Source organism: Rattus rattus, chromosome 3 (assembly GCF_011064425.1).
Source record: "Rattus rattus isolate New Zealand chromosome 3, Rrattus_CSIRO_v1, whole genome shotgun sequence".
Lineage (NCBI taxonomy): Eukaryota > Metazoa > Chordata > Mammalia > Rodentia > Muridae > Rattus > Rattus rattus.
In genome coordinates this window covers 50,795,332-50,866,602 of record NC_046156.1, presented here as the reverse complement: position 1 = coordinate 50,866,602, position 71,271 = coordinate 50,795,332, and the positions used below count along the sequence as shown (strand labels likewise).

The 71,271-nt window shown below is 48.4% G+C and overlaps 1 protein-coding gene across 4 annotated transcripts; it reads right to left on the bottom strand.

Moving 5' to 3' along the window:
- Positions 1-42,520: 42,520 nt before the first annotated feature.
- Kcnc4 (potassium voltage-gated channel subfamily C member 4) lies at positions 42,521-70,187 on the bottom strand. Of its 4 annotated transcripts, none has more exons than XM_032897518.1 (4): positions 69,031-69,800; positions 58,734-59,670; positions 56,523-56,726; positions 42,521-42,604 (listed from the first exon to the last, which is right to left on the bottom strand). In XM_032897518.1, exons 1-4 carry the CDS (start codon positions 69,709-69,711, stop codon positions 42,600-42,602), a joined length of 1,827 nt encoding a protein of 608 aa, XP_032753409.1. In that variant the 5' UTR covers positions 69,712-69,800; the 3' UTR covers positions 42,521-42,599. The 4 variants fall into 4 exon arrangements, with proteins under 4 accessions (XP_032753409.1, XP_032753407.1, XP_032753406.1 ...); XM_032897516.1 differs by lacking the exon at positions 42,521-42,604 and adding an exon at positions 49,268-50,429 and having other exon boundaries at positions 69,031-70,187; XM_032897515.1 differs by lacking the exon at positions 42,521-42,604 and adding an exon at positions 49,268-50,367.
- Between the last annotated feature and the right edge of the window lie 1,084 nt (positions 70,188-71,271).

Here is a 71,271-nt window from a genome sequence, read left to right as displayed (position 1 = left end):
GGGCTGGTAGGACACTTGTTTCTGTAATGTACTGAATACAAAATGTCCTGCTCTCTGCTGCGACGATGCTCATGCATTTAGATGTGCCACAGGACTCACTCGGGCTGACAGGCCCCCAGAGAGATTGATGGCATATCAGAACTGTCATGAGAACTGGATCCCGAACAGGCTGGCATCGGAGGCAAATGGCATGGCACTGAAGCCCAGTGTGGATAGCAGAGAACTGTTTTTTTGCATTCAGTGGTGACTATATTGTGTTTGGGGGCAGGGACCTACATATCCACTGTGACAGTTGGTATTATTGTCAACCTAACACCTAGGAAGCAAGCCTATGGGCACACCTGTGAGGGACTGCTAGATTGTCTTCTGAGAAGGTCTGGAAGGGATTGTCTTGTTTGTCCTAATTGGTGGGAAAACCCATCTTGATTAAGGGTAGACCCATTCCCTGGCAGGAATCCTGGAGTATATAAAATGGAGAAGAGAAGATTAGTGCTAGTATACATGCATTAATTCCTTACTCTCTATTCTTAACTATGGATACAATGTAGCCAGTGTTCTCAAACTCTTGCCATGTGAATGGAGCCATCAGACAAATAAACCCTTCCTCTCCTAAGACTTTTTGTCAGAGTACTTAATTCCAGCAACAGGAAAAGAAACTAAGACATTCGCTATTAGGATGAGGTGTTTAATTTTGATTGGGCATGTTAATTAAGTGAGCCAAAGGGGGCTTTTGATTGCTGGACTTCAATATTTTGACAGCTGTATCTTGGGAGTCAGCCTCAGGAGGAGGAATGTCATCTAATGGATTTTAGCAAGGCAGAGGGAATGGGGGAAGGGCAAGGCCTGTCATGTTCGCCATGCTCAGGTCAGTTAGAGTCCCTTTAATGTGCTTTCAGTTTTTGATGACACCATGCATAGCAGCCTGAATTCCTAGGTTTGTGCTGCAATGTCTCAGGTTCTATGTACGATTGGGTTACCTCCTCAGAAAACCCAATAATCTTTAGGGTGATTGGTTTTGTTATTGACATTAGTAGAACAAAGTGTTCTCTCTGTAAGGGTCAGAGCACATTCTGTAAGACACCACTCACTCACATCCAATAAGCATTTGCTTTGAGTTCTTTCCCTAGCATGAATTTGGGCAGTTTTAGCCATATTCTTCACCTTTTCTGTCCCACTGCATCACCAAGAACACACATTACCAAGATGGCCGAACCATCAGTGACCACCATTAGCAGACATAGAGGAATTATGTCCACCCAGACATGGGAATTCTGACCCAGAGGCCAACTCTGGTCAATTCTCACTCATGTTCTAAGTGCCAGGATCCTAGTCTCAGTAAAAGAAAGAGGAGCTGATAACTCCAGGGTCTTGTGCCTTCTGAACTCTTTGTATCAAAGAGACTGACAGAGTTAGGAAGCTGTCATTGAAAACATGCCAGAGGGTTGGGGATTTAGCTCAGTGGTAGAGCGCTTGCCTAGGAAGCGCAAGGCCCTGGGTTCGGTCCCCAGCTCCGAAAAAAAAGAACCAAAAAAAAAAAAAAAAAGATTTATTACTTTAGGGGTTGGGGATTTAGCGCAGGGGTAGAGCGCTTGCCAAGCAAGCGCAAGGCCCTGGGTTCAGTCCCCAACTCCAAAAAAAAAAAAAAAAGAAAACATGCCAGAATTAAGGCCTAGTTTCAGTGGCAACAGAGTTTTAGTATAAACTCTGGGGAGAATCCATGTCTCACTTGTCTGCCTCCTTTGCACCCAGGTCACGCTCAGACAGCACCAAGCCAGGACTGGTCTCTCTTGACAGTAAATGTTTATGAAATGTGAAGGATCCGGGTGAGGGAGCACTTCCTCTCTGGGGACCACACTGAGTTAGTGAGAAGCTTCCTAGCTCTCTAACTAGATGTCCTCTCTCCACTGCCCAGCTTGTTTTCTCCAGGAAGCTTTATCTGCAGTTACAGGGGTGCAGCTTTCTTTCCTACTTCCTCTCCAACTCAGCTTCTTAATGGTCTCTTGTTCTGCCAAAGCCAATTGTCATGGGACCCGCTGAGGCTTAGACAGACATCAGCACTAGCTCCAGAGCCTTTCCTTGGAGATTTGGGAGCAGTCATTCTGATAACACATGAAATCAGATTACATGAAGGCAAAGGCATTTAGGGACGACTATACTGGAGGTAAAGGACAGAAAGCCATTCGTGCATGCCAAAATATGAGGCATCTCTAGGAAAGATGGGTCAGCCCAATCTCTTAGAAATGGAATCGTGGTAAATCTGAGCTGTTCCAGCTTGAGGTATTTCCTCCCCACCCCTCATTCCTTCCTCTCTGCCTTTCTTTCTCTCATCTCTTTGGATGTAAACCTTAGAGAAATGATGAGATGGGGGTCTTACCATGTAGCCCAGATTGACCTCAAATTAGATTCCTACCTCTGCTGCTCAAGTGCTAGGATTACAGATGCAGGCCATCATGCTTGTCTGGAAGCTCTCTTTAGATTATGAAGTTAAAATCTTGCTTCATAGCCATACAAGCTTTGTTTATTTGGTTTATGTTTGTTTCTTTCTTTCTTTGTTTTTGATACAGAGTCTCACTATGTAGCTCTGGCTGGCCTGGAATTCAGTCTGTAGACCTGGCTGGTCTCAAACTCACAGAGATCTCCCTACCTCTGCTCCTGGGTGCTGGAATTAAAGGGATGCAACACATTTTTTATCCCTACATAAGCCCTTTTGAAATGGCCTCTTTGATTCTTTTTTGCTCTGGGGCCTCCATGACGTCTGTTTACATGCACAGACAATTCTTCTCTCTCCCTACACTCAAGATGCTTTTCTTTTTCCAGACAACTTCAGGTGTATCTTAGCCTTCGGTGCGTGAGCAGAACATCTACCTCCCAGAGTCATCTGTCCATCCAGGGAACATTCCTGAAGCCTGTGTGGGCCAGCACTCTGCTCAGCCTCCGGCACCTCTCCTCCTGCCATATACTATACAGAAATGGCCCTTTGGGATTGTCTGCTTCCTGGCAAGCCTAGACATAGACATTTCTAGGAGCAGCTAGCCCACTCTTTGTTGAAATGATCTTCTAAGGAAGAAGGGAGTGTTCATTGGCAACACACTTGAACACTGAAACCCCTATAGCTGGAGACACACAAGTGTGGGGGTATTTTGGATAGAAATGAACGAATCCAACAGATCTGGGCTTCCAGCAAATCTTACTTCCCATTTTTAGCTTTTTGCTCTTTAAGAGAACTTTTCTAGACTGGGTTTTCCTGATGAGCTGCCAGGACTCTGGATTCCAACTGTTCGCAAGAGTCTAAAGAGTGGTGTTTCGCTTTTATCCCTCCTACTTACAGCCATGTGTCCTAAAGCAAGTCCCTCCCCCACCGTAGGATCCAGCTCTTGGTCTCCCCCAATTCCCAGCATAGACGATTACCAAGGTTCCTTTGTTAACCAACCTCATCTAGCCTTTCCCTAGCTACACTGTCCATTCCAGGCAGTCCTCATCTCACGGGGTTGGGAGGACAGATACTCAGAACTTGTAATTGTTTTACTTCTGAAGGCTCCCTTTTATTTTCTCTTTGTTCAATTTCTCTAGGGTCTGTGTGGTCAGCCTCTAGATCTTTCTAGTTGTTCTAGTTAGCTTGCCTGATGCTCTAATAAAACATTCTGACCAAAAGCGACTTGGGAAGGAAAGGGTTTGTTTAATTTCCCAGCTCATCATTGAGGGAAGCTAGGGTAGGAACTCAAGGCAGGAGCTGAGGCAAAGACCATGAAGGAGCACTGTTTACTGGCTTGTTTCAGACATCCCAGGCCTGCTTGCCCAGGGATAGTATCACCTGCTTAAGGATGACACCACCAACAGTGGACTGGCCTTTCTGCATCAACTAACAATCAAGAAAATGCCTCACAGACATGCCTATAGGCTATCTGATAGAGGCATTCCATATCTATGCATTTAAGACTATCAAGAAGTTGAACGCTTTTATCAGTAAGCTTCTCCATTGTCTCCAAAATGTGTAACTCTCAATTAAGGCCACTTCAGAGCAATCTGTAGGGGATTAAGGTAGGCTACGGGGAGACCTGGCATTCTACGGTGGTCAGGCCATGAGGATCCTTATTAGATGTTGACTTCTGATGCTCTGTGGTCAGGTCAGAGGACCAAAGTCCACTCAGATTAGCAATCTCGCTTGACCGTGCAGCCCTGTTTCTCCATTGTTTCTGCTTGTCTTGGTGGTTGCAAGATCCCCACATAGCTGCTCCTTTCCTGCATTCATTTGCATACCTTCCTTGAAGACACTTAAACCCACCACTAAGCTTCTTATCTCCCTAATAAACCCTTAAGACACCGTGGATATCTTAGGGTTACTATTGCTGTGATAAAACATTGTGACCAAAACAAATTGGGGGAGAAAGGGTTTCTTCTGCTTATTCTTAAGTAGCACAGTTCACCATTCAAAGGAAGTCAGGATAGGAACTCACACAGGGCAGGAACCTGGAGGCAGGAGCTGATGCAGAAGCCCTGGAGGGATGCTGCTTACTGACTTGCTTCCATGGCTTTGTTCAGCCTACTTTGTTATAGAAGCCAGGACGACCAACCCAAGGTGTAGCACTACCCATCATGAGCTGGGCTCTTCCTCATCAATCATTAATTCTTTTTTTTTAAAAAAAAATGCCTTACAGCTGTGTCTTATGGAGGTATTTCTCAACGGAGGTCCCTCCTTTAAGATGAATCTAGCTTGTGTCAAGTTGACATGAAACTAGCCAGGACAGAGAAGAACAAGCTGAAGGACTTGCAGTGACTGTGAAGACATAGAGACTTGTGTTGTGGGTTGCCCTGGTGCTGTTTGAATTCCTCAAGGGGGCTGCCTGGATGAGGAGTAATGGATTTCACAGGAACCTTCTCCCCATTTTAACCGGTCAAGCAAAGGCTAGAGCATGTGATTGGGCAGTGGAAGGGAAAGGTGAGGCTGGAGGTTCTAGAGAGTGGGGGAAGAGAGGGAAGGAGAGGAAGAAAACGGAGAAAGAAGAGATGGAAGGAAGATGGAGCAGAACCACATGGCTTGGAGGAACCACAAGTAGCAAGGGGTCTCATAGCTGGGGAGTAGAGTAGTATAGAGGTGAATCTGCCCAATCTAGGCGTGCAGCTTATAAATATTGTGACTGAGCGGTGTGCTCATTGCACGCGCTTATTGGAGTTGGAGATTTATTGCAACAGAAATGTAGCAATGCCTTCTCACTCAGTGCCCTAGCTATGTTGTAAGCCCTCCAGGCAGAGGTAACTGTACTTCAAGCCAGTTCCTTCTCTTTATACTACAGTCTTTATATGTCAAAGTAGCCTGTATATACTTAGAAAGAACCCATTGACTATGCCTGGCACTGACAGGAAAGGCCCTGTCTATGGTGTGCTTAATTTACTCCCAAAGTAACGAGACAGGTAATAGGAAGCTCCCTAAGACAAAAAGACCAGAGAGAAGAGGCTGAAGTCAGCCTGATATTCCAGAAGGAGTAGGACAAAGGTAAGCAAGGACTGCCTGTGACTTAAGAGATGCTGTTTGGACCATGGTGATTTTGCAAACAAGAAGGGTAGTGCATCAATAAGTCTGTTCTCTAGAAACCTCCAAGCCACCTGGAAAGCTCCATCCATCCATCCATCCATCCATCCATCCATCCACCCATCCATCCATCCATCCATCCATTCATGTGACCATGATTTATCAATATACTACCACCCTGATATGTTCTGTATAGATGGTATAGAAATAAATGAGTCCTAGTCCTGTATTCTCGGATTGCCCATGGAGGAGGGGCACAGAAACTGAACTTTAAAGTCCCATGGTGCACACCTTTCAGAAGGAAGGAAGATGGAATCAGAAGGTTGGCAATGCCTAACGCCGATAAAGATGCAGAGCAAAGACCATCCTCAGTGGCAATAGAGGATGGCAACACATTCATGAACTCACAGCAGCTCCGGCCACCTGTACCAGTTCAAGCCAGTTAGAAACTCCAGCAAGGAGGGTGGAATGGCTCCCAAGGCCCCGCCCCTAACTAAGGAGGTATTGGCAACTGATGGCTGCTGGGGGAGAGAGGGTCACTGTTCCTTGGGGATTGACCAATGGCAAGTTGCCTGTGCCACAGTGATTGAGCCACTAAGGAGTGGCACTAACTGGATTCAGTGAGTTATTTTAAAAAGACTTGAAACTAGAAGGGAGGAGAATATATTGGGAAAAGGGGGGGATGGAGTGGAAGGGAGAAAGTGGAAGAAATATGAGTAAGATGAATCATATACTCATATACGTCCATGAAATTCTCAAAATATAGGTTAAAAAAAGAAATATAAAATAATGTAACTACCTTTGAACACAACTTGGAACACGAGTTATCTCTAGTTTGGGTTAATTAGGAATAAGCTTTTGTATAGAAGGTGTTTGTTACTGTCTGTTTCTGTCTTTGTATTTCTCTATGTTTTCCTCTATTTCTCTGTCTTCTCTGTCTCTCTGTCTCTCTGTCTCTCATTTGTGTGTGTGTGTGTGTGTGTGTGTGTGTGTGTTTATTCATGCACATAAGTGTTCAGGTGCACACAACTGTTCCTGCAGAGACTAGAGAACTATGTCATCTGTCTTCCTCTGTCTCTCTCTTAATCTCCCTCTCTCTGTCTCTGTGTCTGCCTCTCTCTCTCTCTCTCTCTCTCTCTCTCTCTCTCTCTCTCTCTCTCTGTGTGTGTGTGTGTGTGTGTGTGTGTGTGTGTGTGTGTGTGTTGTGCACATGTATGGGTTCAGGTGCGCACAGCTGTGTCTGTGGAGACCAGAGAACAATGTCATCTGCCTCCCCTATTGTTCTCCACTTTATTCCTGTGACATAGGCTCTCTCGCCGAGCCAGAATCTCAGTGTTTCAGTCAGGCTAGTCAGGGAGCTCTCAGGCTCACCTGTCTCTGCCCTACATGCTGGGGTTAAAGGGATGGTGCTAGGTATTCAAGCCCAGGGCCTCATGCTTACAGTGTAAGTACTGTTACACCGTGAGCCAGTTCTCCAACTGACATGTAGAGGTCTTTACGTGTATGTTTTCATTTCTCCTGGTAAATACCTAGGAATGAGGTATCTAAGTTGCAAAGTAAGTATATATTTAACCTCATATATACTTAAGTTAACTTCATATATACTTACTATGAAGAGACACAGAGAGAAAGAGAAACAGAGACGAAGGCAGAGATAGACAGAAACAAAAACCTATATAAAAGCTTATTCCTAATTACCCCAAACTGGAGATAACCCAGTGTCCTTCTACTGGTAAATGGATAAACACACTGTGGTATATCCATATTAATATTACCATATCCATAGAATATTACCTAGCAGGTTGGAAAGATGGCTCAGCCATTCAAGGCTAGGCCCACAACCAAAAATATTAGAATATTACCTAGCATTAAAAAGGAAGACTGGGTTGCTGATATATTGAAGCACATGGATGACTCCAATTAGACGAAAAATAGCCAGACTTAGGTTCCATTGCATGACAATCCAGAAAAGATTGAAACCAACCCACAGTAGTGCTTGTGAGAGTTTGGGCATGGGTAAAGTGGGCAGCCTCAAGGGTTTGTGAGGGACCCTGTTAGGGTCAGAAGTCATCTGTACCTTGACTAGGGTTGTAGTCATTAATACATAATTTTGAATGTAAAAAAAGTCTGAGAAATGTATGCCAAAAGGGCTGATTTTATACTCCGTGTCTCTTATGCCACAATATCCTTGAATAAGAAAAAAATTCTATGAGGTTTATATCCTGTACTATAGGAAAGACGTTGGGAGAAACTGTATCCTCAGCACATTGATGGCCCTTTCCTGGGGGTGGAGGATACAGGAAATGGAAGAAGGAAGATTAAACATGGTGGCTGACTTTGGAGGGCTAAACCTTTTTGTTTGTTTGTTTTCAGTGAAATAGTAGCTAAGAGTGTGGTCTAATCCAGGAAAGAAGGCAGCAGCCAAATTCCAAATGTCTTTTGAGTGTTTGTGAGGAAGGTGGGGGCATGAGGAGAGTGTTGATATCTGGAAGTACAGAAACAGGAAGGCCATGGAAGCTGCAGAATAAAGATTGTCTCCTATCAGCCATGCGTGCGTGCGTGCGTGCGTGCGTGCATGTGTGTGTGTGTGTCCACATGTACATACAGTGCAGAGTCAGGAATCTATCTTCATGCTTCAGAGCCTCAATTTTTTTTGAAAGAAAACCCCTAGACAGTAACAAAAATCAAGCAAACAAAATGCTCTTCCATATCCAAATGGAGAGAGTTGTTGAGCAGCATGAAATGGAAGTCTGCATGGGTTTCCACTGAGTTGCATCCCCCAGCCCCAGCTCCCAAAAGGCAGTAGTCGGTTCAGCAAAGCCCACCCTGCACAGGTGCCTGACACAATTACAATAGGATAAACCTTGAAGAGCATCCCTTTCCCTGTGTGCTCTGCCCACCCAGGCACAGGATGCCCATTAAATGGAAGCTACCAGACCTCTGGGGTTGTGCAGTTTGTTTTGCTGCAGGTCCCTTGGCAGGTGCTGTTTGCTCAGCGTATCCAGTGAAGTGAGAAATGGGTGTCCTTGGAGAACTACCCAGAAGATGATAAAGGGACATAGAAAGGGGGGTACACTCCTCAAAATAATGGAAAATAAAAGTCTGGGTCCTCAGGAGCCCAGGGTACCCACAACTTCATAGATCTTTTGTAATCTGATTTCTTGGGGTATAAATACCCAAGATTTAACTTGGAAGAAATGAGCCCCTTCATTAGGAATGAATGTTAGTGAAGGTAGCTGTGTAACCAGGAGTAGAAACTAAGCCAGGCCATGTGGGTTGAAGTCCCAGCATTACCATTTATGAAGTCTGTACACTTAGGCCAAGTTCCTTGTTTACAAACAGGAGTGTTGTCCCTACTTCTTGAGACTGCTGGAGAAACTAAGTTATCAGACTGTAATGTGCTTCAGGCAAGCCTGGCTGTTGATAAGGACTTAATCAGAGTTGAAGGCCAATGAAGGCCAATGAGAGACTCCAAGGGCTCCATGAACCTGCTACCAATTATTGCTTCTTCTCTTGAAGATAGTGACTTTCTGGAGCTGGCCTTGTTGGTGGGACAGAGTACATTCTGTGTTCTAGCCCCACCCTTCTAATTCAGCATTCTAGATGTGGTCCCAATCCCACAACCATTCAGCCAAGATCATCCACCTATGTAACAGCATGGAGATCTTCTGGGATGAGTCATGTCACTTGCTCTCCTGTCTGTTCTCCCCCACAGAGAAGCAGGACTGGCTGCACCTTACTGTACTCTCCAGTGTGGCTTCTTCTCTCATGTAGAGCCTTGGAAAACATCCTCTATCTGTTCCTAGTTAACGCCTCTGCAGCACCAGCAGTCTCCTCATGCTTTCTGGAATAGTCCATTGCTCAACAAGACCTTTCCTATCCTTTCTCATGCCTCTAAAAGCTTCTTTAGGGTCCCACAACAGACAACCGGGACTAAAATGGCACATTGTAACTACTTGGACTCTGTCTCCAAACTACAGAGGGTTAATTAAGTGTGTTGTAATCCAAGAAACTCAAGCAGCCAGAGAAGAGAGTTGGGTGACCATGTTCAGTATTTCCTGGGGATTGCTGCCCAGAGATATTCTTGGGAAGGGTTCTCCTTTGAATCAATAAACTCCTTTCTAGAAGTTAAGAAGCCAACTTCTAGGGACCATCCTGTGAGTGGGCAAGTTTTACTCTAATCTAATTTAATTTGGGCTGTTGGAGACAGAGGGAGACTAGAGTCCTACTGTTCACTCATCGGCTACTTGCAAGCTTGTTTTTCCACATGTCCAGCTAAGAAGAACCTCTATAAGAGAGATTTTTCTGGGGGATTCTCAGAATGGAAGGAAAATAGGAAAAGAAGTTATTATCCCAGCACCAACAAATTACTATTATATTTATTAACCTACTTTTTTAAAGATTGATTTTATTTTTGAATTATGCATATGGAGGTGTGCATGCATGCGTGAATTTAGGTGTCCTCAGGGGCCAGTAGAGACAGTTAGATTCCTTGGAGCTGGAGTTATAGGTGGTTGTGAGCCACCAAAATGGGTGTCAGGAGCCAAATTAAGATCATTTGCAAGAGGAGTATATCCTCTTAACAGTTAGGAGGATTAATCAGTTTAGAGATAACTGATGAGTTATCTCTCCAGGCCAATTTGACTAGATTTTTATGAGGCAGGGTCTCTCTATGTAGTGCAGGACTTGGGTCTTTCTATGTAGTTTAGGATGGATTGAATTTAAAATCTTCCTGGCTCAGCCTGCCCCAGATTTTGGGATTATTATGCTTATCTCTATAAAGTTGTTTGTTGTTGTTTGTTTTTTGAGGCAAATTCTTATGTCCCAGACTGGATTTGAATTCTCTGTGTGGCTGAAGCCAAGCTTGGACTTCTGATCCTCCTGCCTGAACCCCCAAGCATCACCAAACCCAGTTTGCAAAGTACTGGGGATCAAACATGGGGATCTGTGAGTAGTAGGCAGGCTCTCTAACAACTGCGCTCCAGCCCCAGCCTGCTATAAATTAAGTTTTGTACTGAAACTGGTTTTGTGGTTTTTCTTCCACTTCCCTTCAAGAAGTACCAATCCGTGATGCTGCCTTGGTCCGCTGATTACTTCTGAGAGCATTTGGGGAACAGCAAACACAGGCAGAGGCTTTCTCTGTGCTTCCCTTATCTGGCTAAAGACAGATCCTCCCCAAAAGGAACATAGCTGTCAAAAATCCCTTTCTAGGGAATCTCATCAACCAGAGAAAATTAATTGTATCACAGGAGAGAAGCTTGGCAGTGGACACAGCCTCACAGACTCTGTCACAGGCTGTCACCTGTTCTTCTGGGGCTTATTCATCTTTCTACAAAAATCATTCTCTCCTAAGTTGTTTACCTCCCTCCCTCCTCCACCTCCCTCCTTCTCCACCTCCCTCCCTCCTCCACCTCCATCCCTCCTCCCCCTCCCTCCCTCCTCCACCTTCCTGCCTCTTCCACCTCCTCCCTCCTCCACCTCCCTCCTCCACCTCCCTCCCTCCTCCACCTCCCTCCCTCCCCCTCCCCTCCCTCCATCCCCCTCCTCCCACCTCCCTCCCTCCCCTCCACCTCCATCCCTCCCCTCCTCCACCTCCCCTCCCTCCCCTCCCACCTCCCCTCCCTCCTCCACCTCCCTCCTCCACCCCTCCCTCCACCTCCTCCTCCACCTCCCCTCCCTCCTCCCTCCCTCCCTCCTCCACCCTCCCTCTTCTTCCCCTCCCCTCCACCTTCCTCCCCCTCCTCCTCCTCCTCCACCTCCCTCCTCCACCTTCCTCCCTCTTCCCCCCCTCCCTCCCTCCACCTCCCTCCTCCTTCCACCTCCCTCCCTCCTCCCCCTCCCTCCTCCTTCCACCTCCCTCCCTCCGCCACCTCCCTCCCTCCTCTATCTTTCCTAGGAAGAAAAGCACAGGTTTCTAGATGAGTTCAGGTTTGGGTATTCACTTTCCTTTTCTGTGATATCCCTGTGCATATAACAAACCTGCAAACCTCTTGTTGTGTTCATTTCTGTTTACTCATAGGTTCAGAATAGAGTTCTCAACAAGGGGTAAAAGGGACATTTCCTTACCCTGTGCATATAGAGTCCTTTCAGGAACTACTGTCTGCCTCAGCAGACTCAAGGGCCACTACGAAGAGATTTATTTTCCTATCCACTAGACTAGGAGGCTTGGAGAGCTTTGTACCCAAAGGGAAAGCCAACCAAGTAAAGAGATGCCCCTGAAGGGCTTTCTGATGCCCACTTCCTCCAAAACTAGAAAAAAATGAATTTTAAAAGGGAGACTGTTGCTTTCCAAGCCTGAAACTGAATGTGCTTTGAAGTGATCTTTCCACAGTAAGACGATTTCTTCTTTCTTTTTCTTTATAGTGTGTGTGTGTGTGTGTGTGTGTGTGTGTGTGTGTGTGTGTGTATAGACTCCTGTGCCATAGAACTCATATGGAAGTCAGAGGGAAACTGTGGAGTTGAGAACAGTGGTCAGTTGGACAGTAGCTCAGTCTACCTTGATGTCTTCATGTAGGTGGGTTCCTGGGATGAAACTCTGATTGCCAGGCATGCAGGGCAGACACCTTTACACACCAAACCACCTTAATTACCCAGATGATTTCTTATTCTATGACTAAAACTGGGGCCTTGAACCTGTCATCTCTCCACCTGAAACACTTCCCTCTAGAGGCTGGTCTTCCTTACGTAAGAACCACTTTGAACCCCAAAAATAACTGTGGGTCAGATGACAGCCCCACTTGGAGTAGTGTGCATATTTCCGGGCGTCTCTCTGTCTGCATTGCCCAGACACGTTCCTTCTTACCCTTGGTAATCCTTACTGGTCCAAGGGTGCCAAGGCAAACATCAATCATTCTATCTCCAGCAGCAGTCTCAGAGGGCCAAGGAGATGTCAGCATCAGAAAATAAACAACCCTAATATTAGCCTAGACGTGTGGACATGCTTCTCCAGCAGGTGTAGGGGAAGAAAAACACTTACATTCTCATATATTTTTAAGTTTTACCTCATGCACCCAAATCTCCCAGAACATCACTATGTGGTTTTGGGACCTAGAACATCTATTATTACTGAAACTCTCACTTAAGAGATGAGGCAACACCTGGCCTTTGGCTCATGGTAGCTGGCTGTTTCCATAACACTGTTCATCTCAAGGCCTCCTAAACCTACATGTCCCCTTTGCCACCAGATGGGCAGCAATTCTAGGACTGCAAGAACATGGCCAACCCCTCTACATTAGAAAAATGTGCAAGTGACAGATGCAAACAGGTCGCCAAATGAAGTCACCAGACATCACAGTGCCATCAATGAATGTTTCTGAATGAGACTCACCACATTTCTGCCGTTCATGTTGCTGTTCACAGGACTATGCTCTGGTATCACCAGGATTGTGTGGTTTGATGGTCAGGTAGAGGTAATGGGACATCCTATTGGAACAAATAACTTTTCACACAGAATAAAACCTTGGCTAAGTATTTGATGCTGCGGGGTTAGAGCAAAATCTACATTTTTCTGAGTCAGCCACTATTTTGATTTTATAATTGTCAATGCTAAGGGCACTGGTTTGTATGGATATATGATACAAAGTGGCAGAGCTATGTTTAAGGCCATTTCAGAAACTGTTGGAAAAAAATTGTCCATCCTGATCCCAAGCCAAAAATCATTTAATGATATTTAGTGAAATTCAAGTCAATAGCTCAAATGGCATTTTCCTCCTTTTCATGGATATGTGTGTGCTATGTGCATGCATGTATATGCATACCTGTTTGCATGGGTATACAGGTGTGTGCACATGCTTATGAAGTGGAAACATCTAGTTTCTTTGTAAAGTTATATCAAATGATGTTTTGCTAGAGCAAACAGGTGAAAGGACGTATTGCTAAAGCAAACACATGAAAGACTGTTTTCCTGAAGCAGACACAGGCGAAAGGATGTTTTGGTATAGCAAACATGTGAAAGGACCAGGGTTGAGGGAGTATAAATATGACCCTACAGACAGTGGGAGACAGACCCTAAGCATTGACTTGGTTGACTCCGCCTTGTTATTCTCTGCTAAGGACAGACATACATTGGTTCACCTTGGATCTGCTTCCGAGGTTCCTTCAGCACTTGTCTCTCCAGTGGCCTTGCTTTAGGCCTATTGGCCAGACAGGCAGTTTCTTCAGGATTGAACTACAGCTGCCTGGTGTTTTCTTGCTGAAAGGACTGGATTGTAGCTGCTTGTTCATCTGTGGTGTCTGCCTGCCTCGTGGACTGGTCTGTAGCTGCTGAATCATATTTGATGTTTGCTATGGTTCTGATCTGCTGCCCAAGAATCAACTTCACCCCGAAGAACTATTGCTGAACAGGTCCACTTTCCCCATATCCTAACAACTTCTCTTCCACTGCCTCTGCTGGGTAGTGGGCTAGAGGAGAGATTGGACCCTTATTAAAAGTAGGTTGCAAAAACTTTATGCTACTGTGTCAAAAGTTCCAAGACACTCCCACATTCGGTTATGAAGACTAATGAAGTCAGCACCCTCAGTTTAAAAACAAATGAGGCTTTAAATCTTTGGTCCAAGATGGAGTCACTTAAGACACTAAGGTGGAGACTGGTAGGGAACCTAGCTCCATCAGAGAAATGAAAAAATGAATGCTCTACACGTCTCAGAAGTCTGCGGGCTCTTTGTCTCAGCTCGACCACACCTTCCTGCTATTCTAAGGGCTAGGGTTCCCCCTCTCCCCTTAGGGGCGGGGGGGACTTTGCATACTGCAGTCTCTTTTGCCTATAGCAACTCCTTTTTGTTTAATAGTCTCCTGCCACACTCCCACCCAACTATAAAGATTCAGATTCCTTCTTGGGGTGCTGCATTCCTTTCACTTGGGGACAATCTGGAAGCTCATAGCCTGAATAAAGCTTCAACTTTTGGCCTCAGTGTGGCTCTTGAAGTCTGGTTGTTTGTCCTCTTAAACCTCAAGCTCCCATCCTTATCCACATCTTTCTGTCTCTTCAGAATATGAAGTCACCTCAACATAAAACCAGATGCACTGAACCTGGTGGAAGAGAAAGTGGGAGACAGCCTTGAACTCGATGCACTCATTAACACAAGCACTTGGAACAATTAATAACGGGGACCTCACGAAACTGAAAATCTTCTGGAAAGCAAAGGACATCATCATTTGGACAAATTGGCAGCCTACAGAGGGAAACTACATACCCGATACAAGGCTAATATCCAAAATCCATAAAAAATTTAAAAAATACCCTAGATATCAAGAAAACAAACAACCCAATTAAAAATGGGATACAGATCTAAACAGAGAATTCTCAATAGAGAAAACTCAAATGCTGAGAAGCACTTAGAGAAATGCTTAGCATCCCTGGCCATCAGGGAAATGCAAATCAAAACTACTTTGCGATTTCGTCTTATACCTGTCAGAATGGCGGAGATCAGCAAAACAAGTGACAGCCATGGTGCTGAGCATGTGGAGGAAGAGATAGCGGCTGTGGGAATCAGTGTGGATGGTCCTCAGGAAGACGGGACTCAAATCTACCTCAAGATCCTGTTATTCCACTCTTGGGCACATACCCAAAGGATACCATCCTAACACAGAGACACGTGCTCAGCCATGTTCACTGCTGCTCTCTTCGTAAGAGCCAGATACCGGAAACGCCCTAGATGTCCCTCAACGGAAGAATGAAAAAAGAAACTGGTACATTTACACAATGGAGTATTATTAAGCCCTTAAAAAATATGATGTCATGAAATTTGCAAGCAAGTGGATTCAGAGACACATGTTTGCACACAGAGAAATCCCCCCCCTCCACCAACCCCTCCCCCCCAAAAAAACTAGAAGCCATAATATACACCCAAAAGACCTGTAAGGTCAAATTTAAAAAAAGCTCTGACCTTACATTATGAGACAATGAACCTTTTGTGTTGGCCATCCACGGCTAGGCATGGGGCCTATGCTTTAGAGTAGGGTACTTCCCCAGTGGAGAAAACAGGGAATGGGCAGGGATGGGGGGACTAATTTTGGTTTGCAAGTGGCTAACAATGATTGTTTCTGGGTTAGGGTGGGGGCATGTGTCTTTTCCTTTCAGCTCTAGGACTGTGTCACAGATCCATGTAGGCCCTGTGCATGCTACCACAGTCCCTGTGAGTTCATCTATGTGACAGCCCTGTTGTGTCGAGCTCTTAATTTCTTGGTGTCCTCCCCTCAATCCCCTCTGGTTCTTACATTCTCTTTGCCACCTACCTCTTCCTTGGGGTTTCCTGAGCTCTGAGAGGTGGGATTTGATAGAGACTATTTAAGGATGAGTGTTCCAAGGTCTTTACTGTGTGTATTATCTGGCTGAGAGACTCATATTTGTTCCCATCTGCTGTAAGAGGAGGCTTCTCTGATGATGGCTGAGCAAGGGAGGGATCTATGAGTGTCAAATGTTTGTAGGTCATCTTACGGCCATAGTTCTTAAGCAGAACAGTAGCGTTTGGTTTGCCCCTAGGTACCTGGGCTATTTAGTCTCACTAGTCAACACTACTTGGCCATCTAAGAAGTAGTGTTGGGTCTGGTTTTCATCTCATAGAGTGGGCCTTAACTCAGATAAGATATCTGTTGCTTACTCCCTCAAGTTCGTGCCAGCATTGCACCAGAGTACCTTGCAGGCAGGTCACTATTGTAGATCAAAGGGTTCGTAATTAGGGTGGTGTTCATCTTTTTCTTTCTGTAGTGCACAGGGTACTTCCAGTGCCATGAACACTATTTCATAGGGATAAAGGCTCTAGGTCGGCATTGGCGTGACTTCTTCATGTTTAATGAGTTGTGTACTGTTTTCTTTAGCAATAGGGACTTACTGTCAGTTGGTGGAGAGCAATCAATAGCCTGGGTTGTTTGAGGTTCCCATGGAACCTCTCTGACTAAGAATACAATTGAATGTAATCCATTCCCAGTGCTAGAAGCTTCATTTAGTGACAAGATATGTCCAGTTTGGATTCTGTCACACACATATGCACACAAACACATGCACACATGCACATGCACAAGATGTTAAATTGGGATTATGACTCTCTTTCTTACACACACAGACACACCACACAGACTCACACAGACTCTCAGTCACACACACACACACACACACACACATACACACACACACACACCGCACAGAGTCACACACATACACACACACACCACACAGACACAAACACACACACACACACACACACACCATTACTTGATGATTTCATTTAGACTACCTTCATGTATATATTTTAGGAAGCTTCTAATGAATTAGGTTTTCATATGACCTCAAATGGTCCTTAGCTTTATCTGTCCCTCCCTGTATTCCCTTCCTTTGCCCGTCTCTGCCCCTCAGTTTGACTCTCCCATTCCAGTACTACTCCATCCATTCATAACTATCTACTCTATCTTCCCTTCCTAGGGAGAACCACCCATCCTGCCTTGTTCCCTACTCTCTATCTGACCTCCGTGGTTATATAGATTGTAGCTTGCTTATCAATACTTTCTGGGTTGGAGTTATCTCACTCAGGATGATTGTTTTCTTATTCCATTCATCTACCTGTGAATCTCATCATTTTATTTTTTAATGGCTAAGTACCGTTCCATTGCGTAAATCTACCACATTCACTTTATTCACCCATTCATTGATGGACATCTAGGTTGTTTCCAATTTCTGGCTATGATGAGTAAAGCAGCAGTGAACATGGTTGAACAAATACCTCTATGGTAGGATGAAGCATCCTTCGGGAATAAACCAAGAGTGGCATAGCTGAATCTTGAGGTAGGCTGATTCCTGTCTTCCTGAGGAACCGTCGTGCCACCATACACATCTCCATAGTGGATGTACAAGTTTGCATTCCCAACAACAACATATGAATGTTACCTCCTCAATATGTTCTGCCATTTATTTTTAGTGATCTTGGCCATTCTGGGTGATATAAGATGAAATCTCAAAATAGTTTGGATTTGTATTTCCCTGGTGACTAAGGATGTTGAACATGCCTCGGAGTGTTTCTCAGCCATTTGACTTTCCTCTTTTAAGAATTCTCTGTTTAGATTTAAAAATTTTTTTTAGATCTATGCTGCCTCTTTGTTCTAACGACAGTGTCCTTTGCTGTGTAGAAGCTGTTTGGCTTCATGAGGTCCCACTTAGTAGTTGCTGGTCATGATGTCTATGCTAATGGTGTTCGGTTCAGAAAGGCTTTTCCTATGCTCATGAGTTCAAGGGTATTCCCCACTTTCTCTTCTGTCAGAGTCAGTGTACCTGGCCTTATATTGAGGACTTTGATTCATCTGGAATTGTTTTTTTGTGCACGGTGATAAGTATAAATCTATTTGCATTGTCCTACATGCCACTGTCCAGTTTGACCAGCACAATTTTTGAAGATGTTTTCCACTGTGTATTTCTGGCTTCTTTATAAAAAAAAAATCAAGTGTCCACAGGTATTTGGACTTATGTCTGGGTCTTACATTCTATTCCATTGATCAGTGTGTCTGATTTTGGGCCAATAACATTGTGTTCTCAGATGTCAAGTGCTTTTACCCACTGTGAGCCATTTCACCAGCCCCAAACTAAATTGTTCATAAAATAGAGGTGAAGAAAGTGTCCTTTGTCTGTGTACGTTCAGCACAGATGCAATCATGTTAGCCCCAACTACACTTTCCACCCAGGACTGATTTAATCTGAAGATACAGAACTGGTAGATGGGAAGGGCTGACTGCACTACAAGCCATGCTGAGGGAATATTTATGTAACAAAGGAAACACAAACATCGACTTTCAAATGTTCCTCCTTTAGTACAATTTTACTTTGAAAAAAGATTGTATCACTTTTATCTCAAAGGCACAGTTAAGACTGCTTATTAAAAATTTACCTGCCGGTCGTTTATCATCACAGATACGGCAAGAAGGAAAAAACATTGTCTTTTTGGTATTGGCAAAACATGTAATTTATCTTTGATGTTGGTGAACCGTTAGGTACTGGCTAAGAGAAGCATTTGTGAGCCTTTATGTAAATTGAAAATCTTCCCAGTCATTCTACCTCCCATTACAGCGTGTGTGGGAGCTCTATTACAGCTTAAGGACTGTATATTCATAAAATGGAGAACATCAATGGTATGTGTCCATTTTGTGCATGCCTGGCTTTAACATCCTGGCAGCCCAGTGACTGAATGTCAAGTGTGGGTCTGTGTTTGTAACCACAGGAGGCTCCTATTGTTATTCACATCAATAATTTTCCCATAAAGCACTTTTATTAAGGAAGTCATTTATTCCTCTCCCATACAACCTCCCTTTAATAGATCAAAACCAGCTCCCTCTCAACACACACACACACACACACACACACACACACACACACACACACACACACATTTCAATAAAGCCTAGCAAATATCATTAACCAAGATGTTAGAAATCTCCATACTTTTAATCAAATGCACGTCACACAGTCTATATAAGGCATACTGTCTCAAAATTCATTTCTTAAAAATTTCAGTAATGTTTTCCGTGCATCTCTCAATAATCCCTGCTGACAAAAGATTGAATTTTTTTTTATTACTGTGCTGCTTTTGTGTATTATTTCAGCCATTTTTCATGGTAGAAAAGGCAAACATTTCCCTGAGGGCATGTGGCTTTTCGTGTTTTTCGATGACTAAAAGGCACCAGAAGCCTGTGTTTATTTTATCTAGCTAACAAAGAGTTAAACTCTAGACTGAGCTGCACAGTGACTTTAAACACTGGTGAGAAAATGGAGAGACTTTATCCTCATGGTCTGGATGTTTCTTTTTTTAGTAGATAGCTTTTTATCTAACATTAGCTAATATCTCAAAAGCAAAAGATTTTAGGAAAATAACTTTCGTTACCAATGATGACTTATCAACCGTAATTTAGGTAATTATATTGAAGATGTTAGATGTTTTGCTATTGTTTTCAGATCTTTAGTACAATTTCTTTTCCCATATAACATGGGTAATAAGAAGGATGGAGCGATGGCTCAGCAGTTGAGAACACTCGCTGTTCTTGCCGAGGACCCAGGTCTTCTGACAGCACCCACACGGCAGCTCTCCATCTTCTGTTACTCAAGTTTCAGGAGATCCATTGCTATCTTCTGGTCTCCACAGACATCAGGTATACCTATGATGCACGGACATGCAGGCAAAACACTCACACCCATAAGATAAGCGTGAATAAATTGTTTAAAAATAAAGCAAATTATAAAGATCCTGTAAAGAATGAGGAGGGTCATTCTAGACACGTTCTTTTCTTTCTTTTTGTTTTACTCAAAACCTCCTGTATCCCAAGACAGGATACTTGTCGTAGCGATGAGGATGACCCTGAACTCCTGACCCTTCTGCTCTACCTCCCGGGTGCTGGTGTTACAGGTGTGTGCCATCACATCCAGTTTATGCCATGACTAGGACTGATGCCAAGCTCTGTGCATGCTAGGAAAGCAGGGTACCAGTGGAGCCTCACCTGCAGTCCCACTTATGCTTACCGTATTGTCTCCCATCTAGATTTCTCTGCAGACGTCATATAAAGAAGTTTGTTCATTTCTGGGGTTGTATAGGTACACAACAGTCCCTCAGAGACATAGTGAATTAACTGAGGGTATAACTCAGTAACAGAGCAGCTGCCTGGCATACACAAAATCCTGAGTTCAATCCCCAGCACTGCAAAAGAGAAAGAAAACAAACAAACAAACAAAGCCACACCAAAACCAGGTAAATTGAGATGATGCAGTCATCATTTTCTCTACAAAGCTAAGTTTTTATAGCTCTCAAAGAGTCAAGGTCTACAACCTATGGGCTTGTGAGTAGGCTGTGAGCTTCCTCCCTTATCCCATACTTGAGGGAGAAGACTATCCTTAGATTTGAAAAGATCAAGCTCTTCATTCTAAATTTGCAGCCAAGAGTCATTTTCCTGAGAGCTGGATTCTCTCCTGGACAGAGTGAAAAGAGTCTATGGAGGCTTCATTCTTCCCGTTCACCAGAGCGATGCAGACAGACAAGCGAGGAAGGGCTTGGGCCTGAGGAAGGGCTTGGGCCTGACAAAAGGCACAATCAGTTTGCCAGGAGCTCTGAGGGAGAATTCAATCCATGTTTGCATCCTGATAAATGGTTGGACCAATCAAAGTCTAGCCAGGCTCCCAACATAGACCAAATGAACCGAGGGCCAAGCCAGGCCGGGCACTGAATGTTGTAGGTTGGCTCCGGGTTCTCGGTTCTGGCAATCTTTAGACAGAAGTTAGAACTGTCTGTGGCTCTCTGTAACAGAGTTCCCACTACACTGGCTGACTCAAATGGGACTGGGAGAAGTCATAAGGTGTGGGAGTAGGGGAAGGGGGAAAGTCAAGAAAGTCATGAAGGGCCTTGGATTTCCAATCCTTTGAGCCTCCCCTCCACGCCCAGATAGGTGAATCTCCACGGCTTTCTTCCCAGGCTACCTTCTTCTAAGCAGTGAGCAGTGAGCAGGAGCCACATGTGGTCTCTTCTCGGCCTTGCCTGTTATTCCCAGATTTCCCAGTGACTAATTTGTTGTTCAGGGCTGGGACTATCTGCAAATATATCTGAGGAATTACGGTTTTTCAGCTGAGGATGAGATTCCCCAGTTCAAATCCATGGTCTATGCTGGGAAAAAGGATTGAGATTAGTAGGGATGTCTGGGCTCATCCCATGGATTCATTCATGTTGCAATTGTCTACGAATAGGCCAAGCCTAGCTTGGGCATCATCCCCTCTCCAAACCTTTGTCATACCTTGAACAACAAAGCCCTGGAAGATGGTGTTGGAAAACACCAGTCTGGGACACTTTGGGTTTCATGTGTTCTTGAAGTATTTCAGTGAGAGTGGCAGGAATTGAAAGCCTGAGACCCAGGTTTTTAATTACTTTCAGGTCTCTCTGGCCTGTGGGGGAGAACATTCCTCTGTGTCTTTCATCTGTCTTAACTCATGGGTGCCTCGGATTCAGAAAGGACTGTAGCCTTGTGAAGACTGTGGAGGAAGCTATACCTCAGCAGAGGCTTTGCAAACCCCAGGCAGCGTTGCTGCCCCAGCCTGGAGGAGCTAGGTTTCAGCGTTCCAGAACTGTGCAGTAAAGGCTCTGGACCCTGCAGGAGCGTTCTGGGCTTGTGGCTTGACTGCATGTGAAGCCATGGCACTCTTCTAGCTCCTTAGCAGATTAGGTATTTTCGTTCTGGCCTCTTCCAGACGTGACATGGCCCATTGATTTCTTTTAAACCTAATTGAGCTGACATTCATTTTGACTTTTAGAAGAACTTAATCAACACCTATTCGGATGACTGAAAGGACAGATGCCATTTTCCCCCTTCATTGCCAAATAAACCCACATACCCTGCAGAAACTTCAGAAAATAAGTATGTGTGTATGCGTGTGTGCATGAATGCACGTGTGAGACTGCCAGTGCACATCCACCATGGCTCTCTGTGGCAGAGCACAACCTCCAGGGTCCATTATCACTTTCCATTTGGAGTCAGGGGTTTTCTTGAGAACTTCTTATTTGTTTGTTTCTATGTTTGTTTTCCCCCCACTGCATATGCCTGACCAGCTATCTCCTAAACTTTCAGGAATTTTGTTATCTCCTCCCATCTCCCACTAGGAGCGATGGGATTAGAGACACACAGGCCACCACACCTGGCTTGATACGGGTTCTGAGAAATGAAACTCAGGTCTTCAAGCTAAAGTCATAAGTACTTTACTCAGTGCATTTCCCTGGCTTCAGAGAACTGCAGTGCAAGAAACATGAGCTCTTCCTTAACTGTAGAAGAGGAATGTGCCTAGCAAGACGCAGGTGACAGAAACTGCTCCTCTCCTAGTACCATTCTCCGGCCCTTCATTCCTGCCCACAACCTTACTTTTATCTAAGGTAGCCAGATACCTAAATGAAAGACAGCTTTTCCCCCTGCTTCCCTCTCAGCCAGCAGGTGCTAATAGGTTTTAAATGGAGCTTTGACAGAGAAAGATGAAGCATGAAAGGAGGTGGCAGGAGGGCATGCACACACTGGTGTGCAAGTGTGCACACACACACACACACACACACACACACACACACACACACACGTGTTTTCTTCTCATCCTCCAAATCTCTTTCCAGTTGCTGTTAGTGGGGAATTTATTTTGGAGGATGAGAAGAAAACTCGCACACTGGTATGCAAGTGTACATGTGTTCGTGTGCGTGTGCACATGCATATGCGCATGTGCGCACACCCACACGCACACATGCATGTACTCACCCACACAGCCACACACACACACACACACACACACACACACACACACACACACCCTTCTGTCAGTTTTCTCTCCACGTTACCTATATGGAATGTGGGTGTAATGGCCCTGATACAACAGCCATTCTGAACATTTTAGAATTAAAACTCTGTGCTTGGGACAGCGATGAAGAAAAGTAAAAGCACCTTCATCCCTAAAGACTGGGCTCCTCTGCCATCCCAGTTCCAGAATTACTGCCTCTGGACTCCTTTGTGTTGTTATTGTTGTTCTGCTTTCTATTTTGAGACAGGCATGACTTGAACTTGCTCTGTACCCAGGCTTGTCTAAAACTTGTGATCCTCCTATTTCAACCTCATAAGCATGAATTGTTTTATGAGCAAGAATAAACTAATGTTTAGTACCTGAAATAAATTCTCCACTAACAGCAACTGATTATAGTCCTCCGTTGCTAAAGGTCAATCCAGAAAATGTCTAAGACAGCACATTTCTCTGGAAAGAGATTTGGAGGATGAGAAGAAAACTTAGCAAATGACCCTGCCCCTGTCCCTGCCAGACCCCCATCCACTGTCTGTAACATTGACTTCATTTCAATACCTTTCCAGATACCCAAAGAGCTAAAACTCTTTGTTCTCTATGTTCTATGTTCTCTCTGGGCTTCAGTTACTCTCTATGCCATGTGAGGATAAGGCTAAATTGTCTAAGAGAGTCTTTGGATGTGATATAGTATGGATGCTCTTCTGGCTTTGCGGCTGACCAGCTTTGCCAGTGTAAGTGGGCTACCAGCTTCTTGGAGCCTCCAGTTTTCATCTCAGTTGCTTAGCATATCGGGGACACGGAACAGCAAAGATAAAATGAGGGGGGTCCTATGCAGTGCCACCCAGAAGAGAGGGACTCTGTAACTCTAACAGCTTCGGGACTGGGGTCGCCTGGCCTTTTCCAGCCTCATACATCACATATGTATGTTCAGGTTTATGTCAGAACTTGCCTGTTCCACATCCCTTTATTTCCCTCACATCCTCCAAACCACCATTCAGGAAAACCAAAATTCCATGGAGAAAGGAGAGAGGGGGTGTTTGTATGAGAAATAGACTTAATCCCTTTAAAGAATGCAACTCCAGAGACAATGCCCTCCGTCTTCTGACTGACCCCTTCCAAGGGTGCCAGGGAGTTCCGACACCATTTATCTTCAAGGCAGGAAGATGTGGCCATCCAGGGAGCTCCCTGCTTCTCATTGGCCCAGAGCTCTACCTGTGATGTGGCTTTCTGACAGGGAGTTCAGTTGTCCTGGCACTCAATCTCCATGGCAACCCTTGCTCCAGAGACACTGAATGGAAACTGCTGGCATGGGGAGGCCAGCAGCAGAATACTGATTTGCCCGGGTGTCTGCAACATCGGCTGCATTTCAATACCTTTCCAGATACCCAGAGAGCTAAAAATACACCCAGCTCTGTCTAGGGCTCCTCAGCCAGTCAAAGCATCTTAAAGAATCTCTGTGCTGACTCTGACCTGCTAATATTAGTATCTTTGCCAGTTTGGACTTGGGGGACTTGGACTGGGGCTTGAATGCGAGGTTGTGGAGCTCAAGTCTAGAGGGAGGGATTGTAAGAAGAGCTGAGGTCCCCCTGCCCTGCGCCCCAGAGGAAACTGAAGGGTTTGAAGGGGGCGATCAGCAAGAAGCCTGTTGAATCCTTACTCTTCACAGAGTTTTGGGGCTATTGTTGCTCGACTCAGACCGTTTGAGCATTTGTTCATCTGCTCACTCAGTAAACGTATATTCATCACCTACTTGGCTCCAGGCTTTGTGCAGGGCACCAAGGTTGCAGGGGTGACTAAAAGAGCATGTATGTTCCCTGATCTCAGCAGACCATACTGGGGAGTTGAAGTCAAGATTAGCCGTGGGAGTCTAGCTATGCTATGCATCTATCTGGCCGACATGTCTGCTAGAGCAACGAGCTGGTTCAGCTGGAAGATCCTCTTGCGTATAACCCTGGCACTGTTTCTAGCACCTAGTAGGCAGTAAGCTGATATCGGATTAGATGTAATGGGATAGAATAGAACGGCGCTGTGGTTCCAGCTGCGGCCTGTTCCACCCTCGTCTTGTAGCCTCTCTCTGGGCCTCATGAGGCTTTGGCTAGCTCTGCAGAGTGCATGCTCGAGCCATGAGATACTGTATTCGGGATAAATGAGGTGACCGTTTAGCTGACACCTGCTAAGGGAGCTCACCATAAAGTGACAAGTTGAATTAATTCCTAGTCTCTCTGGCGGGATCTACAGACAGTCCTCCTCCAACCCATCTCTGTCTTCCCGTAATCACTGCACATGTCATTCAATTAATTCTGCATTTCCCAGAGCAGGAGACTGTACAGAGTTTAAAGCATGCAGCCCATGCCAAGACTGCTTAAAAAAAAAAAAAAAAAGCAGGTGTCCCACACTTGGCTCCAGCCGCAGCTCCAGTTCCAGCCTCCTCCTCAGGCAGATAAACCACAGATGGGAAAAATGGAACATGACCACTGCTCTTGGGGACTGTCCTTGGATACCCAGTATGGACAGGTAACTTAGGTACAAATGATGCCCCAGATCACCTAACAATGTTAGGGTGAGTATTGGGGATCAGACCCTGCAGGGACAGAGAAGGGGCATGGCTCCTGGAAGCATTCCAAACCCTCCAGGGTGTGGCTGAGAGTGAGAACAAATATGAGCTACTTAATCCTCAGGCCTGGCAAGGAACCCCCAGGGATACCTGTGGGGAGGGGCAGGGCAGAGCAGAGCTACTTCAGGTTCTCTCTGCCACCCTGCAGCTAAGAGTACAGATCGTTCCTTCCTTCTGCTCTATTTCCTCTGTCAGGGGAAAGCAGCTAGCCTCTGACGCTTTCCTCTCCCCTCCTGCTGGTGGAAGGCTCTTGGGGCTACTTGGAGCTTCAGCTGTAAAACATGACTCACCTCCACCAGAGGCTTCCTACGGTCATAGGGTGCGGCACAGGCCCTGCAGACCTCTGAACCAGTATCAGTGTGGACCCTCTGAAGACATTGGGAGAGTCTTCTCTTGACAGATTCCAGTGTGGCTGGGTGCCGAGCTCCATCAGTTTTCTCCTGATGTGCTTCTCATCCATGCCCTTCTCTGACATCGACGCCGCCGCCCTTCACAAGGCCCCAGCAGGATCCATGTCACAGAAGAAACAGTAGAGAAAAACCAGTGCACAGAGTAGATCCCTTATGTGACTGTGTCTTCTGCAGAGAAGGGGTGTCAGCTTTGGGATCAGAACTCAGTCCTCAGTCCTCATTTCGAATTTTATTAGCCTTGCTTTTACTACACGAAGCTTAGTCACCTTAGCTACATACAGTGCAAGTCCCTCAGAACATGTCTCGTGTCAAAGGTGTTCAGAAAGACCCACGGAGGCAATGTACATTCAAATGCTTTGAACAGAAACAACGCTGTGAGGAGTGTGTCCTATGTCGCTGTGTGGCACCGTGAGGCTGCCGCTGTGCTGTGTGCCGCAACAAGATGGTGGCCTCTACGCTAAAGAAGCTGTGTGCTCTGGTGTGGACCCCTCGGGGCTGTGAACAATGTGACTTTTAGCACAATTGGTTGTTGTTCTTTTGGGTGGCCAGGAGGAAGGCACCCATGTGTGAAACAAAGGGACACATAAAAGACTGTGACAAAGGGTCTTCGTGGTCAGTGCATGTGATGAGAGGTGGACGGAGAAGAGGAGGAGAAGGCCCAGTGTGTCAGGAGAGCATTCGTGAAGACAATTATGAAGATCTCCAGCCATGTCTCTTGTAGTGTTTCTGTGGGTGAAGAGCTGGGTGTCTGTTGGTGCTCCCATGAGATTATATCACCTAAAACCATGGCAGACATCTTAGTTTTAACATACTCGTGTTCGCACATCCATGGAGTCACCCAAGGAGACATTCCTCAGAACACATCCCTTTATTAAGCAACCTATGACAACTTGGGCTTCGGGGACTTAAGCTGAGTACATTGGCTGGAGTGCAGAGTGGAGAGGATCCAGTCAGCAAAAGGACTGAGCCCTTCGCCTGGCATAAACTTGGTTTCCTTCTGAACGGCTGGGAAGCGCAACCTAACACCATCTGGTCTTTGGCCTCCAGGGTTATTTGTGGCTCCCTTTGCAGTCCTTTACCTTGGATGTGTGTGATTAGCCTTCCAAAACCTGCTTCTGCACACCTTGTGTACAGGACTTGGAGAAACTGAGCTCACTGACCTGGAATCCTCTTCCCTAGGAGTTGCTCTCATAGTATCAGATGGGGCTGCACAAGCCGCTGAGGGAGGGGGCGATTGGTAGCTCTAAAGCCTACAAACTACAGCAACCCTGGACTGTTGGAATGTCCACAGTGAGAATAGTGGTCCAGACATCTAATTGGACTTACAGCCCATTCGAAAGGAGGGCATCCAGACACCATACAGTAAACCTAGCCAGTTCCTCATGGCTAGAGAAGTTATAGGCCCCAGGGGAGAACCTATTGCTGCCATTTCTCTAAACCAATATAATTTCTAACAGTGATCTAAATACTTATCCTCATTCCCACGGATATTATTCCCTCTCATCAAAGAAGCTTCTTTTTGCAACAGCTAGAGATTACAGATATCCACAACTGGTCAAAATAGGTGACTATGAGGTGTCCAACCCCAAATGATAAATCCACAGCATAACCCTGACATCTAAGGCTTGGGAAATTTGTACAATAGGTAAATTTGCACAATAGAAATTTGTGCAATAAGAAGATTATAAGAGCCAGAGGCCCAGGACGCTTGCTGCTAAATGGCACTTCCTAGATGTGACAAGCAAAATGTACCCATCTGAACAATATGGCTGTCTGAACAAGACCTGCATGATGACGACGCCAGTTGAATGTGGACAGGGCAACTTCCACATAGTGTCCCCTAGATAAAGTGCTATTGGGTAGCTGTTGAGAGAGGGAGAATCAGTTTCCTCCAGGGACTGCCAGGTCCCACATAGGTTTTTCCAATTCTAAGAAGTATACTCTGGACACATGTACATACGAGCAATGCCAAATGGGCTTAGTACATTGTACATGCATGCATACATACATCTATATACATATACATATGCACACATGTATGTGCATGTAACAATGATAACAAGAGGTCATGAATTTTGGAGGAAGAGGGAAGAACACAGGAGGATTTGGAGGGAGGAAGGTCCCCCTCACACACTGAACACGTGACTTTGGGAGGACACACATGGAGCAGTGGGGTAGAAAGGGGACACTCGACTAGCCTGCCAGATCTGCTGAGTTAACCCTGGCAATCAATGATGTAACAGATGCCACATTAAGGTTGCCTTCACATCCCCATCTGGCCTATCCACTCTCCCCTGTGACCAAGGAGAACATTTCAGAGTGCTCCAACAAATAAGATGTAACTGTGCCCAGCAGGGAGAACCCAGTGAGGGGCGCAGCCATCTGCCCCCACTCCTCCCAGACTGGGGCTGGCAAGGGAAGCAGGCCTCACCCTATTCTGTCAAGCAGCCTTTCACCTCCCCAGTCCCCAGTGGCCAATTCTATAGCTGTAACCAGGGTAGTTTAGGCATGTGGAGATGGATCTCCTCTGGCAGTTAGGAATGCATTGTGAACCTCATTTCTTTGATGGAAGGACAAAGAAATCATTTTAGTGGACTTACTTTCCTGTAGGAATACTGACTCATGGAACCTGGACATCCACCCCCAGCCATGAAACCTCTAAGCTCTTCAAGCCCTGCCAAGGGCTCGTCAGATAAATATACCCAAGTGTATGGCCACTGAGCTCTAGGCACCTTGATTAGAGTGGAGGTGGCATGTGGTGGGCCGCCAAGGTGACTCAGAATTTGTCCCCACCTCTGGTCCTTCCTTTGGTCAGTCCTCAGAAGAGCTAACTGGAGCAGCGGGACAGCTCACCAGTGAGTGCTTGTTCTCAGAGTGGGATCATGGACTTGTGCCTATAGGACAGGCAGTTTGCGGGAGCAAGGACGAGGGCTAAGGACAGACACAGGTCAGGCCCCGTTTGCTTTGTGGATGGGTGAGTAGCCCAAAGGGCCTTCGCCTTTGGGGATATTGTTTTCTTTGCCTGCACAATGGGATTGCTGTTTTGCCCTGCTTATCTCAGAGTGTTGTCGTAAGGACCCTCTGAGTCAACGCCGCCAGCTCAACATCTTACAACTAATCACAGCAGAGTCACTTAAGTGCCTCCTTCTCTACTGGGCAAATAATCTCCGATCCCTGACTTCTGAGCAAATTCCAGTTCTCTTTCCGCCACCGCTTCATGCTCTTGGCCTGCGGAATTGATGTGCTCTATCTAAACTGACTCCCAGAGCCAAGCTGCTCTAAGCAGTTCTGGGTTAGAGGGCGAGTGTGGCACCTCCTGGTAGGTGCTTCAGAGGCCCTGGTCAGTGGGCCCCCTCCTAAGGCACTCCCCTGCTAGGAGCTGTGTACAAGCAGCTGCCATGCCTGATGCCTGGCTGTTTCTTTCTGTGCCTACTATGCCCCCTGTCACTGTCTGCTGTGGCCCTCTTCCCATCCCCTAGTGCTGCTGACCTCAAAGCATGAACTGAGCCTACAGAAGGTAAAGTCAGGGCTTCCTGGGAATGCAGGGGCTTGGCCCTGCTTTCCTGCCTGACTGGTTCATCCACAGCCTCCCTGTTTCTGCTGAGGATCCTCCTAAATGTGGGAGACCTCAGAAGCCAGGACCTCTTAGGCTGCTGGTCCCTTCCTGGAAGGATGCTGTGTCCCATCTTTCGGTACTCCAGAAGATTTCACAGTCCTCTTTCCATTTTGTTGTTTGCCTCAGTGGAGTCCAACTGTGGGTCCTTGGGATGACTGAATGGGTGGAGGCAAGAATTGATGACTGTGGAGGTCTCTTGGCAAACTGTCCCTTGTGGATTTGGCTCTCCTCCTGATGGGAATTTCAGCCCCCCCCCCAGAAGCCCCTCTGCCACACTGTGTGAACATATTAATCAGAGAGGATAATGTCAGCCCTTTCCTGATACCAAATGAGGCACAGGAATTGTACTGAGAGCAACCTAGGGCAGAGGAGGGTAAATCTGGTTCTCTCTCTTGTTCCTGTCTTTCCTGGTGCTGCTGATTGAGTGATTCGAAGGCTTGCAGAGCATCAGTTCATCCACACAAAGCAAAGCTCACTCCTTAGGGGGAATCGAAAGCGTATTTACCCTTGACCCAAATATGAGTGACATCAAGATGGCCTGAGAACATGGATATAGGTTTCCCCAACACCACAAACTATGGAAACCATTTCACCGGGCTTTTATAGTTACAGAACAAAAGAAAGTCATACATCAAGGCATCGTCAGTGCCACAGGAGGAGACGTTATATGAGTGGGGTACATGAAAGCAAGCACATCTCACCAGTTATAGTCCCAGGTCCTGACAGCCTTTCTTAGCTTTGGGGTAATGGAACCCAGTGGTCTGATAAGCTAACATCTTCTAAAAGATTTACCTGATACTCACAAGGATATTGGGGCAGACACTGAATAGTGGCTAGGAGAGCAAAAGAGAGCCCAAGTCAATTGGTTCTGGAAATACAATGCTCTAACTCCCTACAGATCATGACGCTCAAATCCAGTGGCTCTCAGCCTTCCTCGTGCTGTGGCCCTTTAATGCAATTCTTCACATCGTGGTAACCTCCAACCATACATTCACTTTGCTGCTACTCCATAACTGGAATTTTGCTACTGTTGTAGCAAATTGTAATGTACATATTTTCAGAGACAGGGGTTTGCCAGAGGGGTCATAACCCACAGGTTGAAATCGCTTTTCTAACCAGTCAACCAGTCTTGCAGACTCTTTAATAGGTATGGCTATTTCTTGAGAATATCAGGCACAAGACACATTGGTAGATGTGAACCATGCCCAAGGAGCTGTTACATAAAGCAATAAGGACAACGACTCTCCAGTGAAGGCCCAGAGTACAGAAAAACATGAAGAGCCCCAACCCCACCCTCCATTTCCCCCCTCCCGCCCCACAGAGGGGTGCAGCCTATCTAGGGGAAAATAAGGTTTGTGCTAAGAGGCCAGGTTAGGGAGGTAGGCTGGCCGCTAGGAGGATCGAGCTTTGGGGTGCTCCAGCTGTGGGGGATCTGGAAACTATTTGGAACACTGTTTCACTTGATGCAAAAGGAAGGAGCTATGCCCTGTTATTGACAGCGACAGAATCCCTGCTATGCTATGATTGTTGGACAACGGAAGTGTTACTTTGTGACAGCTTCAAGGCGGGGACCCTTTCTTGGAGACCGTTTTCACCACTAACTCCCTTTTTTCCCCTTTTCTTTGTTTCTCCCAGTGTATCCTTGCTGGCCTCAAACACAGGGTTTCAATGACTCAGTGTCACAGTGCAGGATGACAGTGGCTTTGGAATCAAGAAGAATTGGTTTCAAAACTTGCTGTCAGTCACTGACGCAAGTCAGTTTTTTTTTTTTTTTCAAACCTTACTTTCCATAAAGTGGTGACAATCATCTCCATCCCTAGGGCTGTTGTGCTGGTTAAAGATGCTACTGTGACTACCCCTTAGAGCCTGCATAAAATAGCTCAGACATGCCACTTTTACCTAGAAAAAGTAAGCATTGCCATAGGTCCCAGAATTCTTTGTGAGTGCTCACCCTCAAAGGATGAAAACTGGGACTTAGGCAGGGGGTGGTCCAGCATGTTCCTGGCAATGCTGTCTGTCCATATGTGTAAGGGGGCTGGTGGAGGGGGGACTAAGTGCCTGACAGTGGATAAGGACACATAGAATATTATCTATACATGTAACAATATTTTTCAGCCTTGAAAAAGAAGACAAGCCAGTCCTGGTGGTGAAGGCCTGTCATCCCAGCTTCTCTAAAAGCTCAGGCAGGAGAACCGAAAGTTCAAGGTCTTGCTTGGGTTTCAGAGAGAGAGTTCAAAGCTAACCTGGGTAACTTAGTAAGACCTGTTTCAAAATAGGAGTTTTTCAAATTGCTAGGTATGCAGCTTAGTGGTAGAGAATCTACCTAGCATATTTGAGGCCCTGGGTTTAAGGCCAGTAAAACACAAACCCAGGCATGTGAGTACAACACACACACACACACACACACACACACACACACACACACACACACGATCATTGTGCAATTCTGTTTAGATGAGAGATTTGAGTAGAATGCTGTCCTGCAGGCATGGGGTATGGGGCTGAGGGATTACTGTTTAATTCATTTAGGGATGGTGAAGCATTCTGGAGATGGATGGTGGTGACAGCTGTGCAACTGTATGAACATACTAATTGTCCGGGTGCGTTAAAGATGGTTAAAACAGTAAATCTACACTGTTGTCATTTGAACAATTAAAAAAAATGCTGCTTTTATTCCACTCCAGAAGCAAAGGTTTTACTGTTTTCTTTCTTCTCTTGAAGAATGTAGACAAGGGCAGACGCTCTGTGACACTTCTGAAAGGTCACCAGCCCTGAGCTTGATACCTAATTATCAGCTGATCCTGCCCAGACTCCCAGAGGGGGCGCTGATTAACAGCGCTCCATTCAGGCCAAGAAATCCATAGATCAGGTTCATTGGAAGCTGGCTCTGTGCTGGAGCAGGGCAGAGGGAGGAAATGGAAGATTCACGTCTACTGCACACCCCATGTGCTAACCAGGTGCCAGGCATGGGAATGAAAAACTCTGTCCTCAGGGGGGTTCGTAATCACCTTTGGCCTCAGTGAAGCGAGGCAGGCTTCACTGTGGAGATGCTTAGGAACAGAAAAGGAAAGATATTTTTCTATTAGCCATGACTTGGGACCTAAAGGCATCTCTCCAGGACTACCGTATGACCTGGCTCTTGAGGTGGCCATTGCTACTTGACCTTGTAGTGACCTCTAACAATAAAAATGCCTGGTTCTAGACAAGAGGAGCATTAGGCTTGGCTGGCAGCACTAGAATTGGCAAGCACTTAGGCCCCGGGGCAGGTAGAGATAAGAAGCCAATCCCAGCTCCCACTTCATAAAGAACTTGCTTTGGTCAGCCTCCCTTTGGGGTCCTAGGCCCCAGGTATTAGAGAACGACCTAGAGTCTGGGGTGGGGGTCTTAAAAGAGGGTCTCATCTTTTTTCTTCTTCTTTAACCTCACAGGAATCCTACTGGGAAATATGGTTGACAGTTCAAACTTGGGCCCCAATCCCAAATAAGTACTTTCACTCACTCCCTTGTATTTATTTATGGAGACTTGAGGTGACGTAGGCCTTTAATTCAGTTTTAAGTGACCATTTAGCTTTTGCTTTAAAACTGCGCTGAGACAAAGATCTGCCAAAGCACAATTTTTGTTTTTATTGTTTGGGTTTTTTTTTTCAAAGTATAATTTCCAAAAATAAAATCTAAAAAGGAAAAACATGTGATTCTCCTAAAAAGATTTGGTTGATTGGTAAGGAGGATTTCAGCTGGGGGAGGGGGCAGTTGGTAAGAGAGGGTAATGGAGGGTTGTAAATGACCAACATTCACTAGTGCCTATATAAAATTGTTCAAGAATTTAAAAAGGAATTAAGAGCCCCCAAATATTATTTTAAAACAACAACAACAACAAAATGTTCATTAACAATAAAATGATAATGTTGGTTTAAAGTCACTTGAGCAATGGCGTGTAAGAGGAAAACAAGTAAAGATCCTGCTTTTTACTGCTGTTGCTTTGCTCGTTGTTTATCATTTAAGACGAACTTGATTAATAGCGAGGCAGTGACATTGATTTCATTTCATACAGGAAAGAAGTCATTGGAACTCTACCCCAGAAAACATGGTTCAAGTTAATGTGCACCTTAACAGTCTGGTTTCTTGATTAATAATAATAATAACAACAATAGTAATAATAATAGGAATAATAATGATATATGACAGTCCATCTTCTAGAGCTACTTTCCAATAGATGTGCGCCCTGAGTGTGATTAGCTGTTTTTAGCAACCACATTAATAAAACCATGAGCTGGAGAGGTGGCTCAGTGGTTAAGAGCACTGACTGCTGCTCCTCCAGAGGTCCTGAGTTCAATTCCCAGCAACCACATGGTGGCTCACAACCATCTGTAATGGGATCTGATGCCCTCTTCTGGTGTGTCTGAAGAAAGCAACAGTGTACTCATATAAATAAAATTAAATAAATAAATCTTTTTTTTTTTAAAAAAAAAAAAGAAACCTTTTTTTAAAAGACTTACTTATTTTATGTATACAAGTACACTGTAGCTGTCTTCAGACCAGAAGAGGGCATCGGATCCCTTTACAGATGGTTGTGAGCCACCATGTGGTTGCTGGGAATTGAACTCAGGACCTTTGGAAGAGCAGTCAGTGCTCTTAACCACTGAGCCATTTCTCCAGCCCAAAAAGAAACCTTTTAAAAAAATAAAATAAAATAAAACCTTGGGGCTGTAGAGATGGCAGAATGGCTAAAAGTACTTATTTGCTACTCTTACAGAAACTCACCTACACGACAGCTCACAACCATCTCTAACTCCAGTTCCAGGGGATCCAGTGCTGGCTTTTGAATGCATTAGGTACACTGGTGGTGTACAGTTATACATACAGGGAAAACACATAAATAAAATAACAAACAAAGAAAGCTGGGCGGCAGTTGCGCATACCTTTAATCCCAGCACTCAGGAGGCAGAGGGAGGTGGATCAATTAGCTCAAGGGCAGCCTGGTGAACAGAGAGTTCTAGGACAGCCAGAGATACACAGAGAAATCCTGTCTTAAAAACCCAAATAAGAGGTTGGGGATTTAGCTCAGTGGTAGAGCACTTGCCTAGCAAGTGCAAGGCCCTGGGTTCAGTCCTCAGCTCCAAAAGAAAAAAAAAATACCCCAAATAAAATAGGTAAATAGATAGATAGATGGATAGATGGATGGACGGATGGATGGATGTACAGACAGACAGACAGACAGCATGATAGTTTGTATAAGCTTGGCCCAGGGAGTGGCACTGTTGGAAGGTGTGGCCTTTTTGGAGTAGGAGTGGCCTTGTGGGTGTGGCTTTCATACCCTGGTCGTAGTTGCCTGGGAGTCAGTATTTTGCCAGCAGCCTTCAGATGAAGATGTAGATCTCTCAGCTCTGCCTGCACCATGCCTACCTAGATGCCACCAAGCTCCCACCTTGATGAGAATGGACTGAACCTCTGAACCTGTAAGCCGGCCCCAATTAAATGTTGTCCTTTATAAGACTTGCTTTGGTCATGGTGTCTGCTGAACGCAGCAAAAACAAAAACAGACAGACAGACAGATGATGAAACCATAAACTGGGTGTGGTGTATATGCCTTTAATCTCAGCCCTTAGGAGGCAGAGGCAGATGGACGTCAGTGAGCTTGAGGCCAACCTTTCCTCCATAATGAGTCCTAAGATACCCAGAGCTACATAATGAGACTCTAACTAGGGACAAAACAAAACTGAAAGAAAGCCAAAAGCCAGATGTAGCTCAGACACTTGTAATCCCAACACTTAGGAGGTTAAGGCAAGAGGATTTAGAGTTTGTGGTCGTTATGAACCATATATCAAGACCCTGTCTCAAAAGAAACAAAACCTCCAACCAAAACCCACACACACAAAGAAGCAAAAACAAACACAAAAGAAATTTCAATAATATGTTTTAACCCGACGAGTCCAAAATATTGTCATCTTGGCATATGGCACTAGCCACATTTCAAGAGCTCAACAGCCATCTGTGAATTACAGTTCTGGAGAATTCAATAATCTTCATGTGGATGTGTTAAATGAAGCTTCCATATGACATTGAAGAAATGTAGTCCTTCACTTGCCCTCATCTGTACTTGAGATCGTACTTTATAACAAATGTTCCTAGACTCCTACGACCCAACAAAGATTCCAGGAAAGGTGACCCTAAACTGTGGATCCTAACAGGGTTTGTGCAAAGCAGTGGCTGTCCAGGGCTACAAGACACAACATCCTGTGGGCAGATCGTAGATCAGGACACATTTTAGTGTGCAAGGTGGAGGCTATAGTGGAAGGACACTTTAAACAGAAGGCCAAGTGAGTCTAAGGCAGGGGAGGGCACACGTTTAAGGAACAGTGATGGGGGCTGTGGCTGGAGAACAGGGTGTATGGAGCAGGCAAGGCATGGACTGACTAAGGTCTGGCAGGCAGGCTGAGACCTGAGGTCAAGGGTCTGGAGAAGCCATGGTGGCATGTCCAATGTACATCCAGAAAGGAAAGAACATGTCTTATCTTAAGCTCTTTCAAGGAGCTCTGAGCCCGATGGCTGGTCACATCTTTTCTGACTTTTTCCCTCTTGTTATCACCACTGTGACTGGGGATAAAATTCATATCATGGTTGGTAGGTAAAAATATTTTTGGCCACCAAACGACAGAGATGATGTCCACATCCAGGATGATGAAAGCATTGGTAGATGGGGCAAAGTGATTTCCAAGGTCGCCAGTGAACAAAGACTCCTGGGACTGAGGGAGGCGACGTGATGACCGGTGGCCTCATGGTTGATCTCAGGCAGCCTTTAGGTCAGGTTCATGTGAGATATGAATATCCATCCAAGCCTGGCATTAACTCACTCCAAGCAAGAAAGGGCAGATAAGAGGTGACTTGGAGTTCTCTTGCCCTGAGTCCTTTACAAGCATTCTCTAAATCACTGGGCTCAGCTTCTAGAAGAAGCAGGCCAAAGGGGAGTAGGTAAAGCTGGAATAGATCACACAGAATAAGAAGAACCAAGAACGTCTCAATTCTTGGCAATATTCTCCTGGGTCTCCCACCCTATCAACATCAGCAGGAAACTAACTCGTTTCGCTGCTAGTCCTACAGGAGAAACAGTACATGGGCACAGAACAGGCATTGGTAGAATAGAGCCTGTAGCTGCCAGGATGAAAAGAGGCAGCGTGGGGGAGATTTGATGATGCTCTGTGGTCAGCTGACTCTCCTGTACGCTCATTCGTGGGGGCAGGGCTGGGTCTTTAGCCAGCTGCTGGGAGAGCTGGTGTTGGGTAGGCAGCAGGCTCTGGTTGAATGAGTTAGGGTCCTTCTGTCCCTTGGGCTACGCAATTACCATATGCAAGACCAACCATCCAGGGGAATCAGGGAAGTGCTCATCTCATCTCCTTGGAGATGAGACTCCCCCTGCTTCGGTTTCCACACTTTTTGCTATGAACCAATTGCAGCTGGGTTTCACAGAAATGCCTTCTGATGATGGGGAGAGGAGAGAAAAACGAAAGCCCAGAGAAGCAGAGGCTACTGAATTGGAACTTGGGAATGGAGCCAGGCCTGCCAGCTCCCAGCTCCATGTTTAGAAATGAGCTCCACAAAAATGTCAAATAGTTGGTTAAAGCCAAAATGCAGTGGGATCTCCGGTTGTGTTCCAAATACCACATGCACGTTCGGTTGCCTCTCTACCAGCCACCTACGCCACCAGCACTTCTGCCGAGACCTTTGGTCCTTCCATCTCCTACCTCCAACCAGACTTAAACACCCAGCCCCAGCCCTTGGGGGGCGGGGTGTGGGTAACTGTGCTCACTCACCCTGTCCTAGTTTATGAAGGGGAAGACATGAGAAGGACAGGAAGCTTCATGATCATCAGTTCCTGAGCTCAGTTGTAGGTATGGGATTTCATTCAAGTCCCAAGGATCTATGACAAGATCCCTCAGTGACAAGTGGGAGGGAGCTGTAGCTCGTTTGTTAACCGCCAAAGATCACACAGCCTGGTACAAGCCAGGCTAGAGTTTAAGGTCCTGTCCAGTTAGTTCCAAGAAGCCCTGAGCTGAACTGTAAGAAAACAAATAAGCAATAACAACAACAACAACAGTGAAGAAACAAAATCATCTAGGAGTAGATGGAAAACTATCACCCAAGGATGGCTGTCTTCAAAGTCTATGCAGTGTATAACCCTTTTTGATTTTTTAAAAAAGACCTCCCCCAAACTGATCAGATTTACTAGGTCCCTCTCTTCCTCCCTAAGTGTGTGTATAGACAGTAAGGACTTCTGAAAGATAGTCTGAGAGAAATGCAGAGCTGCCTAGAAGAGGCACTGAGCTCTCTATAAGAGGTCCAGGCAAGATGAACAGCCCGTAGGAAGCAGAGAGCAGTCACGGTGCTGCCTAGAAGCAGAGAGACCAGCTGACCTGCCTGAGAAAGGCTCAGACCAACTGATCTACCTGAAAAGGGCACTCCAGCCTGCTGAGCTGTCTGCAAACTGAGCGCTTGGTACCAATGTGGAGGACCTAGGTTTGACCCACATGGCAGTTTACAGATGTCTGAAACTCTAGTTCTAAGGGATGCAAAAACTATCTTCTGATGCACTCCTCTGGTTTCTGTAGACACTGGGCACGAACATGGTACACACACACATATATATGCAAGCAAAACACGGATACACATAAAATTATATTTTTAAAAAAAATCCTTTCCCCTTGCAGCCAGCAGCATCCATACATAGAATAAAAACCCAGAATAGTCTTGGTCTTAAAGTAACTTTACACTTGCCAAAGATAGGTGGTGTCAGGCTAACTCTCTTATAAGCCAGCCTGTTAAAAGTAATGATTACATGAGGAAAACATCCCCTAAAAAAGAGCCCCAATTAGTTCATGCCAGAATGGAATGTATGCTTCCCAGACTGACCTACCTCTGAGGTTTTGATCCGTGTCTTCCTTAAATTGTGCCTGCTCTGCCCATTTGGGCATTTGCTCAGCGGATGAACATGTGGGATTTGCCCAGTGATTCTATTTCTAGATTGTTTGGTTCATTTTAGTTTCCATAGTCTTGGCCTTCAATAGTCAGGCCTCCTTCCTGTCTCTCTGTCTTTGCCTCCTTCCCTCCCTCTTCTCTGTCTTCTGTGCTCCCATGCCCTCTTTCTCCATTTCTAGACTCCTGACTTTTCGGTCTGCTTCCTGTCACTGTAACAAATACCTAGATGAGCATCGCAGTAGGAGGCCCGCTAGTTTGGCTTGTGGTTTCAGAGGCATCAGTGCATGGCCACTAGGTTCTGTCATTTGGGGACCATGGACAGACAGTCCATCGTGGCAGGAACACACAGTAGAGCGACACTAGGCAGTGTGAACTGACAGAAAGGTGGAGCTGGCATCTACCCAGGGCTAGGCCTGTTCACTTCATGGAGTCCCAGAAGCAAAGGGAGGAGAAAGGACTAGAACTCCCATATCCTCCTTGATGCCACTCCCCCAGGAACCTAACTTCTTCCCACTAGGCCTTATGTCTTCTGGGTTCTGTTGCCAGGTAATATAGCACCTTGAACAGGGGACCAGGACTTAGGGAAACTACAGATCCAAACTGTAGCATCTGTTTCCAATGTGTCCTGTGCTTTCTCCCACCCCACTGTCTCCCCAACTCTACTTTCAGTGTGTGTGTGTGTGTGTGTGTGTGTGTGTGTGTGTGTGTGTGGTGTAGACAAGCCTTTGGCCTTAGAGGAGAGATTAAAAAGCAGCTTGTTAAAATTAGGGCTGAGTTACCCTAACCATGGACATAGTCCAGGAAGCAGGTGGCATCATGGACAGCAAGCACATATTATCCTGACTCTGGGTCACTAAGAAGGAAATGTCTGTACCAAAGAGGAGCCTCATGGATATTAATGTCCCAGGGCCTGGTCTCAAACTGGACACATACATCTCATCATCCCACGCTAGATAGTTTTAGCAAGGGATTTGGGAGAAATCATTTCTGGTCCTTTCTATTGTTGAAATCAGGTCTGAAACCTTATCCCCTGGCTAGTTTCCCCAAGGACATATATTTTTTTTCTTTTTTTTTTTTCTTTTTTTTTTTTCGGAGCTGGGAACCGAACCCAGGGCCTTGCGCTTCCTAGGCAAGCGCTCTACCACTGAGCTAAATCCCCAACCCCAGGACATATATTGATCACTGTTCTGCTGACTGGGTCTGTCCAGGTTTTCACACATTCCATCTCTCTCTCCCTCCCAATAGACTCTGAGATGCAGGGTTTCTTAGAGAAGGAGCCAAATTCAGAGGGGTTCATTTGCCCAATGCCATAGAGTTCCCAAGCAACAAAAATGGTTGCATTAGAATTTGCTGGATACAGACAGTGTGGATTGATAGTAGTGGTGGTATTGAGTGAAACCCATGGCTGAGTCTGGTCACAGACTTAGTGATGGGTGCACAAGACCAGAACCAGCCCAGATGAGTTTGAGCTCATGAAATCTACCTGCAGTTTACCTCTCGCTCTGCTTTTCTTGTCTGGAATGAGATTGCTCAGATGAGTGACTGCCTGCACGGAGCACAGAACTTGCTTTCCTTGTTGTTAGTACTCAATCAAAGGGACTTGTGTTCTCCAGCTTTCTGAGGCAATTGCCTCTGACCACAGAACACCTACATCCCTAAAAGTTCAGGGAATTGAGAGCCCTTCACGCCAGCTCCTGCTTTACACGATCTCAGAGGACCTGTTCAGAGTCTAATTTACCTCAGCACTTTGGGTGATGTGATGTTTCTGTGGGTTCACCCCAACTTCACAAATGTGGAGGCTCAGCAGCATCAAGGACCTGGCTTGGACCCCACAGAGCACTGCTCCCCTTTCTAGGCCTCCCTTTCTGTGGCTCACTTCTTCAGCGGGGCTCTTTGTCCAAAGTACAAACTACATACTGAGTGAGAGCTGAGGGGAGAAAGAGGCACAGAATGTTCACCGTGAAGATTGAGAAGGAAGAAGGCTGGAGGGAAATGGCCCAGGACACAAGCCCCTGGCTGTCCTGAGCGGACTGTGCAGATTCAAGGTCACTAACCCCAGAAAGGAAAACAAAAAGCTTTAATTATTTAGAGCCCGGGAGCTGGAGGGCTGTGATGGGAACAATGGATGGGAGAGGGCATGGACTTGGTGGTGGGGCAATGGAGAAATTCTAAGACACAGATGTAAGCTGGAATGACAGAGGCAAAAGACACAAGTTGACAGGAGTCAACAGTGGGCGGCCGACTCATTCACAGGCCATTCTCCTGTGAGCTCCTAAGCAGAGGCTTAGGTTAGTAAACAAGCAAGATGTCATCACTGTGGTAAGTATGCAAAGTGCTTATTGTGCACACGTGAAGAGCAGGCCCTGGGAGAGCTCTGGAAGGACTCTCAGAGCTGATACGTGCGTGAGCCTTGAGAGACGCGGAAGCTTACCAGGAAAAAGACTCAATACCAGTATGTGGGAGGGGCCGAAAAGGAGAAGGATCTTTTAGACTAAGGCAGATGCTACTGCTCAGTGCTTCTGATAGCTTAATTCAGTGCTGGGGGTTGAACTCCAGGTCTTTTGAATGCTACATAAGCTCTCTACTTTGAACTACAGCCTAAGCACCTTTGCTTGTTTCGTGGTTAATCAGAGCCAGGCAATAAATCCCCGGGAGACCTGTCCTCTAATTTTACCCATGCAAGGACCATTTGCCTTCTTCAGATTTAAAAAACAAAAACAAACAAGCAAAAGCCTATCCTGCTTCCGGCTCTTTGGTGCTACGATCTACGATACAATAAGGTTTTCGCTCTGAACGGTGAGATGTCTTGCAATTTTATCTCCTGGGAAATAAAACATACACAGACCCTAATTCATGCTGGAATGTGGATGATTAACATTTCCTTGTTCCTAGATTAGATGGTGAAGTTCATCTTAGTGGAAACGTCATGAAAGGGAGCAAGGAGAAGGCAGCAGCAGGAGGAAGGCAGAGTGCCTTAGCCGAGAGGTGGGAAGCCGGAAGAAATGGAGCATTCTAGAAACTAACATTTCAGCCGTGTGTAGGGAAATTCAGCTTGTCACAATTCAGCACTGAGGTCCAGAGAGAAAAAGAGAATGGTTTCCCTAGGGCCTTCTCCCTCCCCATCCTGCCCAGGTTTCCTGGGATCTGGTTGCTACCTCTAGTGGGATCCTAAGAGAAATGACATCCCCAAGTGGGCTTGCCAGGAGTATAAACAGTGCTGTCCCCTAAGGGGACAGAGGGACGGCTGCTACACTAATATCACAAGATGTCAGGGTGAGGCTGGCCTAACTTCTGTTCCCCAGACATGGTAAGGTGCGCTGACTACTCACTGGGCTGACTGATGGCTCAGGAAAGTGCTGCTTCTCCACAGAGGCAGCCATGATGGTGGTGGTGCAAAGACACACCTCTGTTTTCCATGGCAACTGGGGAGCTGCCACCCCAGGGAAGCCACCACGGCAACAGCTATTGCAGAACAGCTAGGAGCCTCTGGGCCTCCAGGCTTCCTGGGCTTGGCTCCTTGGTCTTCTTGAGAGGTCGTTGGCTTGCCTAGGACTTAAAGAAGAGGTAGAGGCAGTCACCTCTCTAAGCCTGGCCTCTGGGTCTTAGAGTCTACAAAGGAGTCTGTCAGTGGTTGGTTTGCCGTGAACATTTCACCACTGACTGATAAGGACTCTGAAAGTCACGGGGCCAGAGAACTAGATACAGAGGACAGAAGGAAGCGATGCAAAGCTGGTTTCCAAGATCAGAAGTAGAGTTGAGCTCGGGTTAAGGAATCTTGGTTTCTTCTCCCTACAAAGGTTTTCCTACTTTGGAAATATACTCCAGGGTATATGACCCGACAGTGGGAAACCCCTCTTGGTCAGTGAACCAAAGCACCCTGCCATCCCACCTGAGGCCTAGGCAGGACCATGAGGCTTGGGGTTTCATGAAGAATAAGATTCTTGGCAGTACTGGCTAGAGGTGAATGCTGGACCAGGCAGCTGGGTCCCAGAGTTCTCCTTCCCTCTTCTCAGCCTCACTTTCAGCCTTCCTGACTGATAAGGACTCTCCTCTTCATCCTCTTCATCCTCTCTTTTTCATTAGTCTTCAACTCTTCTTCCTTTTCCCCTCTTTATCTTGTTTTCTTATGCTTGCTTCTTTCTTTCTTGTTATTTATTCATTTGGTTAAACATTTCATTGAGCATCTACTCTGCAAGAGAAGCCAGGAGGAGTCAGTACTCTTGAGTAGCCTGCAGTAGGGCAGGGGTACTCCACTAGCACCGCCCCCCAAATCAGGTAGAAAATGGAGAGCTCTGAAGGCAGAGAGTTGAAGAGCTGTTGTGCTTGTTCTCTCTCTCTCTCTCTCTCTCTCTCTCTCTCTCTCTCTCTCTCTCTCTCTCTCTCATTATTCTGACAGCTTCTCAGGCAGGAAATGTATAATGGAAAGAGAACAGCTTTCACATGTTCCCCAAGGGCTCCCAGGAATGCCCTAGAAGTGAGACACCTGAGCCAACTGAAGGCACGGCTGAGCTCAGCAACTGTGGGCTTGGTTGGTCTCCTGCTTGCTCATTCATTCATAAAATAGGGACTGAGCCCCTAGGATTGTGCTAGGCTCTAGCAATACACACGGGCAAATATGCAGCAGTACAGAGGGACGAGAAGAAACATGAAGAAAACCAGCTGGCTGAGATAGAAAACAACAGAAGACCAACTGGGGCTCCATGGGACAGATGGCTCCATTGGCAATGTGTCTGTTGCACAAGTATGAGGACCTGAATTCAGATCCCCATGCCAACAAACAAACAAAAGTCCAGGTAGGGAGGTATCCACCTTTAACTGTCGCACTAGAGAAAGGGAGACAGCAAAGACAGGTAGATCCATCCACTGAGCTCGTGGGCCAGTCAGCCTAGATGAATTAATGAGACCTATGTTGAGAGTTTCGATAGATGGATCGATAGATAGATAGATAGATAGATAGATAGATAGATAGATAGATAGAGCAAGCATGCAGAGGTCTAGAAAGTGGCTTAGCAGCTAAAAGTGCTTGCTGCATTGTAACAAATCCCCCAAATTGGACTTAATCCCCAAACCCCATAGAAAAAGCCTGATGCCATCGTGCATCTGTAGTCCCAGTACTCCTACAACACGATAGAGGACACAGGAGAGAGAATCTGCCAGAAGTTCATGGGTCAACCAGCCTGGGGGATGTGATGCAGTGAAGGAAGGTGAGACCTGACTTTGGAAGGTTGTCCTCTGACTTCCACGTGTACGGGTGCAACAGGAACGTGCACATATACCACAGCCACACAAATAAGGAAAGATAACTGCTACACTGCCAATGATCACAGAAAGGGAAATGGCAAAAGGATATATATATATATATATATATATATACATACATACATATATATATGTATATATATACATACATATATATATATATATATATATATATGACGGGATGAGGGCAGGGACCTGGCGAGGAAAGCACACTGAGGTTGGGAGCATGGGCTCTTTTGCCCCATGTGAAGGGTAAGAAGAACTCAGCCAAGCAAAGGGCTGAAGTGGGTAGACAAGGAAAATGGAAGAGAGAACAGAGAGGAAGAGCTAAGGGTAAAGCCAAGCTAGGGGGCCCCTGGGATCTGAATTCAGAGGTGGGGTGAGTCTGCAGAGGTGGGGGTAGGTGGGGTATGGAAATGGGTTGAGAAACAGCTGTGCCCCAACCCCTAACCCCGTTCCCCTGCAGACTTGGACTTTTCCTTTCCTTGAAGTACAGCGGGAAGGAAGCCTCCAAGGGTTCCAAGGGGAACGGGATCTTCATTCCAATTTGAAGTTGCTCTCTGGTTGCTGAGTGTAGATCAGTGATGATAATGGAAGAGCTGAGGGGTCATGGGGGTCACAAGGCTGGGGGAGGGGGAGCTGGGAGGTGCCTCTTGCATAAAGACCAGGCTGGGGACCTCAGCAGAACTGCACCGATTTTGGAAGGGGGCAGGAAGAGGACATTTGAGATCCATTTCCAAGCCAGAAAAGAAGCATGTCTGGCCTGTGTCCTGCTCTAGCACACAAGCTCTAGCACACGCGGAGGCAGGAGTCCTGTTCACTCCCCTCCCCCAGGACGTAGCACAGGCACTTGAGAGTTTTGTGTTTGAGAACTGAGTGCGTGAAGTAGTGAGAAGGTGACATGGTAGGGCCACTGCTGTCTGGCTTCTGGCCAGCCTTAGGGTGTGTGCAGAGAGAGGGACGTTAGAGGGTGAAGTCCCATGTGGAGTAACAGGAAAGATGCTACGACATTGTTGAGAGCAGCATGGGAATGAAGGAGGCCCACTGTGCGCTTGCTGAATGACTAAACAGATGTGAGAGGGGATTTCTGAAATGGGACTAGAAATGGGTGTCATCAGCATTCTGCAAATGTTTAAAGCATGTGAGTGGGTAAGGTCACTTAAGAGAGAGGATGAAGGAGAAAGGGGCCCTTACCGACAACCAGAGTCTGTTGCATTAGGTAACAGGGACCCAAAGTCGGCTGAAAGCAGGACTCTGTGGTTTGCAATAATCTAATCCCTAACGACCCTAGTAAATACTTTACCACACCCTTCCCTGGAGTCCCTGGAAAGGCAAGCAGACACCTGGGGGGAGGTACAACTGGGGTACTTAAGAGACAGCCAGGTCTCACGAGTCCTTGATAGTCCTCTAGAGCAATGCACGCTGTTTGGGGCCTGAGGATGATGACTACAGTCCCCAGGGCTAGCTCACATCCAGCTAGTGTGTGAGTATGGTCGGGTCGTGTGCAAAGGGCTTGGAGCTCCGAGCTAGACGAAAGCATTCACTGTGACAACGCCACAGGGATCTCTGGTGGTGAGTGCTGGGTCACGTGGGAACCCAAGCCTGTCTACTGAGTCCCTGCTGACTAGAAGTGTCACAGATGTTCTTTGCCATGGCAGGAATTTGGAAAAGTCACATCAGGGAAAGAGCTCATCTGAGTCTTCCCAGAATCTCTAGGTTCTGGACCTGCTCCAGCTGAGTCAGCCTTCGGTCAGAGGTCTAACCACCTCGCACACCGGGCAGAAATTCTTCCCACAACAAGCACTCGGCTACTGGTGCCTCCATATCCTTCTAGGAATGGCATCCCCTCAGCCTACAGAGTGGTCGGTTCCTAATTTTGGCCATTTTGTTAGAAAGCTTGAAGACCTTGACCAGATAGATGTTCACAGTGCCACCTCTTGGGGGACAGTGAAATGCAGGGAAGGGAGATCAGGCTTCCCTGCTGAGTTGATGTGGGATATTTTCTAATATTTTTTCCACTACATTTGTGAAGGGATCAAAAATAAGGTGTCTGTCTGTCTGTCTATATGTGTCTGTGTTCACATTTTTGGATATTGTTCCTTATGTGCATCCACCTTCTTCTTCTTTCTTTAAAAGACAGGGTCTCTAGCTGGCCTGGGACTTGCCAAGGGGACTAGACTAGCTGGCTGGTAAGCCTCAAGGATCTGCCTGTCTCGCCTCCCAGTGCTAGAGTTACAAACACACTGCCATGACCAGCCTTTAAAAACATAGTTCATCATTGAAAAGCAAGTACTTTATTGACTAAGCCAGCTCTCTAGCCCACAAACATTTTTTGAATCCAATCGGTCTCCTTAACATTTCTATCAAAAATTGAGCCCATGAACACAGAACGCCCTTCAAGTATCTGAGAACAAGAGTTGGTTTTCCACCAACTCATCTCCAGGCCAAGCTGCTCCTCAAGTAACCTGGTTTCCAAGCCAGTCACACCCGAGTTTCTCTTCTGCGTATCAGAAAGTAAGATTCTACTGGCTTTGCACTAAGAAGGTATCTGTCGTTCCCTGGGCTAGATGTTGCCACCTGATTATTAATTAAGGAAGCCAAGATGTCCCATCTCAAGTGTGTGTGTGTGTGTGTGTGTGTGTGTGTGTGTGTGTACACAGACATGAAAGAGTGAATTACCTCTAGCCTTGGTTTTCTTATCTTGATAAAGGTATCAATTTCAATTAAGGAAGTGAAAAACATTAAAAGCTCCACACAGGGGTTTTACCTCCTAAACTTTATTTGGTTTAGATGCATTGAGTCCGCAGAGCAGTACAGTTGGGCCTGAATCCCAGCTTCGCCTCTTACAGGACTGTGACTTTGAAGGTAGGACCTTACATGCCATGCTGCATTTTCTTCTCTGTGGAGCAAACCGTCACACCAATCTTAGAATGCATTTCCGTGTGTATTACACGCATGTCTCAGGCAAAACAAATGCATGCCGTTTGTGAATTATTCCCACAATTCCTTTGCTAAGAAGGACAGGGCCTCACTGAGAGAAGGTTAATTCACAGCACTTCCTTTGAAAAGTGAAAGCTTCAAACCAAACTGCTGCTGTTGGTGGAGGTCGCTCCAGTGGTAACCTTCCACCCATATTTGTTTAAATGCAATGGCTTTTAATTATTTATTTGTGTGCAACTGGCAGGGATCAGGTCTCTCCTACCATGCGAGTCCTTGGGATCAAATGCAGGCTGTCGGTCCTAGCAACAAGTGTCTTCGGCCACTTGGCTCTCTTGCCAGCTCAGTAAGCAGTGACCATACTTCCTTGGCACCACCTTGTGCCATTCTCCTAAAGCTCAGTGTACCCACTCTTACCCTGTTAGACGGTGAGGAATGGAGATTCCGGCAGCAATCTCGGACTAGGATCCTGAGACAACAGATCTGGGCCTCGAATCTCTCTGACTCCAAAGGCCCATCCCAACCACCACTGCTGTTCCATTCCCTAAGGCAGCCCCCAAATTAGGACTCAAGTCTGGCCCCGGGGACAGCAGACGCCTGGAGTGTGCCTTCTACTGTAGGCAGATTTCTTCACGTCCAAACATACACAGAAAAGGACAAGAGCACGCCCAGAGAAGGGCAACCGTAAGAGTCGATTCCAGGGTTCTGAAGGTGTCACTGTGTAGCCCAGCTCTCTCCCCTCCGGATGATCCTGGCATCCAATACTCTGCTGTTTGCTAGGTTCTCAGTCCTGTAAATATGGTTTCATATTTATGTTAAAAACAAAACCCAAAACCCAGCTAAACTAAAAAACAGTTATTCTGGATGTGGGCCCTGATGCGTAATGTCATTAGGGAGCCAGCAGTACATCCCATCCCATTATCGTCTGGCCAAGCTTCTCTGAGCAGCCTGGCTGTAAATGGCTTTCTCGTGGGGGGTGGGAGGAGGGCACAGCCCTCTCTGCCCTCCAGTTGGAGGAGAGATTTTATCTTTAATTGACAACTGGCCGCCTGCCACCGCCCTGTCTCTGCTGCTGGCCCAGGCTCACGGCTGGTTTTCCATGTTCCTTTAGGAATAGGTTTCCCCTTGTTTGTTTCTTCCCCGGGGCCCCGTGGTCCTCACCCTGCCATTCTGTAATGCCCTAGACAGCACTGGGTGTGTTCTTGTCCTTTACTGAGTGTATTTGGACATGAAAAAATCTGTAGAAAAAAAAAAAGACTGAGCTGAAGGCAAGGGTGAGGAGGGAGCTAGCATTTACTGTAGATCTCCATGCTGTATGCAGACCCCTGAGCCTGGGTCAGGCTTGTTAATGCCATGTTTGGGATAGGCACCATAATTTTACGGGCACGAAAATGAATTTGAAGAGTGGCTCCCATGTTATCTAGCTAGTAAGTGGGAGATCAAGGCTAAACGGAGGCTCCTGTGACTCAGTTTATGCTTAGACAGAGTGAGGATGAAGGAGTCTCGAGCCCGCACCTAGACCTGGCCGTGTGATTTATAGGGCCCAGTACAAATGAAACCACAGATCTTGTTGGAGATTAGTAACTCTACCATTGTACCGGTACTGGCTGGTTTTGTGTGTCAACTTGACACAGCTGGAGTTATCACAGAGAAAGGAGCCTCCCTTGAGGAAAGGCCTCCATGAGACCCAGCTGTAAGGCATTTTCTCAATTAGTGATCAAGAGGGGAGGGCCCATTGTGGGTGGTGCCATACCTGGGCTGGTGGTCTTGGGTTCTATAAGAAAGCAAGCTGAGCAAGCCAGGGGAAGCAAGCCAGTAAGCAGCATCCCTCCACGACTCCTGCCTGCCTCCAAGTTCCTGCCCTGTGTGAGTTCCTGTCCTGACTTCCTTTGTTGATGAACAGCAACGTGGAAGTGTAAGCTGAATAAACCCTTTCCTCCCCAACTTGCTTCTTGGTCATGATGTTTGTGCAGGAATAGAAACCCTGACTAAGACAACCATGATGACAGTAGCGTCCTAAACCCAGCACGGGGCCCTTCTGAGTAGCTGCAGACCTGTATATCCATAAACCAGCCTTGGGTATGCTCCTACATTGGAGTGGAAGGACTAGTGAGAGCCACCAGTGTACCAGAGCTGGGCACTTTCCTAGCCCACGTACCCAGTGTATGTTCACTCTCCATCCCCAAGAGGCTCATGGTTGTGCCACCAGTCTTGTGTTGGCTTCAGTCCATCAGCCATCATGCAGTCATTGCAATGGCTGGCCTCCCCAGGGCCTTGGCCCATTTAGTCTGTTGCAGTTGCAGGGAGAAAGAAGTCCCTGTACAAACGAGCAGGCACATAGTGGACTTCCCCAAATAAGGAAGATTTGTTTCATGTTATGGTGGGTTCAGGTGACAGTAGCGGGTTGTGAGGACACTGCTGGGGACCCAGGGGTTTAGAGTTGATTTCTTTCCTACAGATCACTTTGGAGAATTGCCTGCTAGCTGTAAAATGCAGGAAACGAGCCACAGGGAGGGTCCCTGGTGGGGACTCAGTTAGGCTCAGGTGTGCTTGCACTCCTTACACACAGGTGGTAGCTTCCTTGGACCTCACAGAAGTACCCCCCACCCCACCTACCCACAGACCCACAGTCAGAAAAGAGAGGTGAGGCAGAGGCTCACAGAGGAGCAGCAGGACACTCAGATGTCTTTATTGGTACTCGAGCACAGCATGACAGTTGAGGGCATGCAGACAGGGCACAGTGGGCCCAGCCTAGGCGTGCCTCAGACACACACAAGGGGACAGCTTTAGAAAAGGACTGACCAATACCAAGGGTGGGCAGGAAGGGCCGAGGGAGGGGCAGAGGCCAAGGCTGAAGGGGTCACCCGGCCTCTGCTATTGCACGCATCCTCTGGCCACTGGCCAGGAAGTACAGTATTGCAACTGGTCTCCTCTTGCCCAAGGTGTCCCCTTCTCAGACCCCTGAGCCAGATGGGCAAACAGATCCCCTTCCATCTGCCCAGCAGCATCTTTGAAAAGAAATGGACAAAGGAGACACACAAAAGAAATGAAACTCCCCTCTGTCACGGACACAGAAGGGGCGCTGGAAGGAGTGACAGAGGCTGCAAAAGAGCCCCTAGAAGTGCCCCCCAAACTGGGGTGTGGGGTGGGAGGTAGAACCCCAATCTGGGGTGGGGTTGGGCTAGTGAAGCAGTGACCCCAGAAGGGCAATCTTGCCTTCAACTGGCTTCAGCAGGCCGCCTGCTGGCAGGGGAACACCCCCAAGTGAGAGCAGCCTGGGACCACCCAGCTGGAGGGGCAGGGCCCAGGTACACTTCTCCTGGGACATCCCAAAAACATGGTCAGAAGAAACAATCCATGAAGGAAGAGGGGGTGGGGAAACAGGGTGGGCAGAGGACTTGGGAGACATAGCCTAACGATGAAGACAGACCACCAGTAGCACGTGCACTACACACAAGAGTATATAGTATGTATGAATATAGATACTATATGTGCATATATGTCTCTTCAATGTACAGTAGAACAGAGTATCAGACGCAGGTGGCTCTGGGCCCTGAGAGTTGCATGGGAGATTTTTCCACCAGTCTTGTGCAAACAAGGATATCTTTCCCAGCAAAAGATTCGTGCCTGGGTTCCAGAGTTTTCCTAAGCCTCTGGCTTTCTGTCTGTCTGTCTTTCTCACGTTGGTGCCGCTCTAAGAGAGGGTGAGGACTTCAGCATGGGCATAGTTGGACGAGAGGGCGTCTTGGCAGGTCTCTGTGTTTAAAGAGCACAGGTGTGAGACACTGGGACGCACGCTTTCGGCTCAACATTGCCTTCTGGCAGGGGGTGGGGTAAAGAGTTCAGCAAAAGAAAAGGAGAAACAAAAACGGACAAACAAACAAACAAAAAAAAACAAGATGTTAGAAGGAAGCCAGCCAGCCTCTGACCCACAGGCTGTGGGCTAAGAAACAGCCAAGAACAGTGCTGGAAGGCATAGGGGACCCAGGGCTAAGAGGCAGGGAAGAGCTGGGGTGGCACAGGAGTGGAGTGAGCCCTTCAACCCGCCTCCAGGCAGGGGAGACCCAGGCGATGCTGAAGCCCAGGTAACCATTTCCAAGAACTGCTACCATCTCAGGCCTTCAGCGTCCTAGTGCAGCGGCCAGAGGAGCCTTAGCAAACTGTATATAGCTTAGCAGGGAGGCTATGGGGAAATCCCTGATGTGGACTATGGCTTCTGGACCATGACCCCAGCTGCTCTCTACTCAATTTGTGCTCTACCCCAAAGAGCTCCATCTTCTCTCACCACCACGGACAATCCCACTATCCCAAGGGGCAAGAGAAGATGTCTCTAGAGTGTGGAGCCATGCCACACCCACACCCTCAGAGCCCTGGGGCATGTGGGGGTAGGGGTGGGCAGAGGGCACACGGCAAGCTGGCACACAGCATCTTATTGGAAGACCCACAACCTCAGCTTCAGATATCCACAGCCTGGGTCTTTCCCCTAGTTTCCAGTGGCAGCACTGTCTAGATAGCTAACAGTGTGGAGAGGTTTCAGCCTCCCAGACTGACTACTATAGCTATTAGGTTTGCAGTTAAAGGCGGGCATATCATTTGACATTCAACTCTGGTTCCCTGGCACTCGCGTTAAAAGCTTTTGCTAAAAACACGTTCTCATCCCAGAGCGACCCGTTGACCTGTTACCATCTCCTTTAGGCTCTGGCCCCAACTCTCCTCCTTGAACACAGCCCCCTTAGCCTTCTAGAGTTCCTGCATCTGAGTTTTATCCCTCAGGAAACCACAAAAGCAAGCTTAAGGCTCTTCAATGCTCCATCTCTGAGGGCAAGTCAGAGCCACCTTTTGCCCTGTTTTCCTAACAGTGATCTGTCTGTGTACATTCAGAAATACGCAGCCATTGGTCCCTACTCACAAGGAAAAGGGGAGTGACTTTGGGCACTCTATATACAGGTCACCCTAAGATGCCCTGGGCAGAGAATGGCCTCGGGTGGCTTGGCTTTTGTCAATGGTTTCTATGCTCTCTGCCCTTGGGGTCCTCTGATAGTTGGGGGATTCTTTCTAGGAGTCTTAAGCTAACCTGCATAACTCACCAGGGATGGTGCAGGAGCTCCCAAGGGAGACTGGCCAGGGCCCTGCTCTCTTAGATACTTTGTGAATGGCAGTCTGAGCCAGCACTCATCATCTATCTCCCTAGCTGTAATTGAGCAGTCACCTTCCCACTGGTGGTCCATCACAGCCTCCTGCCCTAAAGCTTGGGCTGTGAGGCTAACTCCAGGGCTGTCAGTAGTACTGACAGACCGGAAGGTAAGGCTAGGAGTTCTTTCCTGGGCTGCCTGCTTGCCCTTTAAGAAGGGGCCCAGCCCCCAGCTACAGGGCCAAGTTTCTAAAAGCCAAAGTAACAGATCCAATTCCAAGTCTGACCCAGGGAAATATTAACTGTGTCCTCAGTGTCTGGGTGGGAGAGACCTTAATGCTAGTGAAGGATATTCATTCAAGGCCTGGATGGGCCCGAGGCTGTACAGGCCACCACCTCTTAGGGAAGGGTCTAGTATACATGGAGATTCTGTCAACGATGGATTCCTTCTTTCCTGGGACACTGAGCAAGCACAAAAGTCCTGAGGTAGCTAAGGGCAGATAACCTACCTACTTCTTCCAGCAAGTGGGCCCCTGTTTCTTCCCTGTTGAGCCCGGAGATGGGGGGAGGGGCATGTATAGGAGCCCATCCCTCCAACAAAGCACTGGGGGCTTCAGCCTGGCAGACGCACTGTGCTGCCCAGGGACATCTGTGCCCCCCACAGGGGTGCTATGAGTGTGCCCATCCCTGTAGGAGGGAAGAGGGGAGGAGGCGGTGGGTGCCGTGGAAACTTGGGCTCCTGACAACTTGAGGGTTGCCACAGAAATAGCTGCCTCAGCTCCCCGAACCAGAACGGCAAGTCAGGGAAAATAGCTGTGGTACCGCTAAACTGGACACCTGGCTCATCATGTCTCTGTCAGACCACAGTCTCCTGGTGCCAGGAGCCTTGCTGGGTGGGGTGAACCTGCCATGGGGAGCTGCATTCAGACACAGCATCTTACCCTACCCCACAGGCTTCCCTACCCATGACACCTTTCTATATCTCCTTATCTCAGAAGACATCTCACTCTTGAGAGCAAGTAGCATCAGGCCCTATAGAGCACAGCTCAAGTGGAGTGTCCCAGGGCCTGCTCTAACAGATCTTTTCAGAGGGTCATCTAGTTAGTGTTTGCTCAGCGCTGACAGACATGTTTGTCACATGCTTTGCACGCTGACCCCAGGAAACAATCTTATACTTATACCACCTTTCGAGTTGCCCCCCTTGGTCCCAGTCTCCTGCCAGGTCCCTAAAGCTATCTCACCAGAAATCTTGATTACCCTGTAGGGAGCCAATATGGGCCTTCCTTAGTCACTCCCTTTTCAAAGTTGCATAATCTGACTCTAAAATTGCCAGGCACGTGGCCCTGCTGTCAGGTCAATTCCCATCGGGTGAAACAGGCAATGTGGTGGCTGAGGCTTTTGTTCTTTAGCCCCAGGCTGAGGAAGGGGCTTATTGGGAGCAGGTGGGGCCAGTGGCAGGTGTGGGCAGGGTAGCTTCCATTTCCTCGCTTCCCCTCGGCTGGCCCTGTGCAAGGTGTACCCCTGCTCACCCAATGACTCACAGACCTGTTGTTCCCGGGCTCGTTAGGTAAATGAATACACTTAATTATAGAAATTAGATGAGTCTCTGGTTCTGGCAGGAATACAGAGCAGAGGCTGGGTGGGAGTGGCAGGTGACTCAGAGGCAGGGCTGGAAATCTGAGGGAGCGGGAGAGGGAGCAAACTGTCTCGGAAGCAGAGGAAGCAGTATGGAGAGATGCTGCAGCACGGGGCACAGATGGGATGCTGGGTGGGCCGCAGGGTGTCACCCGCTGAATCTGGGCACAGGCCCCAGGGAGGAGGGCCTCCCTGCACCCAGACACCCTGCCCAGGGCTTGCACCAAGTCCCGGGCTTAGATTCTAGGAACTCCCACCTGTGCCCCATGTCACAGCTGGAAAACACCAGGTCCTATTCTCAGGGCAGCTCTAGCCACAGGCTTGCTGTTCTAAGCAGTCAAATGCCCTCTACACCAGCAGAAATGCCCCGAGAGACAGCCTTGTTACCTGCTGATCTTGGTATGGGATGGACAGACAGACAGACAGACAAGCTGTTTGGTTATTAGTTAAAGGCCATAAGGAAAGCAAACGAAATTTCTGTGATTAAAATACAAATGTAGGTATGACTCGAAGGCAAGGATGAATTGCTCTCGATAGTCCATGTACCACGGCCAGGCCTGAGTGTGCCAGCACCCATGGTTCAGGAGACTGGCTATGAGGGAGGAGCCCTGTGAGTATCTCCTCCTTGCACTCAGGCTCCATGGCTGAACATTTGGGGGAGCCCGGTGCTGTGTAGGTCTGGCTCAGGGACTCAAAGTCTCCACCCTGACTGAAGTTCCTGTCTGTTGTTCTCTCAGACCTCAGGAGGGACAGGGGCTGGGGTGGCATGTCAACATGTCAGCTTAGATGTGTGTCCCAGTGTCAGAGCTGAGCAAGGCCATGGGTGTGGCTAAGGACCTGAGTGGCCAGGTGGGGGCTGGTGAGAGGGTGGAAGGGGTGCGAGAGCAGGAGCTTTCTCGGAGGATAGGGCGAGCTGTATCTCGATGCCAGTGGAGACAGCCCCAGACTGGTTCCAGCTGCTCCCGCTATGTTGTTTAGACTCCGGGACTTTTCACAGCCTTGGTGAAGAAAAGGCACATGGGTCAAGAGGAACATCTCCTCATCAAGGAAGCTCCATGCTACTTCAACAGACTCGGCTGGGTACGTAGGTGGTCTCAGACTGAGGTGGAGGCTTCTCTCCTTGCTGGGAGTAGCTTCCTAACAGTCTCCTGGGCTCCTGAGGGCAGACCATAGGACCTGTGTCCTGTCCTGTTTCCCTCTAGCTCTTTGGTGGTTCAGCCTCACAGAGACCCCACAGCTTCCAGCACGTTCCTTCCCCAGTGAGGTGGCACATGCACTCCTGGCTCACTGGAAACTACTGGTTAGTGATGGGGTCAGTTTGATGGCTGGAAAAAGCCCGGACTCAGTCTCTCTTTGTCCTAGGTCTAGATAAGTGCAGAGAGGTGTGGTGTGGGGAAAGTTGTTAAGTGCGCACTGGGAGTTTGGTGATATTAATTGCCACACTTGCTTAGCAGGCCCTGTTTCCCAGCAACCCACCTGTTCCCTCTCGAAGGTCACTCTAATTGGCTGAGCTACATGCTTGTTGCCAAGAAGCAGTGTGGAGGCATCTTGAAAATAGAGCAGATGGGCCCCAAAGGCACCCCAGGGAGACAAAGTGGAGGGATGCAGGCTCTTCTGCATGGTGCCTGTACATGTAGGAGCGCCCGCCGTCAGGGCTCTCCTAACCTGTACTCCCATGGTCTCTTCTACCAAGCACCTCACAGCACAAGAAGGGAAGCCAGGGTTTTCATCCTCCAGCTCTGTGCTCTGAAGTCCTCCACAGGAGAAGAGGATACATTTTATACCTTTTCTTAGCAGGCTGCGGCCTGAGCACAGCTCTCTAGGTGTAAGAGAGGATGCAGAAGAATTTCTGCATTCTTGAAGTGTAAATCGAGAAAGGCATGTCCAGGGCCTGAAGACTGGGGCACAGAATTGGCAAGTGACGTATATGAGCTCTGCACACTCTCTACCTATAGCTATTTAGCTGGGGCCTCTGGGCCATCTCCTTCCAGGCGCCAGACTGCTGCTCCTGTTGCTGTTACTGAGGAAGGTGTGTACCCAGCAAAGTCGAATGCCCGCCTTTCGGAGCTTATCAAATCAGGATGCCTAGGAATCACACAGGAAGGTACCCAGGAGTCTACCCGGACTGGGTACCTAGGAGCCATTTTTAGGGTCTCAAAGCATCATGGGATGTTCCTGCAGCAACTACTACTCTTGACAGACTCAAACCAGTCTCAGCCTGGGACTTGGAACTGTGAGAAGTTGACTGTGGGAAACCTAGTTGGTAAAAGAGCGGCCAGAGGGAGAACTTGGTGGGGGATACTTGTTTAGGGAGGATCACAGCTTCTCCTGGAAAGAGGCAGGATGTTGGGGAGGTTCTGACATAGGACAGGCAAGGTCAAGTGGGATCAGAAAACAGGGAGGACAAGGAATGGGTCTTGAGCCTCGTGGTTCTCAGCCATCATGGGCCCTTATCACCCTAATGGTTTCTGCTTCCCTTCCTCCTTTAAGGCTAAGAGCCTCTAGCTGCACAGCCCAACCTCAGCTGTCTCTGCCATGCGCTGGGAGCATGGTGCTAGGATTCCAGCCTCCCTTGCCAGGTAGGAAAAGGGCTGCTCCACTAAATTTGAAGATACTCCAGGTCACTCCTCAGAGAGAACTCTCCCTGCCCACCTACTCATAGCCACCCCTGGCTCTGTCCCATACCCATCACATGCTAGCAGCTTGCAGATATGAGTCAGTCCACCTTAGGATCCAGGTCCCCGGGGAAAAACTGAAGAAACATGGTCTGAAGACCTAAGACCTGAAATCCCTGAGTCTGCTTCCCTGGGGAAGCTTTGGCAGTGTTTAGGAGGCTGCATATGACCCTGTGGGCTAGGCCTAAAGGCTGCTGCAGGGCCAGAGTGAGGGAGGTGATAGAGTGTCCCCTCAGATGTCCACTACTGGGTGGAAACCTTTGAGGGAGGGGCTCCACAGGGGATGCTAGAGACCTTTTTAATCCATACACTGGCATTAGGAGAGCCGTCCTAAAAGCGAGGGCGCATCCAAGGCAGAGGAGATGGTGGCCATGGGCTGAGGGGAGGGGGAGACCTCGAGCTCTGTGGGGAGGGCTGGGGAGACTCAGCTTTTGGGGGGCTCCCCACCTGCCCAGTCCAGGGAGCCATACCTTTCCGGACACTGCCATCAGCACAGGCATAGTCCCCAGCACTGAGCAGGAAGCAGGCAGCTGCCTTCTTGTTTCTGTCCCGTGTGCCTGAGCGTCTCAGGGCTCGACGCTCTTCAGGGGTGGGGGCCGAGGCCAGGGGCTGGGTGAGGCCAGCTCCCTCCTCATCGGACAGCACCGCATTAGCGTCACCATTCTGCTTGGAGTCTGGAGGGGGACAGAGAGAAAGGAAGCTAAGATGGTTGCTGGGGTCTTCCTAAAAGGAGATACTTGGGGTCTCCGATCCCAGGTCCAGGAAGCAAAGGCAGAATGCCTGTGCTCCGTCTGAAGGATCTTCTCTCAGCTTTGGCTTAGAGCCTCCTTTGGGGGTTGGACCACAGCACAGACATCCATCCTACAGCAGCAGTACTTCCCAATCGGGCTTGTGAGGTTGTCCCAGGAGATCAATCCTGGCAAGCACAAATTCTCATTTCCCCTCGGGTCTGGCTCAGGTAGGCTCTTGATGAGTCTGCATTCCTCAGAGAATACCTGGCTGGTAGGGATAATGGGTGGTGGCTCAAGTGCCAGAAATACTCAGAAGTGTCTCCAGCTTTCTCCCTGCACCACTTAAGGCAGATATTTCTTTCCTCAGGCATCTAGGCCATGCTGAAGGGCTTGGGGCACGACTCTCTTATGTCTGGGAAGATAAAGGGAAGAGGCTCCAATTCAAGTCTTCCCTGTGGGGACCACCCTGCCTTTGTTGGAGAGTAGCACAGTCACTGTAGCCCTGATGGTATGTGGTGGAGTTAATTGGCTTAAAGACAGTGGCTCCGGCATTGGCCACCCACAATCTCGGTGTGGCCAGTTAAACAGGATAAGGGGGGTTGGGGATTTAGCTCAGTGGTAGAGCGCTTGCCTATGGCGCAAGGCCCTGGGTTCGGTCCCCAGCTCCGGAAAAAAAAAAAAAAAAAAAAAAAAAAAAAAAACAGGATAAGGGCCTCTGTGCTGTGCACATCTAGAAGGTTACCTAAGACCCTCTGCATTTGGTCATAAGGATCTTCTGTGGGTTCTGATTGGACCTCAGAACACACTTAGATTCCTAACAGGGCCAGGAAGGGGCACCATGTTAGTAGTGCCAACAGAAGGAGGCGTCTCTATCAAGGTCTTAGTCAGGGATGCTCCAGAGTCTAGTTAATCCTAGAGAGCAACTAACCCCAGCACAGGTGAGGTCACAGGGAAATGTCTGAATTCAGGCCTCTCTCTGGAAAACTAGTCCCACTTCTAGAGTTTAACCAGGAACTGCTTCCTCAGTCTCTCAGCTCTGCTGAGCCCAGCCTCAGCAGACTGATCCCCAGTCACATTCTAGCCCTGGTCCACCATCCCTGGGAACCCTGCCCAACGGATCTGATAGTGCCTTTCCTGTCTTCTGGCCTCCTCCCATGTTGCTGGGGACTATAGTGATTTTCCCTCTTGTCTCCTGACCCAGAACAGGTGAGCTTTCTTGAGTGGACTTTCCCTGGAAAGACAGAAGTTGATGCTTGGTCTTATTCCTTTCAGGACACAGACATCATCAGCTCCTTCCATTTTGCCTCTTCCCAAAGATCCTGGACTACTTCTTCCTTGGTCCCCCTCTATCCATGTCAAGCTGTGAGCCCAGGACTCACTCCAGCTTTACTGAACAGAAGGCAGCCTCCCACTGCTGTTACGTTATCACAGCTATTAGGCCAAGAGACAGCAGACGTGAATGTTGGGAAAGAGGTGACTCATGTGTCGATGCACCTTGGAGGAACAGCTGCCCTGCTCTCCGACTAATCATATCAGCACCAGCATTTGTTCTAGTTTCTCAAAATGTGGCACAGCCACCACCCATTTGGGTCTCATCAGAGTAGGATAGGATATTGATATGTCATTCCCATTGATAGGTTGTGCCCAGAAGGGAAGGAACTGGCTTCTGGGAACAAAGCAAGGGGGGCAAGAAGGGACTAGAAACCAGTCTTCCTAACATACAGTCCCCATGTACTGTCTGCACATCCTACATTGGAAGGATAGCTCATTCCACAAACACTGGTGGTGTTCGCCAAGGTCATTAAAACATGGGACCAAAAGTTGGTCTTAATATTTTGCCCTCCCAGAAGCTCATCTTACACACAGTGAAGCTTGCACAATATAGCACAGACCCAAAATTCACGGGCTTCCTTGACTGCATAGGGGAAAGGGATCCTAAGCCCTACTCACCTGCTCGTTTCCTCTCGACCATACCCTCTTCCCGGGCAGGGGGGCTGGTGTCACTGTAGGTGCTGTCCCGGGGTGAAGTCTCCTCAGACTTGCAGTAAATGGGTGACTCAAGCTGGGGTGGTCGTGGTACATGCTTCTTTCGCTTCTTGGGAAGCTTCTGCTTGGCCATAGCCAGGGAGTAGTACATACCAAAGTTATTGACGATGACAGGCACAGGCATGGCAATGGTTAGCACACCAGCCAGTGCACACAGCGCACCCACCAGCATTCCTGACCATGTCTTAGGATACATGTCCCCATAGCCAAGCGTTGTCATGGTGACCACAGCCCACCAGAAACCGATGGGGATGTTCTTGAAGTCGGTGTGGTCATTGCCCCGTGGGTCAGATGGCCTGGCTCCGATTCGCTCAGCATAATAGATCATGGTGGCGAAGATGAGCACACCCAGGGCCAGGAAGATGATAAGCAGCAGGAACTCGTTGGTGCTGGCCCGGAGTGTGTGGCCGAGCACACGCAGCCCCACAAAGTGGCGTGTGAGCTTGAAGATCCGCAGGATGCGTACAAAGCGCACCACACGCAGGAAACCCAGCACATCTCGAGCTGCCTTAGATGACAGGCCACTCAATCCCACCTCCAGGTAAAAGGGCAAGATGGCCACAAAGTCGATGATGTTGAGCAGGTTCTTGACAAAGTCCAACGTATCAGGACAGCACACAATGCGAACCAGGAACTCTAGAGTGAACCACATCACGCACACGCCCTCGATGTAGGTAAGAATGGGTTCTGTTTCTACCTCCCGCCGGAAGCGCACGCTGGTGATATTCCCTACCCGGTGGATCTCCGTCACATTTCGGTCAATGTTGAAGGCCTCATGGGTCTCCAGGCAGAAGGTGGTAATGGAGACCAAGATGAAGAAGAGAGAGGCAAAGGCTACCACCTGTGGGCCAGAATAGGATATGGCTGTCAAGTCAGCGACGGTTGGCCTTACTGGGAACAGTGACCTCAACTCATAGAACATGAGCATGCAGGTTCCTAGGCCATCGCTAGTCACAGGGTAGGATTAAGGTAAAGACACAGGAGGATCTGTAAGTACCGATGTTCTAGGACAGCAGTTCTCAACCTGTGGGTCACCTATCAGATATCCTGCACATCAGATATGTATGATTCATTACACTTGTGAAATAGCAACAAAATAATTTCATGGCTCAGGGTCACCCCAACACGAGGATCTGTAGTAAAGGGTCTCAGCATTAGGAAGGTTGAAAGTCACTCCACTGATCTAGGGCAATGCTTCCCAATCTTTGTCAGGGTGCTCAGAAGACAGAGGCTGCTTTTGTCTGGAAACGAGTCAGGCCCCTTGCTGCCTGGCCCTGCCTACTACAGAGCTGCCCATCTCATGATTTAATACTTCTCGAATAGTGGTGTGTGGACAAACCAGGTAAAAACCCTGTCAAACCTGGTTGACTTGGGAGGCTTAGGGAAGGGTCAGTATTCCCACTGTCCTCGTAAGCTCCCAGGTGAAGGGTATGCCACATACTACAGCTGCACTAATCAGCCTCTTGAAGGGGGGCCCAAACCAGAAGCATCAGGTGCATGGAAACAAGTTAGAGATGCAAATTCCAGCCACACAAACCCACTGAATGAGAAATTTGAAGGGGACAGGAGTCAAAGAAGTACTTTACTAAACCATCCAGTTTACGAAATCCTGATACACACTCAAGGTAAAAGTCTATTCTATTACTTTAAGGGATGTCCAGCAACAAGGGCTGCAAGGAATAACCTCTCTCTGCCAACTGATCTTCATGACCTACCTTCATGGCCCCACCTACCACCTAGAACCACCTTCTGCCTAGGTAATCAATCCAGGAAGGGGGACATTTAAGGGTTATGCCAGGAGATAGGTGGGCTTTCTCAGAACAACCAACGACTCCCTGATGTTAGCTGGGACACTCAGCTCCAAAGTCAAAATGATCTATACTTATCAGGATCAGAATGGCAGCAGGCATGTGTCAGATGACCTGACAGTCATGGGCATCTCAGCTAGAACGGTGACAGCAGAATTCGGCAGAGGAACGGCTGTAGTAAGTGGCCGGCCATTATGAATGGAGATGAACTTCACATGTAATAACACCAATTACAGTCTTCATCTGTTATTCATTCCCTTCCATCCAGCACTGTCAAGATGCTCCCTGTCGCGGTCTAGCCTTCTGTCTCTACTGTTCCTGCTCCTGCGTGGTGAACGGGGCTTGGCCTCCTCCCGGGTAGAGGACTGAACCTATGCAGGCAGCTGAGGGAAGTCCCTGGCTGCACACTCACAACTCCATGCCTGCCCTGCCAGTTTCTACCTGACCTTGTCCTTATCCCCATCCAGTGAACAGTCAGGTCTGCCTGGCAGGGGGTTTCCTTGTGGTGTGCCTACAGTAAAAGGGAGGAAGCAGTGCAAGATACCAGTGGAAAATAGGGGGTATGGAAAAGCAGGCCGGAGTCCTTATCCCCAGGCCCTCTGGGACAGAAGTAAGGCAAGGAAGGAATTTTGGACATGAAATTCACCATCTGTCCTCTTCCTGGAACTACTGGGCACCTTATATGTGTCACTGCCTTCAGTCTCCTTAGTGACATAGAAGGCAGGTTTCATCTTTCCACGTCACATAAAAAGAACCAAGGATCAGAGAGGTTGCATGGTTATTCTGGGGCCATACTGCCCAGAGCAGGTAAGAACCAGATGTGAACCAATAATCGTGTGCTCTGTGCATTCCCTTTATACCCTTAAACCATATCATCTTCACTATCAGAGCCATTTCCCAGGCCCAGAAGTATAGGCCCTGATTATTGAGCCTGTCCCCTCAGCATGAGAATGTGTACCTCCATAGGGCAGGTCTCCTACCATACACTAAGAGAGGTTACTTCCTTTACGCTTAAGCTAGGATGAGCTGATCATAAACAGCAAGGAAGGAGCACATTGAGATGGAGGGTCCATAGACATTTTCCTTACTTTACAGCTCTTCCTACCTACTTCTCCTCAGTTAAGTACATTTCAAGTGCTTTTGCTGGCCTCATGTCCTCCCTTGAGACATGGCTGCCAAGACAACACGGGCTGCTGCAGGTTGTGGCTGTGGCAATCCAGGGTCCTGGTTCCAAGAAGCAGAAGGGACCAGAGTAAGGGGTGGGGACAGAACTTTAGTTTTGCTAGGACTCAATCAAACACTCTCTCTCTCTCTTCTCTCTTTCTCTCTCTCTCTCTCAGGGACTGTTAGCCAGCAGAGTCAGCCCATCTGGGATCCCAAGCATGAGGTTAATTAGCGATGTGGAAAAACAAGGTCAGAAAGAGCTGCCAAGGGGCTGAGCATAGGGAGCAGAGGCAGGAGGGAGATGCCCAACCTTCGCCACTGCCTGCCTTCCTCAGCTGCCTCTGCCATGGCCACTTACAACAGGCCCAGACCAGTTTCAGGGGGACAGAAACAACCCCAATCCCATGGTCTCCTTGTCCTTGGCTTTTGTTTTATTTAACACAGAGCTGTCCCACAAATGGCCATAAAGTTCTATAGTAACCTACAGTATTCCTCTCCTCTACATTACTCTCAGGCCATTGTTTCCTAAGTGGTTGGCTGGTGTAATTGGTGCTTTTTGCTGGGCCTCATCCTTGAGGAAGGGATACTGTTTCATTTCCCACAAGGCCCTTGACTCAGGCTGCCCAGGACAAAAGAGATCCCAAGAGACAGCAACTCTAGCAATGGCATCCTACAAGAGGTCACGGCTTGTGCCTGAGCCTTAGCCCGCTTCGAGGCTATCAGTTGTGCCTGAGCCCCCCTCAGCAATCCCTGCCTGACTTAGGGCAAAGCAGAGCTTAAGAGTTGGCAGCCTCGCTGGGTGTCTGTTGCCCCAATGATCAGTTAGGTAAGTGCTGTACCCTTGCTGCCATTCTCTCTTTATGTTCTGGGGCAGTATAAATACCCACTTCATAGTACCACTGTAGGATAAGTGAGTTTCAACACAGCACATGCCTAGGATCTGCTAAGTATTCCATAAAATGGTGACCAAGCTGAGGTAGAGGTAGTATCTGGGCGACACTTCCCACCCCAGGCCTAAAAATGACTAATCATTGAATCCTCAGAAGTCTGTACAAGTCAACTCCCTTTCAGCTTCTGGAGACAAAGAAACCGGAGGGCTAGAAGGGATTTGTCCTCGACTCTATGCCTGAGGCTGTCTCCTCTCTCCTTGGCATGAGGACACGGGCTGTAGATTCTAATGGAAGTCAAAACCGCCCAAGCAGAAAATGGCTGGTGTGAATTGGCTGTGCCTGCTAGAGGAGGTAGGTGGGCATCCTGGATTGGAGGCTCCTAACTGTCAGGACTGTACGCCTCCTATCAGTTCCCTGTTCTCCCATACACACATGCTGACCACTGTGGCTTTCAAGGGACCTGTCTATATCTAAAGGCCCACAGTATTGCAACTGTCAGCCAAATTGCCAGCGTTTTCTCCTACTCCATTGTCTTCGAACAAATTAAAGGTCACACTTTTGGGTTCCAATTAGGTTCTGTTACCGACTGCCTATGAGACCTCTGTGAATTTCTGAGCCCCAACTAGCCTTAGAATTGTCATTTACAAAGTGGAAAGCTGAACACCTACTATGTGCCACCGTGCTGGGAACAGCAGGAAAAATATGGACCAACACTCTGGCCTTTTGGACCTTCCAACCCAGTGGAAGGAAGCGGGTGACAAACGGGAAGCTTACACTGACTGCATACCCAATGGTGTGAGCTTTATGGGGACACAGAGAAAGGAGGCATGGAGTAGGAGCACTATTCAAATGAGGGTGTTCAGCTCACATCACCATGAAGAGGTGAGGCCTGAACGGAGACCTAAAAGGAAAAGCTGAGCTCCCGAGGCAGCAGAAACGACAGTGCAAAGGCCCTAAGTCTGCAGTTTAGAGGGATGAAAGAGGACTCTGCCTAATACGGTTGCTTTGAGAATGAAAAGAAATGATACTTGTGAAACTTAGCACAAAGCACGGAGTGTCTGGAATCTGGCACAGGCTGGGTGAGGGGAGAGGTGACAGACACTAGTCAATGGGAACTAAATACAATCATTGGGGGCTGGGGAGGGGAGTCCAAGGAAGGAGGGCCAGAGAGACAGATGGACAGATAAACATAAGGAGACTCATGCCCGAAAACCTATATTAAGGAAGACGTGTAGGAGAAGGAAAAATTGAGAACACAGCCAAAGACGCTTGCAGAGGAAGATCCGTGGAGATTGGGTGAGGGGCTGAGCCTCTGGGTAAAGCCAGAGCTTCCTACCCAGACAGTGCTGAACAGGGAGTAGGGTGCCTTGGAGTTAACGGAAAAGAAGGAACAGAGTCAAGAAAGGCAGCTCCTGGCTCCTAAGTGGACATGCAGGCGGTCCTGGCTTAGCTGAGGGCCATTCCTCCTTTCTCAGCCCTGGCCGTAAGCAGTCACGAGAGCTAGCCTTCGCCTGTGTTCATCCTTGCTGAAAGGCTTCACAGACCTACCCAGAACCTGTGAGTCCTCAACCAAAGGGGTCTGACCAAGAGCCCCTTGGTCAATCAATGTCCTAGGCAGACCTGTCTTCCCTGGAAAGACAACTCTGTCCCTGACTCTGCCGAGTTGGGTATCATGTGTTCCTTATAGCACGCCTCTTTTTAACCCATTATATGGGGAGGTAAGTCATTATCCTACAAGACCCGTTTGGCTTAGCTTTCTACTTTCTCCTAGAAGCCCCTTTCCATTTAGAGGTGGGACTCAACATTCCTCCTTGCCTATTGGACTTTATTCTCCACACCTACCACAGCACCCATCACAGTGCACCTAATATTACTGTTTCTTGCCACCGAGCTCTCTCTCCTGCCATCCATTCTACCTGCTCTAGTTCTCCTCAGATCACTGTACTCTACATGTCTAAAGCCCAGCATGGAGCTGTCATGTGCTAGGTAAGGGTCTTCTAGATGAGTAGAGTCAAGGAGACCACAGCTTCTTCTCATAGGACTGGCAAGCAATCAGAAGATGGGATTAGCCACCTAACTGAGGCTAGAGGTGACAAAGGTATGCCCAGGAGAACCTCCAGATACAAGTCACTTAGCACCTTGACAGCTCTCCAGAGCAAGCCAAACCTACTTCTGGACAGGACTCCTGGTTAAGCACTGGGTGACCATTTCCTGGCCAGAAGGAAAATCTAGCAGGAAGCTGGGCTATTGCGGCATGTTGGCTGTGCACAGGATGTTGTAAGTGGCTAGAACTCAGCATTTACACTAGCAATGTCCGTGATGGAGATTAAGGATCAAGGAGCCGGCTTTCCTCTGCTACCTAACTCTGCTTCTGCCTGCTCTTTCCTTAGATCTCCAAAACAGCCCAAATTTAATTCTGCTCCCCTCCCCCACTCCACATCCCTACGAAAATGGTGACAAACAGAAACAACTCATCATCCAGAGACAAGATGCTCTGAGGCAAATGTTGATCTGTTCAGAATGAGAAAGAGAAACAGCTCTGGGAGGAACCTGGGAGGTTGCCTGAGGCGGCATCAGCAAAGTCTGCAGCCTTGGGCTGCCCAGGGTGGGCTGGCACTACCCTTCTAGACTCCTATTTCATGTTTACTCTATCCAATCACCCTAGCTGGGACAGCATCAGCAAGTGCTGGCTCTCACTGAAGCCTGTCATGAATATTGTGACAACCCACCATATCAGACCATTAGATGAACATGAGTTTTGACCCTCTGCCCCACAACCTGGTATTATTTGTAACTAAGGTTGACCTCTTATTTTACTTATCAAATCACAAGGTGAAAAAGTGAGAGACAGGAGTCAGACCCGGACAATTCGAGAAATGATAAGAAATAACAAAGTGGATAGGAGTGGAAGGGAAGAAGAGGTTCTCCGGTGACAGCCACCCCAAGCCCTTCGGAAGCCTTTCTGGGCTGGAGCTACTGAGGCAGGAGTGGCTGCAGATGTGGACTCATGTGACCTGGGTTTGGATCCTACTGCTACTGGAGGTGCTGTCCAGACAGGTATCACTGTGACCTGGTGTTCTTGTCTGTTCACTGAGGTGAACAATTACTGCCTATCCTGAGCCAGAGAAGGTAGCAGACGAAAGCCCAGTCAAGCACCTAACACACAGTAGATGCCTGAGAAAGAAGAATATTCATTTCTAGCCGCTCTCCTGAGATAACTGGGGATCCTATTGTTCCCCCCTTATGTTCTGAAGGGAAATGTAGTAGGAAAAAAGATCCGCCCAGGAAACTCAGCCAAAAGAGAAGGGCCTTGGCCCCTTCTCTGTACAGATAATCACTGAGTTGAAGTCAACTCATCCTGGGACTTCTAGAGAACAGAGCAAGGAATCAAGATAGCTCAGGATCCCATTAGGTAGGCCTCTAGTCTGCTCTCAGATTCTAGAGATCTGAGTCGGGCCAGGCCCTCCTGGCTCCTACTGGGTTATACAACAGCCAAGGGAGACTTTGCTCTGCCCCAGGGCAGTGTCCACGAGGCGGAGGATAGAACCACTCTGCCCTCAGCTCAAGCCACAGGAACAGAACTGCAGGAGCATCCTGAATACAGTGAAGTCAGCAGGGGTGGTCATCCTGCCTAGGAGCCTTCCGAGTGGACCAGCTGATGGCCAGGCCAGTAGCTAGGCAACAGGCTTTCCTAATTAGCTCAGTTCGCTTTCTGTTTGTGTCTGTTTTGCTCCTGTCATAATGCACCAGTCAAACGACTGGACTGTTGTATGTAAAGAGATGCCTCAAGGCCCAGAGCATGGCTCCTCTGCCCTCATGAGCCCTCCCGGGTGAGTCTACAAACCCCTAGTGCTGCAAACTCCTCCTGGGGAAAACTTCAGCTGATTGAATGGTATACAACAGTACAGAACTCCTGTGGGGGACAGTTCTGCCAACTTGGGGTCAGTGGAGAAAACGGATACAGCTTCAGAACTCTATGACACTGCACTCTCCGGTCTTAAGGAGGGACAGAGCAAGTGTCCTCTCTGATGCTCCCTTGGACTTCTAGGTTCCATTGGTTCCTGGGTACCTGATGTTTTATTCACAGAAGAAAAGAACCTCAGGACATCAAGCAGGCTGGCACAGGGAACCAGCACCTCTCCATCCTGCAAGCAGCCTTTCAGTGGGGGAAAGCACATGGTAGTTACAGGAGTAAAGTCTTAGGCATGAAGGAGCCCTGGCTTTGATTCACAGCCCTGCCACCAGTGTTGTGATCCCAGGCCAGTGGTTTTCTTGCTCCCAGCCTCAATCTGCTATGTGGGCACTGTTTTAAGTTCATTAGGAATAACAGAGATGAATGGACTATCTCCATAGCAAAGCCCTGGAATTAGGATGCTCAGTGAAGAATTGTTATTCTTTTCTTTTTTATGAATTGTGTGTTCCCACTTGTGTGTCCAGGAACATCTCAGAATTGGTCTCTGTCTGTGTTCCTCAGCTGCGGGCAAGCCTTTTGGCTCATGTGCCAGCCAGAGCGCCACAGGATGGTCCACATCAGCACTAATGATCTGAAGGTTGGAAACTAAGGGCGGCTTTGACAAGACAGTTAATGTGTCTGAATCTTGGTTCCCTTCCCTGCTTAAATGGGAGAATTAACCCTCTACCTGATGGTAGAGCCTCTCACAATTCCAGGGGGTGGGGGGACTGAGCAGAGGTCCCAGAATGCTCAGAAAGAGGGCCTGGCTCACTGAGTCAGCTCTTCTAAGAACTGTTCCCCTTTCTGCCTACCTCACAACTTTGTCTCAATGACTTGTGCCTGACTTGCTTTCCTGTAAAGACAAGCTAAGAGCCACTGTCGGGGTGCTAAGCCCACAACAGAGGGGCACTGGTCAGGGGCATCACTGTATTTCCACCATCTAGGCTGATTTCAGGACTACAAGGTCATAAATCAAAGCAGTTGAGGGTAGACAGGGGCCTGGAATCAGAATTCCAGTGGCCACCTCAAGTCCCAGCCCTGTATGGGACCTCTTGCTAAGACCTCTACCTCTTTTCTCTTTCAGGCAGGAGATGTATTCACACCAGACTAACCTATCCCTTTAGCTGCATTCTTCAACACCGAGCTCTCCCCTGGGTAGGAAATGGAACTTTTCCTCCCATGATTAGGCTGAGGACCAGCCTAGTGGGTGTTGAAGAAAGATGGAAAGGTTCTGAGACTCATTAACATGACAACTTGGGGTGCCAAAGGAATCAATCAATCCAGCCTCAGCTTCCAGAAGCATACCCCAGACACAGCAGAACACATGGCTTTTCTTTTTTCCCTTCTGTCTCCCAGACAGGTTTTAGGCGAAGGCTATAAGATCAGATACCAACCTCCAGGGGTTCTATTTTTTTTAAAGTCTAAAGCCTTCTTTCTTCAGGGTTTTAGCTGGCCGAGGATATCAAAGTGAGTGAATAAATACATATCTTTCTAGGACCCCCTCCCACCTGCAGGTCAGGCACCAGGTCTTGTCTAAATCAACCTGTTTCCCCTGCTCCGCATACATCCATTTCCAGTGTAACCTGAACCAGGGCTTTCTGGGAAGCCACTTTGTGCTGCAGCAGAAACAAAAGAGCAGTGACAAATCTGGTATCGTCACCAGGAAGCTTGTGGCTGGCCACTGTCCTGGGATCCTGAAGAGCCTAAAGCAGGTGGCTTTTCCTGTCTACTTCTCACTCCACCTCAGCAGAGGCCAAGCTATGACAGAGGTACAGAAAGCCTTGGGACATGGCCTGCTTCTAGGAAAAGAGGTCTTTAATCAGGAAAGGAGGCCTGGGTTCTGGGGCTCTCTGCCCTTTATGAGACAGGTATTCTGGAAACTGTGCCCCCTTCTCTGAAATGCATAGGAAATCATAGGATCATCTGAAATGCCTGCATACAGGACAGCTAGCAGGATGGAAACAGGTAAGTGTCCTACATAATCCAGGATTCCTTCTCTTGATCTATCTCACCCCTGAAAAAGGCCAAATTTAATCTCTCCAGGACTTTGTGGTCTTGTAGAGGGCAACTGTGCTGATCAAAAAGGAGTGAGAAATGCTGAAGTCCAAGGCATGCCACCCACTGAGGGGCATGTGCCGGAGCAGGCAGCTCGGATTAAGTCCAAGTAGTAAGTTAAATGTGTGCAATCTCCTGATGGAGCACGCAGGAGAGAAGGGGGTGGGGCGTATTCCCAAGGGGCGAGGGTGGGGGGGGATTAGGAGGCAGGCAGTTATAGTCTGCCAGGTATGCCAGTCTCCTTCCACCCCCCTCCCCATCCAACCTACCAACACTAGTACCAAGAAACCCTTGGACACCGAGATGGGGAGACCCTGGCTTCTGCCACTCACCCTGGCCGCCCGGGATGAGTAGGGATCCTCGAAGAGCGCCCACATTCGGGGCTGCCAGCCACGGCAACCCCCGGACCCAGCACCAGGGCCAGAGCCTCCTTCATGGGGGCCCAGGCGCTGCAAGGCCAACTCCCGCTCATCGTCTCCAGCCTCGTCGCCGGGCCCTGTGCCACCCCCGCCCCCGTCCGGGCTCTCGAAGATGTCCAGTGCCTCTTCAGCATCGCGGTGCTGCCGGTAGGTCATCCAGCAGCAGGGTTCCACATCTGTCTCATCGATACCCCAGAAAGTGAGCTCTTCCTCAAAGAGAGGCCCACAGACGTCTGCGGGGCAATGCAGCTTGCCCGTGCGGTAGTAGTTGAGCACATAGGCAAAAACACCCGGGTGCCGATCAAAGAAGAACTCACAGCCCCCGCCGCCGCCGCTGCTGCCGCTGCTGCCTGCACCGCCGCCATCCGACTCTGGCCGACCCCCGCCGTCGGGATCCGCCAGCCAGGCAAGGCGGGTGCCCGGTAGGGTGCGCAGGGTGCTGCGGTAGGTCTCATGTCGCGTGCCGCCCACGTTGATGATGATCTTCTCCGACGCCTCGCCCTTGGCCATCTCCTCCTTCAGACATGTTTTGGACGGAGGCTTGTTCCCCGACTTGCGCCCGCGGTAGGAGGAGACACACACCGAGCTGATCATAAGAAGCGCTGCGGGGCTCCGGCTTGGGGCGGCCGCTGCCCTCCAAACACCCTTCCCAAGGAGGCAGCGTCAGAACGGGGAGGGGGAGGAGACGACAAGGAGGAGGAGGTGGTGGAGGAGGAGGAGGCAGGAGGTGGTGGCGGCCCCTTCTGCGGAGTGGCTCTGCCCCTGCCTCCCCCCCACCCCACCCCCCCGGGGCTCGGAGCAGGAAGAGTTGGCTTTTTGTGGTGCACAGGTGGTTGGGATTTGGCAGGAAGAACCTAGGGGAGGCAGGAGGTGAAGACCAGGATCGAGGACTCAAACCAAGGGGTCCGGGGTCTCAGAAGGTTGAGGCAAGCACAAGGATGCTCCGGGCCGGGGACACGCCCCCCCAACCCCAGAAAGACAGAGAAGCGCACAGTCCCAGAGCACTGCCAGGGTCCGCAGCGCGCTCGCTCGCTCACACTCACACGGGCCACCTTTTGGCTCCTAGAACCCGGCGAGCCTGAACGCGGCAGGGTTTCTCCGGGCGGCGGCAGCGGCGGAGGCAGCAGCGTAACAGCAACAAGTCTTCGGAGTGGCTACCGGGGCCAGGCGGATGTTCTTACGGTAGCCAGAGCTCTGCGGGGCCGGGCAGTGTGCGGTCAATTCGAGGCGGCGGTGGCGGGCATGTGGCCTGTTGCCCCCATTCATAAATCCAGCGCGGAGCACCGATGGCGGGCGGGGCTGAGCCGAGCGAGACGGACCAGCGGGTGGGAGCTGCGCAGGACCAGGCGACAGGAAAACAAGCGCGCCCGCTGCAGCGAGCCTGGGTCCTGCGTCCGCGGCCGGGAGCTGCGCCGGGCTGGGTGCAGCGCTGCGGGGGCCGCGCCGGGACGGGGAGGGGGGGATTCAGACGGGGCGTCCTGCGCGGCGCAGAGCCCGGAGGGCGGGGCTGCTCTGAAGAGCCAGGCACCCAGTGCTGGCGGAGGAGTGTCCCGGGCGGTGGCCGAATGGCCAAGGACACCTGCAGGCTTCCGAGGCCGCGCCAAGAGGGAGCCTCAGCGCAGCGCCCCGGCGCCGGGTTCCTGCGATCTGGCGGCGCCGGGAGCCGCGCCATCTGCGCGTCTGCCCATCTCCGGGCGGGGCGCCGGCCTTGGCTCCTTGCTAGGGGCGGGCGCGAGGTGGTCTAGGGATGGGAGCGCCTGGGCGCCAGAGGAATGGGGCTCAGAGGTTTCTGCGACTCCCTCCCGCGATGACAGAGGATGCGACGCTCCAAGTGGCGCCTTTTCCTCTCGGCCTCGCTTGACCCGGGCGCGCCCTCCGGGGGGCGGGGTGGGCGCGGCGCGGCGCAAGGCAGACCTGGGGCGTTGCGGAGCTCCGGCAGCAAAGCTCAGCCTTCATCCGCGCATCCCAGCCCAGCGGAGGCGCGTAACCCGCTAGCAGCCAGTGCCCAGCGTCGCGCGCCGCCCCTGCGCGCTTCCGCTGCCATCCCCTCTCTGCCCCACTCCCCGCCTCTCCCTAGCCCTCAGCTCCACCCACTGCAGCCCTTGGTGACACCCAAGCGCTCTCGACCCCTGACCTTTAACCTCTCTTCCTGTC

Coding starts and splice junctions, on each gene's coding strand:
- Kcnc4 (XM_032897519.1), bottom strand. CDS start 69,711: ATGATCAGCTCGGTGTGTGTCTCCTCCTACCGCGGGCGCAAGTCGGGG. Junction 59,671..69,030: donor ACTCATCCCGGGCGGCCAGG/GTGAGTGGCAGA, acceptor TCTGGCCCACAG/GTGGTAGCCTTTGCCTCTCT. Junction 54,376..56,522: donor TGATGGCAGTGTCCGGAAAG/GTATGGCTCCCT, acceptor TTCTTCACCAAG/GCTGTGAAAAGTCCCGGAGT.